At 36.8% G+C, this 72,089-nt stretch overlaps 1 long non-coding RNA gene across 1 annotated transcript; it reads left to right on the top strand.

Moving 5' to 3' along the window:
* Positions 1–29,339: 29,339 nt before the first annotated feature.
* LOC127488297 (uncharacterized) lies at positions 29,340–70,507 on the top strand. The gene is made up of 3 exons (XR_007915905.2): positions 29,340–29,449; positions 68,883–68,986; positions 70,409–70,507. It is a non-coding gene; the product is annotated as an uncharacterized lncRNA (long non-coding RNA).
* The last annotated feature ends 1,582 nt before the right edge of the window (positions 70,508–72,089 follow it).

The following is a 72,089-nucleotide window of genomic DNA, read 5'->3' as shown; positions in this document are numbered from 1 at the left end:
CTGCCACCTACATGGGAGAACAGGATGGAGTTCTGTTCTCCTGACTTCATCTAGCCCAGTCATTGCCATTGCAGACATCTGGGGAATGAAACAGCAGATGAAAAGCCTTTTTTTCTCTATGTATTTCCCTTTCTTTTTGCTACTCTTCCTTTCAAATAAATAATATGTATATTTTTAAAACAGTATTTGGTGCCTGTTAAATGTGAGTTGATGATAATTATCTATGTGGGGCTTAAAATACAAGGGGGAAACAGAAATGTAAGTCAACTATTTACTGAAATAAATACTAGAAAGAGCTATATGATTAAGATAAAATGGTTGTGTTTAAAGCACCCAAGTAAAGGGTGGGAATATTTAATTGGTGCATAATTCTGTCTGGTAGCTGTTTATTCCAAAGCTAAGAATGAGTGGAGATGCATGCATTCTGTTATAGAAAAAAAATACCAAACTCAAAATAGTCTAAAATTTCAGGAGCGTTTCATTGTCTAGATAAGGATTATAGCCTGTATTAGAGGCATCGGAGCTGCTGTGGATGTAAAGGGAGAGGTCTGATCAAATATGAGGGTAATAAATTAAAAGAAAAATAAAATTTAAATTCATGCATAGCTTTTTTTCTGTAATACTCATTTCCCTTGAACTTCTTAAAAACCCCATCATGTCTTACAGGGAGTTCACAGTGGTACATGGTAGCAGTCAATTCGTAGTGGGGTAAGAAGTCAGGTGGGGAAACCATTGAAAAGTTACTGGAATGTAGGAATCAGAGATCAGTGCAGATCTAAAATACATCTTGCTGCAGGCACACATAGCAGGTAAATGTGAGAAATATTGATTTTGGGCTTTCTAAGACTGAAAAGCTTTTAGATACAAGCCTGTGACTGAAGATTAGATGAATCACCCCTAAAATCATCACAGTTTCTTTGAACTCTTTGCCCTGATAAAAAACCAAGGAAGTGTGTGTGTGTGTGTGTGTGTGTGTGTGTTTTCTTACCAGTGTTTTACTAGTAATGTAAAAAAAAAAAAAAACATAATATTAAAACATGTTTCAAAAGTTAAAAATGCGTTTTGGGGAGGTGAGAATGATTTATGTACTGACTGGTGATGTTAAAATAAGGCAAATAACAAGTATGCTGTGATTACTATTAAAATGGAAACTATGAACCTAAGAACTATTATGATAAGTAATCTCTAAGGATGGGAAATATTGTTTGGGTTTTCTGATATGTTTGCGATCAAGTTACAGAGAAAATGAAAACTGCCATCAGTGATGGATACAGCAAATATCCTACCCTCAGTCCTGTCTAGTGGAGCACTTAATCCCTGTTCCTGGTAAGGAAATAGGCTTCCCATTTGATTTTCTACTCACTTTCAGCCAGGCCTTCTGGCTGTATTCATTCATTCACTCACTCATTCATTGCTATTACATATGCACACGTGATTTTCCTGTAACAATAAGAAAGTACAAGGGCTTCCTTCACTGTTTGTGACTAATCATGTGTGCCATCTATTGCTCAAAGTACTGGGGAATGTTAAGTTGTCACCTAAACCAGAGAACAAGCAACAATAAAAATAACTACATGATCCACGGTGCGGTTCAATGTAAAGGGCAGGATATGTGGTCTGTGCTGGGATCAAGAACTCTAATTCCAGATACCACACAAATGCACTGCGATTTTCCTCTTTCTTTTTGGGATGTACATAACAGGATTGTTTGGGCTTTATGATATTATTTACTTTCTGAAAGGTCATGAGAAAAACAAATAGCAACTAATGAGTTAGTTCTGGAAGAACACCATATTTTGATTATGCAATGTTCATACAGTGGATGGAACAAAAATTAGACCACACTGCATTAGCATTTATACTGCTTTTTCAGATGAGGGCATGGCTGTTGATCAAAGGCATTACACAGATTGCTTTTATGGAAAAAGGGAGTTGAATAGGCCCACATGAGAAACTTATTTTATTTTAATTTCATTTTAAAAATATTTTTGTCATAGTTAAATTGTTATGGATACACCAAAATAGGTATTTAATAAAATGTTTAAGAAAGACAAATGTATACACGGAAATGAATAGAGGAGATATTAAAGAAATAACTAATCTGCTGGCCAGTTGCTGATGACTCATAATTAAAAATGTTTTATGAAATATTCAAAACACTGACAAACTCTAAATAAGCTCAATATTTTAAAGGCCAACATGGACATCTCACAGCAGTAACTTTGAAATAGCCAATTTCATAGTTGCTGAAAAATAAATTGGCCAACACTGCCTTTCTCTTTTTACCTCTCTGTTTTTCTACTTTTTTGAATTACGATACCATTTCCTCAGATAACTTATGCTAATCCTTTTCTTAACATATAAAATGTATGAACTAATTATACTAAGGCCAAATGGATGCTTCCATTAAATAATTTTGCTCATACTTCACTAATTTTTGTCTAATTATACAACTAGATATGGGTAATATTTATGAAAAACGTTTAAAGCAGTGTCTAATACAATGTCAATTTTTTGTTGACAAATGAACATCAATTTCCTGTAGTTACAAAAGAATTGCTTTACAGGAGGAAAAAGTCATTTTAAAAATTGTGTTATAAGTGATGCTTACCCCATCTCTCACCCCTGGTTTCCAAGGCTTAATTCTCAAAACTTTTGAGTATGCTACATCATATCACAGAAACAATTAGGGATTTCAGGATGTTAAGCAATTGATCACTTAAGAGAAAGATTATTCTGTATTATCTATCTTGGTCCAAAGTAAAAGTACCTGCCCTTAAAAGTAAAAGAGGAAACCAGAAGACTGACTCACAGAATGTAGCAGTAAATGAAGAGTCAGGGGAAATTTGAATCATGAGATGTACCTTACCTACTGTATCTGTTTTTTGAAGATGGAGGGAGTGGGTATAGCCAGTGGATGCAGGTGGTATCTAAAATGCTGAGAATGGTCTTCAAGTGACAGGCATCCAGGAAACAGGATCTGGGTTCTACAATCACAAGGGATTCAATCCTGACAACATCCTGGAAGCACAAAGAAATAGATCCTCTCTTGAAGCCTCCAATATGAACTTAGTTCTGGGGGACCTTGATTTCATCTGATCTCATTCATGTCAGACTTCTGACCTCTGATATGCACACGAGTACATTCGTATTTGTGTAAATGTTTCTTTTCAGTTACAAAATGATGGTTTGTTAGAGCAGTGTCAGAAAGCTAATACAAGTATATTGTCAAGTACTTCGTTTTGTATGTGAGAAGACTGAGACTTCCAGAGGAGCAATGACTTACTATCTCATAATTGCGATAGAGTTGATTCTAAACTTTACGTTCCCAATCACACGTTCTTACATCATCCAGTCCACTCTACTCAATATAATCGGAATACAGGTAAGCCAGATCAGATCATGTGCGTTCTGTGGTTAAAACTCATGAGTGGCCCTGTTCATCCCTACATTTCTTACAACAATTTGGCATCTGCCCCTTCTCTTACTTCATCCAGAGTCAGGCTCATTGACTTCCTTGCAGCACAGCTCTGCTCTAGGGGCATGCTTCCTGCTTCTTGATGGCTGCTCTTTCTTTCCACTTGTTCCAAGGCCCAAATATATATCCTTGTCAACAAAGTTCTCAGCAGAGCTGGTGAATTTCCATAATCAGGGTGTCAATTTAGATATCAATTCCATAGAAAAAAATTCTCATTTATATTCTTTAACTCACTGTATAAATTTCTATCATTGTAATATTTTCAACCATTATTCATTTCTTTTTTCATTTATAATCTACTTCTAGAACTTGAGAACAGTTGGTGTGGATATTGTTATCTTTTATATAAATCAATGACATTTCTATATGAGTATCTAATCAAATAACTATTATAATAAATGTATTAAAATCACTTCAAACTCCTAGTTCATACTTCATGGTTTTTATCCACTGAACTCTATTTTTTACTTTAATTACAATTTTCATTCAAATACCTCCACAATCAAATGTCTATTTTTATTGAAATAATGTACTTGTATTTACCCATCATTTTTACTAATTAAGATGTGTGAGGCCGGTGCTGCGGCTCACTAGGCTAATCCTCCGCCTTGCGGCGCCGGCACACCGGGTTCTAGTCCCGGTCGGGGCACCAGATTCTGTCCCGGTTGCCCCTCTTCCAAGCCAGCTCTCTGCTGTGGCCAGGGAGAGCAGTGGAGGATGGCCCAGGTGCTTGGGCCCTGCACCCCATGGGAGACCAGGAGGAGCACCTGGCTCCTGCCCTCAGATCAGCACGGTGCACCAGCCGCAGTGCGCCGGCCGCAGCGGCCACAGGAGGGTGAGCCAACGGCAAAGGAAGACCTTTCTCTCTGTCTCTCTCTCTCACTGTCCACTCTGCTTGTCCAAAAAAAGAAAAAGATGTGTGAACTCATGAAATGTATGTACACACACAAAAAATACTTCTTTTATCTGTTTCATGCTTGAGAATTCTTAAAAGTTTTCCTCTTTTTTTGCTGTTACAATGAAATGTGGTTCTGATGGATATAAATATAGTACAACTTATAGAAAGCGGTAAAAAAAGGAGCATTAATCAGGAATAGTTCAAAAATACTCAATAGATAAAAACTCAGAGGCAAGGTGATCAGACTTAGATATATTTTATACAGAAGGGAGGTAGGTCTCAGGTCCTGGGAAGTCAATGAGAAGATAGAATATGGTGGGTTGTGGGACTATTAACCAGAAATGTGAAGTAGCTATCAGTATATATTATTATAGGATTTATCATAGGTCCAAATATTTGTCAAGAAGGACAATCACCCAGTTACCTAGCTGAAATATAATTTACTTGATTAATTCACACTGCTTGCACAGAACAGATAGAAAAGTTTTCATTATTCCAAATATCAAATGAATAGATAAAGTATATACTGCAAAAAAAAAAATTGTGGATCCAGTGGATGATAATCTGTCTTGAGGCAGATTTGTTGAATATGTTTGGAGTTTCCATTATCTAAGTTGGAAATGCTCAGGAGTGTTTTCATTTCCATGAATGGGTTGAAAATTTAAGCAATGTTTTTATTTTTCTGTAAAGAGGGCATAGGAGCCAGTGCTGTGGCACAGTAGGTTAAGCTGCCATTTGCCACGCAGGCATCCCATATGGGTGCTGGTTCAAGGCCTGGGTCTCCACTTCTGATCCAGCTCCCTGCTAATGCACCTGGGAAAGCAGCAGAATATGGCCTCAGGGTTTGGGTCTGTACTACATGGAAGACCTAGAAGAAGCTCCTGACTCCTGGCTTTGGCCTGGTCCAGTCCTGGCTGTTGCAGCCATTTGGGGAGTGGACCAGTAGATGGGAGAGCTCCCTCTCTATGTAAATCTACCTTTCAAATAAATAAATAATTTTTTAAAAATAAAAAAGAGTATAATTTTAGAATATATTACTAAATGAATTTTTAGAATGCTACCTTTTGTTATCACTTATTTAAATGAATATTTTTTAATAATTTATAATTTTCTGAATGTCTTATTTATTTAAAAATTTCTAGTATTGATGAAAAACACTTCTTAGATTACATTGCTTAGATTTATTATTTATGCTATTATTCATTCAGCCATTCAACCTTCTAGCTGGACATTAAATCACAAGGAATTAGACATGAATTTATCCTTAAATTTGGCTTCAAAAATATATGTCCAAAGGCCTCGGTGCTCCTTAAAATAAAAGCCTGTCTGAAACTGATGAGTCTTATCCTTTCTTGTTGCATTCCAAGCAAAAAATAAATTCAGCAACCACATTTATGCTCCACGTAATGATGGGGACACATTGAGAAATGTGTCATTAGGCAATTTCATTGTTGAATGAATCTCATGGAGTGCACTTACATAAATGCAGAGGGCTAGAATGTCACTAGGAGATAAAATCTCTCAGGGCACGTTGTTGTGTATCTAGTACCTCACTGATGGAAATGCTATCGCGTGTTATGTGGCCCATGATTATATGCTATTTTGTTGATCACTTATTCACAAATGTCAAGACTCACTAATTTAAATAAGTGTATTCTGGAACTGTCTCTGAGGATATCATATTTACACTGATAAGCAAAAAGAATAAATCATGTAAGGAAGTGTGGAAGGGCAGAACTGGAAAAGACCATACCATGCCATATTTTGTTATATCTGTGTTGACTGTGGATGGATTTAAGTCATCAAATTCAAATCTGGACATGCACATGGTGCTTAGCAAATATTTACTCATTAATTCAATGCATACCTCTCTATGCAATTTTAGGTCATTGATGGAATATATCACTGTTCACTTATATTCCATGGCTCTCTGTATAACACGTACATCCTTGCTATGAGGAACTCAAGAGTGATCATGTCATCAGTTAGGGCAAAAACATATATAAGTACTTTTATACACATGTATGCATATATGTTCATCTACACACATAAAAGTATCAATACTATGCATATTATGTAGATATAAAGTATAAAAGATATATGAAATATATATACAGAAATTATGTATGACAATAATGATCAGAATTCATAAGAACTAATGGGACATGTGGTTTTACAAGCTTCCTTTTGCTCTACAAGTACAAGTAGCAATGTCTCAGATGACTCTGTGGTTTGGCTCCCAGCCTGAAAACAAAGTGCAAAATTGATTGTGAATAGCAGTAATAAATTTCTTTTTTAAAGAAATAATCCAGTAGGATTCTAGGATGTAAATGTTTAGTATTTTCCTTGCAGTATTTCTTTCTATAATGTTCTCTTTTTTTTTTTTTTTTTTTTTTTTTTTTTAAGATTTTCTTCTACTTGAGAGTTACGGCGGTTTGGGTTGGGGAGACAGAGGCAGTGAAGGAGACCAGAAAGGGTGAAATCTTCCATTAACTGGCTCACTCCCCAAAGTGCCCACCACAGTTAAATCTGGGCCAGGGGATACCCAAAAGCCTACAATTCCATCCATGTCTGGCCACGCATGGCAGGAAACCAACCACTTGTGCCATTATCTGCTATCTCTGTGGTGCATTAGCAGGAAGCTGGATTGGAAGTGAGATAACTGGAACTTGAACCAGGAATTTGGATATGGAATGCAGGTGTTGTAATCAGTAGCTTAACATGCTGTGCCATAAGGCTCAACCTACTGCAGTATTTCATAGTGCATCTTCATTGATAGTCAGATTGGAAAGTTTGGAAAATTTGCCACTTCTTGTGAAGAAAGCATTCCTACTTGTCCTTTCCAAAGCTGTAACCACTAGCCATTAGCTTATTTTAATCTAAATTAATTAATTCATTATATAATTTAAAAATTAGTTCTTCAGAGTAACAACAATTTATGTGCTCAATAGCCACACAAAGCTAGTGAGCAGCACGTAAAACAGCACAGTTAGGTAACATTCCAACATCCCAGTACCAAGCAGTGACTCAAATTGTGAAGTATCTGGATATTTTTCCATGTTGCATTAGGTTTCCAGTTTATATTAATTCATCAATCTCATTTCTCCAGGGGTAATTAAATGTAATCAAGGAAAGAGCTTTAGTTCTCTTAAGTATCCTAAATCTCATTGCCTTTATCTGAATTTTTATTCCTTTTTATCTAAATCCAGTTGAAGTTGTCACTGGACCATTTCATACCTCACTAATGGCCAGAGCCTCTGGAATTCACTAGTGCTGCTACACACCAGTCAATAACAATTAACTGTCCTCACTTCAGCTTGATCTTCTCCTGGTTCCAGAATTAGCAGCCTGACACCCTTGATTTAATTGAGAAATGAAGGAATTTCTGAAGCCTCTCAGACCAAATTGATGTCAACTTTAAAAATGATAATCCAGATACTCATCTTTTGGCTGGTGTATCCCAGCCAAAAGAATCTAGCTCACATTAAGAAGTTGAGAAGAATCTGCGAGCCAGTCAACACAGTATCTACTCTAGGCATCCCAATTGTGGCTCTATCTCATTTTAAATTTTCAGGGCACCTAATTTTCTAAAGAATGAATGGTATGCTCTGATCTAAAGATCAATGTTCTTGTTCCACCTAAACTTTTAAAAATCTGTATTTTCTCCTTATTTCTCTAAATATTTTTTTACTTCAATAGGCATTATTTTATCACTGTTTACCAAATTTCCTGTACTCTCTCAAGTATGGATAATGAATAAATCTGTTTACCTCCATTTAGCTACTTGTTAAGATCCAATGTATCTCAGCTTTCATGATTATTTCCAAGATCTTTTTATACCACGTTGATTGATGTTTCTTCAGAAACATTGTGGTAGTTTCATGCACAGTCACTCCCTTTGTATCTTACTCATTTATTCAATGATTATTTTTGTATGTCAGATAGTGAAATGATTATTATTTTTGTATGAAGACAATGAAATAAGAACCCAGACAAGATCAATCAAAAATTAAAATAAATTAATCCCTGGGTCTTTTAATTTAAGAGAATCTGTTATGCTTTGAGTTACTAGACACTTTAAGTTAAATTCAATATAACGTCCTCAAATGCAAGTGCTATTTATTATATATCTTAAAAAGTCACTTTAAACACTGCTTTTAGGCAACTAATATGTTAATGATAAACTCATATGTAGCATATCTCAATGTATATAGATATTCTATGTTTTTAAAGAGCAATTTGGTTTCTCCTTTTATTAGGCCACCAAAATAGTCAAAATGCCTGGGCCCATCCAGACTTCTACTGGACATTTTGGCTTCCCAAGCCTCTCCCTCTGTCACTCTCTTTGTGACTCACCTTTTCTGTTTTTGAAGCAATAACAGAACCATCCATCATGGGATGAAGCTCACTTGTTTTGTCACTATTGAAGTCTATGTTCAGTGTTAGAATATCTGACTCTAGAAAGGAAAGCAGTACGATTGCATTTTGTGAGGGAACTACAGGGTTTTCTAACCAACTAGCTAACTTTGATAAGTGATGGAAGCTATGTTGACATTTTCCAAAAATTGCTTACTTGCTTAGTTTGTCTTATCAGAACTGACTGACAGGTAAGCACGTCCTCCTGTGGCCTCTAAATTATGATTCTGGTTTATAATGTGTTTAAATGCTATTTGCAAACAACCTCAACTATACTGGGTAAGTCATATATATATATATATATATATATATGCATACATATATATATATGATCTGAGTCAGATTTTTAATGGTGGCATTATGAAATATAGAAAATATATATAGTGATATTTTTAACTATGTGTTCAAAGGATAGGCTCTGGAGATTACATGATCTCAGATATTAAGCTTTCCTTTGGTGGGGGCAGGTAAAAACTGTTGTAGCAGCTTTATTTGCTTTCCGTTGGGGACTAGGAGTGAAGAATTCAGATATCTGAATACATGGAGGTCCTTGGCCTAACAGTGATACCCCAATTTTCTAAAGTATTTCACATGTTTTACACACTTCTACTCACTGACCGTCTTTCAAAACCCACAATACATGTCACAGTTGTGCATGAAATACAATTAAAAATATAAAATATGACTATGATTCATTTCATGTCAATTGTGTGATTGAGACTTAGTTTTTGATAAGTTGTTTCTAGGTAGAATGAGATTACAGAAGCCTAGTCATTTCCCTAGCGTTTCATAGAGAGTTCCTACTTGAGGACACTCAACATTGTTTACCTTCGTGGAAAATAGATGGCATGTGGCAAGCTGTGAAATTCACTAATTAATTTCTAGACTTTGTGTGTATTTTCAAGATAAAGTTCAAAGAGGCATGACTATCAAATTCTGTGTGGCCAGATTAGCCTAAGGAGTGTAATGATTACAGCAAGAGTTAGCCATTTGAACACAGTGTCATTCATTTTCTGTTTTTCTCCTTCAAACATAAAAACCTTTTGGAACACAATTTTCAATTAATTCTGGACGAAACTATTGCAGTTCTTTTTTCTCTGTTTTAGAACACTTCTCTTGACATGCTATTTACAGGCATACAGAGTATATCCTCAGGGATTTTGTCGTGATTGCTACACTGGGACTTTAACACTACTTGACATCTCATAGCATGAAAGCAAATAACTGACTAAAATGCGGAAAGGTCAGTCTACAAATAACATTTAATATTGTAAGTGCAATGTTCACCCACAGAAAGAGCTGGTGGATTCTTAGAACTTTCATTTTAGGGTACCCACACAACTGGTGGCCAACTCATGCTTGATTTACTTTTTCAAAGAGATGAACACACATATTAAGAATACCATGAAAAGTCGGAAACACCCCTTGCCTTTGTCTTCACAATTCATCTTACAGTTTATTAAGACATATAACTCCATCTCTAAAATACTCAAATTTTACAGAACTTATCTGTAAGTTATAACTCTATTTTGGAAAATGGATAATATGCTGAATGACAACTTAGACAAACAGAGGTCAGAGACTAGTCTTTTAAATTTATTTTATAATGGATTCTGAAAAAAGATATGGACTCCCAAAGTACATGAAGACAATATATCCATCTCAAGGGATTTTTCTACTTTGTTCTATTTTATTTTTAAAGATTTATTTATTTATTTGAATGTCAGAGTCACACAGAGAGAGAAGGAGAGGAAGAGAGAGAGGGGGGTCTTCCATCCTCTGGTTTACTTCCCAGTTGGTCTCAATGGCCAGAACCATGCCGATCTGATGCCAGGAGCCAGGAGCTTCTTCCAGGTCTCCCACATGGGTGCAGGGGCCCAAGGACTTGGGCCATCTTCTACTGCCCTCCCAGGCCACAGCAGAGAGCTCGATCGGAAGTAGAGCAGCTGGGACTCGAACTGGCGCCCATAGGGGTTGCTGGCAAGGCAGGCGGTGGCTTTACCTGCTATGTCACAGCACAAGCCCTTCTACTTTATTTTAAACTACTTGAAATTATTCAAGAGATAAATGTGAGCCATAAAGGGAAAGAAATAGACCTATTGGAGTTGTCCAAAAACCAGGAGGCCAGCATGCATGAATTTTTATTTCATTAATTCGTACATTTAACTTTTCTTTTTACAATCACTCTGATTAAACTTTAACATTTGTTGAGAGTTGATAACATGCTACATGTGTGTATTTTATATTATTTATATTTTTATCCTTTTATTATAGTGTTATGAATAAGAAAATTTAGAAGTATAAAGTTGAAAACTGTGTTCCAAGTCACTCAGAGAACAAGTATTAGTGTCCAATTATTACTCTTGCTTTCTGCACATAGAGACTAAACACAATCTATCAACCCTCAAAGAGCATGATACCATTTTTAGTTGACAAGTTAAAAAGGAACAGTTTGCCCTTTGGGATATTTTCATTTTCTCTTCCATACTTAACTCAGTTGCCTTATTCCACCTGAAAAAAATGGGAAAACTGAACAAAACTAAGACTAAATATACAAGTTTATTCCTACAGAGGTTACTATCTTAATTGTGGAAATTGTGAGGTGAAAATTCTCCAGGATACCACTACCACTACCATCTTGAAATATTTTGGAAGGTAGGAAAAAAGATATCAGTGGTTGAGTTTTGTCTGTAGCACAAAATAAGGGGTCCACTTTCTTTCTTTTGCATATACACATTAGATATTACAAGCACATTTTATTAAAAAGATAGCCCTTTTGCAAATGCGTATTCTTGCTACTCTTGTTAAAAATCATTTAATATAGTAATAATCATGGTACTGACATAAAAATAGACACATTGACCAATGGAAAATTATAGAGATCCTAGAAATAAATTTATGTAAATAGACAAATATTTTTTCCCAAAATGCTACCAGGAATATACATTGGGAGAAATGATTGTTATCACCAATAAATGGTTCTGGGAAAATCAGACATTTACACAGAGAACAAGAAAAGAACAAAATCCCTCACCAAATACAAAAAGTCAAGTGAAAACAAATTATAGTGTAATACTAGAAGCTAGGAAACTCTTAGCAAAAACGTAGGAAATACCTCATACAATTAATCTGGTTAAGAAATTTCTGGGTAAGATCTCAAAAGCATAAGAAACAAAAGTAAAAACAAATATATTATATCAAACTAGAGGACTTCTGTGCTGTAAAGAAAAAATGGAGTAAACAGACAAATAATACCCTGAGAAAGGTTTGACATTCAGTATTTATTTACTTATTTATGTATTTATTTATTGACAGGCAGAGTGGATAGTGAGAGAGAGAGAGAGAGAGAGACAGAGAAAAAGGTCTTCCTTTTCCCTTGGTTCACCCCCCAATGGCTGCTCTGGCTTTTGCACTGCAGTTGGCGCACCATGCTGAACCAAAGCCAAAAGCCAGGTGCTTCTCCTGGTCTCCCATGCAGGTGCAGGGCCCAAGCACTTGAGCCATCCTCCACTTCCCTCCCAGGCCACAGCAGAGAGCTGGACTGGAAGAGGAGCAACTGGGACAGAATCCGGAGTCCTGACCGGGACTAGAACCCAGGTGCCGGTGCCGCAGGCAGAGGATTAGCCTAGTGAGCCATGGTGCCGCCCTAATGTTCAGTATTTATAAGAAAATCAGCCAACAACAGCAGAAAAGTCAAATATTCTGATGTAGAAATGGGTAAAATACTTGAATAGGTATATTTCAAATAGAAGATAAACAAATGGTTAACAGGTATATGAAAAAATTCTTATGGGTATTGATCATAAAGGAAATGGAAATCAAAACAACATAGTTATTACCTCACTCCAGTTGCAACGGCTATTATCAAACAGACAAAAGACAAAAAGTACTTGCAAGGATTTGTGGGGAGCAACTGGGAGCAACTCGGACTAGACTAAGTTACTGGAATTAAGACTTATTCTATGCATCTGCTCTCCCACAATATGGCGCTGGGAGAGGAGGAAACAGCTTCTACACAGCTGCCTCCAGTTCAACCAATAACCTGCAGGAGCTGATCCTGCTCCTGATTGGAGGAGAGCAGCGTACTTGGCGTGTGGGTAGCAGAGTTGGGATTGGTGGAAGAGGACTATAAAGGAGGAGAGAGACAACATGCACCAGGAACATCTATCTGAAGGAACACCTGTGCAGCCCCCGAGAGAGCCGGCCGGCGGTGTGCCGCTCCCCCGCGGAAGTGGGGAAAGTGGCAGGGGGAACTGCCCTTCCACGGAGGTGGAAGGGTCGGTAGCCAACCCGTGAAGAACCAGCAGCAAACCCGGGGAGGGCCGAGCAGACAGAAGAACAACGCAGGGTCCTGTGTCGTTCCTCCACGAAGAGGGAGAGCGACATAATGGTGCCGTGACTCGGATAGCAAACTTAGGAGGGAAGAAACGGGAAGAAGTGGGAAAATACCAGAGAGAGAGACTAGCAAAGAGCCTAGGGAAAAGCCGGACGGAAAAGGTGCCGGAAGAAGCTATCGAAAGCCTAGGCATAGACTCGGATACGGACTATGGGAGGAAGCTGGGAGAAATCTCTATGGACTGTGGGGAGAAGCCAGGAGAAATGAGGGAGGAATATTGTTGGAAGAAAAGTTAGGAAACATACCGGGTAGAGAAAAATATGTTAGGGTGGATGAAGCCGCGAGGACAGGCTGAGGCGGAGACATAAGCTAGCTTGGGATTCTTCAAGTCAGCCCAGGGAGCAAAAGGCGAAAAGCTAAAACTAGAGGCGGACGCGTAAGCCAGGTTGGAATCCGTCAGATTAGCCCGGGGAGCAAAAGACAGGAAGCCAAACCGAAAGGCGCAGACGTGAGCTAGGTTGAATTCGCCAGGTTAGCCCTGGGAACTTAGACTGAATACCGGTGGCGGAAACGTGAGCTAGGCTGTGTGATTCACGGAAGCTGCCGTGCGCAGAGAGAGCGCGCGGGGCATGAACGGGGAGAGCGCACGGGGCGCTAATAGAGAGAACGCGGGGCTGGCGCAAAGGTCGTGGTGCGGGTGCAAAGGGCGCGGAGACCACGGAGCGCGCGAAGCCGGAAAGCGGTGCAGAGCCGGGAAGCCGCCTCGGGGTGGGCGCCGGGAAGCTGCGGGGATAAGAGAAACAGAAGTTTAGAAGTAAAATGAGAGAAATAGGAATGCTGGCAGATAGAAGTAAAATAGGAGAGATAGCAATGCCCGGAGATAGAGAAATAGAGAAAAATAAGGCCTCCCCACAACACGGCAATGAGAGAGCTTGGATTCGGTCTGCCTGATTAGTAAGACGATAAGCACCTGTGGGCGGCTGCAGGTCACCGAAGACAGGCACGTTATCAACACCAATAAGTCTCCCCACAAGGCGGCAATGAGAGGGCTTGGATTCAGTTTGCCTGATTGGTAGGGCTTGTAAGCACCTGCAGGCAGTTCTAGCAGAGCAGAGCATGCGCTGCAGGGCACCGAACACAGGCACGCATCAGCGCCTAAAAACCTCCTCACAACATGGCAAAGAGAGGACCCGGATTCTGTTTGCCTGATTGATAGGGCTTGTAAGCACCTGTGGGCAACTCTAGCAAGCAGAGCAGAGTGTGTGCCGCGGGGCACCGAAAACAGGCGCGTATCAACGCCAAAAATAAAAAGAAAGGGAGATCTGTGGGGAGCAACTGGGAGCAACTTGGACTAGACTAAGTTACTGGAATTAAGACTTATTCTATGCATCTGCTCTCCCACAATATGGCGCTGGGAGAGGAGGAAACAGCTTCTACACAGCTGCCTCCAGTTCAACCAATAACCTGCAGGAGCTGATCCTGCTCCTGATTGGAGGAGAGCAGCGTACTTGGCGTGTGGGTAGCAGAGTTGGGATTGGTGGAAGAGGACTATAAAGGAGGAGAGAGACAACATGCACCAGGAACATCTATCTGAAGGAACACCTGTGCAGCCCTCGAGAGAGCCGGCCAGCGGTGTGCCGCTCCCCCGCGGAAGTGGGGAAAGTGGCAGGGGGAACCGCCCTTCCACGGAGGTGGAAGGGACGGTAGCCAACCCGTGAAGAACCAGCAGCAAACCCGGGGAGGGCCGAGCAGACAGAAGAACAACGCAGGGTCCTGTGTCGTTCCTCCACGAAGAGGGGGAGTGACAGGATTTAAAAAAAGGAAACTTTATACTCTATTATGTGGGAACATCCATCAGTGAAGGAATGGATTTAAGAACAGTGATATAGGGGCCGGCACTGTGGTGGAGTGAACCAGCAGATGGAAGACCTTTCTCTCTCTCTCTCTCTCTCTCTCTCTCTCTTTCACAGTTTGTAACTCTACCTCTCAAATAAATAAATAAAATATTTAAAAAGAAAAAAGAACAATGATATAAACAGACTGAGATGTTAGTCATCTGCAAAAACAGAAGCGAATCCTCTAACTTAGGACAAAATAGATGACCCTTAAGGACATCATACCTAAATCAGTCACAGAAGGACAAAGGTGTGGTTCTATTTATATGAGGCATCTAAAATAGTCAAATTCAAGCAAGCAAACAATAAAATAGTTTTGGCCATGATCTGAATATGCTAATCAAGAAGAATACAATTTCAGTCATGTAGAATAAATATTTTTAGAGATCTTTACATTTTACCAACAAATAACACAAATACTATGTTGTACACTTAAATCTGTTAAGAGAGTAGGTCTCATGTTAAATATTTTTATACGAATAAAATTTAAAAGGAAGAGGGGCAGGCATTTAGTCTAGAAGTTAAGACACCCACATTCCATATCAGAGTACCTGGATTTGATTTATGGCTCTGGCTCTGATCCAGTTTCCCGCTAATTTAGATTGTGGGAAACAGCAGTAATAGTTTAAGTAGTTGAGTATCTGTCACCCTTGTTGGAGAACTGGATTGAATTCTTGGCTCTGATCCATGCTGATATGGTCTTTTGGAGAGTGAGACAGGGAATGGAAGCTCTGTCTCTATGCCTTTCTGTCTTTCTTGTGTCTCTTTGTCTCTTTCAAAAAGAAAACAAATTTTAAAATTGAAACAAACAAAAACCAAACAGCATCAATGGTAATTTTATATTATATGGCTAATGATTAAAGAATAAATCTCAAACAATTCAGGAGTTACTAAATACATGTGTAAATATAATTTTGTCCAGGTAATGCTAAATAAATGGGTAGGGCATCGTTTTCACTTGGAAAAAATAGTTGAGAGTTAATACTTTTATGTTCTAAAACTTGTCTTGTAGGGTTGGAGCTAAAGTCAGCTCTCTGTGTCCACAGTTTCTGCATCCTCAGATTTGACCAACCAAGTGCTGCAAATACTCTTTTAAAACAGTGTGTCTGTCCATTGACTTATTTTTGTTATTATTTACTGAATAATAGAGTATAACAATGACATAGTATTTACATCATGTTGAATATTATTTCAAAACTAGAGATGATTAATTTATGAGAGGATTTATATAGATTATGTAAAATACCATGCCATCTTATAGAAGATAGAACTATGGATTTTTGGAGTTTAAGGATGCCTAAAATCAATCACCTATGGGAATCAGGAATTACTACAAACATACAACAACATTGCTTACTCATTTATACATGTTTTCCAATGCTGCTATAGTTTCTTTTGTAAAAATTACCCATTTAAGAATCCAGAAGCAAAAAGCTTAGAGATAATTAAGCCTTAGATGATATTTATCTTAAAGATGCAGAACTCTAGCCTGTGCATTTGCTAATGAAGAGCCTACACAGAATTTATCATTTGAGAGTTATGGCAGAGTACTTTGTTTAATTTTGAAAAGTAAAATCATTCATACTTGCATGGTATTTAGGAACTATTAAAGCATATTTGATCAATGACTGTCTGCAATTACATTTTATGACAACTCAAATTATTTTCATAATTCTATAGAACATGTGATTTTATTGTATATTTCCATTTTTACTCTTCCACCTTTTTTCTCATACATTTATTAGGAAAGATTTATATACATTTCTATGTATTCACCAATGAAAGTTTTTTTTTTACCACCTATTCTTTCTATGTGCATTAACATACACACATGCATACACAAACATAAATATACACATAATTCAGCCATTGAAAATTGAGTTGCAGCAGGCGCCCAGGCTCACTAGGCTAATCCTCCGCCTGCGGCACCGGCACCCAGGATTCTAGTCCTCGTCAGGGCCCCGGATTCTGTCCCGGTTACTCCTCTTCCAGTCTAGCTCTCTGCTGTGGCCCGGGAGTGCAGTGGAGGAGGAAGCATCTGGCTCCTGGCTTCGGATCTGCGCAGCTCACTGGCCGCAGCGCGCTGGTTGTGGCAGCCACTTGGAGGGTGAACCAACGGAAAAAGGAAGACTTTTCTCTCTGTCTCTCTCTCTCTCTTTCTCACTGTCTGACTCTGCCTGTCAAAAAAAAAAAAAAAAAAAAAAAAAAAAGAAAGAAAGAAAGAAAAGAAAAAGAAAATTGAGTTGCAGACATCATATTTAATCCCCATTAAAATAAGAATGTTCTCCCACATAAACCAAATACTAATATTATTTCCAGTAAATATCATATTGAAACACTGCTTGTTAATAATGGGTTCAAATTTAAATTTCCCTACTATACTTGGAATGCCCTTATATTTGTTAATCTATGTTCAATCCTGTATTCAATAAAATGCACGATGAATATACCTTTTATATATTAGCTCATTTGATCTAGATTGGTTAAATAATATTTTTATATGGAATTGATATTTTCCATTGTGTGTTTCTCTTGTCTTGCAATATGTCCTACATTCTTGATTTGTCTCATGGTTTCTTCATTAACAGATTTAGATCAGCGTTGTTGTCACTAGCAGACAATGTTGGCACTTCCCATCTCATTAGATCAGGAGGCTGTAAATTCTCATGCCTTCCTCACAAGTGATACAAAGCTTGAGCCCTTGCTCTTGTCCTCCAGATTTCTCCATTGTCAAGTTAACTGTTCTCTGTTAATTAGTGGTTTTGAAGGAATTGTTGGAGACAAGTGTCTTTCCTGTTCTCCAGTGACACCCATAAATGTTTTACTGCATTATTATAAAATGGATAAAAATGAAATTAGATAATAAATATTATATTACAAAAAAGAAATTAAATATAACTGTTCCCCCATGCATTCAGAAATAGATTCCAAACTAATAGTTTTTTTCTGATTCCTGAAAGCTTTTTTTTCTTCCTTAAATGCATATCTGAATTAAATATAATCATGGATTTTAAGGGTGGTAGAAAGTTCTATGAGAGCACCTGGAGTGAAACTGGCCTTCAATAAAAGCCTCCTAATTTGTACACCACTTAGACTCTCTATTCTATTAACCAAACAGCAGTCAGGTTATCTCTTAAAATACCTAAATGTGATCATATCGCATGCAACTGAGAACTTTCTCATTATTTTCATTGTATTTAGAGTAAAATCCATGCCTTATGTGAAGATTATATTGAGTCCACCTAGGCACATCTCCAAATTAATTGACAACAGCCTTGTTTGATTACTCTTCTTCCTACTAGGGACTTGTTTCTCAGATGCAGCAGACTCATTCTTGTCTCAGTTGTTTATACTTGTTGATCTCTCTGCCTTTAATATTCTCACTTAAGTTTAAACACAGATCTTCCTCTTTCACAATTGATTTATTTCCAATATCACCCTTCTGAAAAAATATTCCTTGGTCACATCTCTAAATTTTCCTTTTCTCTCTTTCATTTGACGGAATATCCTGCCTTTATTTAGATTTATTTTCCTTCATGGAACTTCTAACTTTATGAAGTTACTTGTTTGTTATTAATGTATATAGTCATTATCAATCCTTCTCTCTGTATAAAGGAAAAAATGTTTTTTTTTCTTATTATTATTGTTATTCTCAGAATCTGCAATTGGAAAAGGTTAGTAAAGATAAATGCTTATTAAATAAATTAACAATTTATCCTTTATCCTAAATATGAATGTAAAGATAAACTAAGGGACTTTTTTTGTTGTCTAAAGCAAACTGAAGGACCTCTAGTATTAGTGAGTTTTTAATTTATTATACTTGTTGACTTTGAGGAACACATTTGGAGTCTTCTTTTTTATTTTAATATTTTTTATTTAAAATGAAGAGAGAGGAAGAGGGGAGAGAGAGCGAGCGAGCGAGAGAGACAGAAAGATAGCCCTCATGTGCTGGTTTACTATTCAAATGCTTGAGATAGATGGAACTAGATCAGCCCAAATCTGGGAGCTCAAAAGCCAAGCCAGATCTCCCACATGAGTGGCAGCAGCATAACAACTTGAGTGACTGCTACCTCCCAGGGTCAGCTTTGACAGAAAGCTGGAATCAGGAGCCAGAGGCAGGAATCAAAACTAAGTATGGGACATGGGTGTCTTAACTGCTAGATTCCCAGTGCTCTCTTATAATGTTCCATAATTTTCATTTTCTTGCAATCCATGGCTAATTTTGTAGATAAACTGAGATCTCTGATTGTGTTGAAAATCCAGAGTACAAGGCATGTCATCTTTTTCTTTTTGAAGATTTGTTTATTTATTTATTTGAAAGGCAGAAAGAGAGAGGTCTTCCATCCACTGGTTCTTTACCCAGTTGGCTGCAATGGCCGAAGCTGCGCCGATCTGAAGCCGGGAGCCGGGAGTTTCTTCTGGGTCTCCCATGCAGGTGGAGGGGCCCAAGCACTTGGGCCATCTTCTACTGCTTTCCTACGCCATAGCAGAGAGCTGGATAGGAAGTGGAGCAGCTGGGTCTTGAACCGGCTCCCATATGGGATGCTAGCGCTTCAGGCAAGGGCATTAACCCGCTGCCCCACAGTGCCGGCCCCAAGTCATTTTTTTTTTTTTTTTAAGATTTATCGATTTATTTGAAAGTCGGAGTTACAGAGAGAGAGAGAAGGTGAGGCAGAGAGAGAGAGAGAGAGAGAGAAACAGAGAGAGAGAGGGGGAGAGAGAGAGAGAGGTCTTCCATCCGCTGGTTCATTCCCCAATTGGCCACCACAGCTGATGCTGTGCTGATCCGAAGCCAGGAGCCAGGGGCTTCCTCTGGGTCTCCCACATGGGTGCAGGGGCCCAGGGACTTGGGCCATCTTCCACTGCATTCCTAGGCCATAGCAGAGAGCTGGATTGGAAGTGGAGCAGCTCGGAGTCGAACAGGCGCCCATATGGGATGCCTGGAATGCTATGCCACAGCGCCAGCCCCAAGTAATGTTTTAGTCCCAGAGCTGTCAAAGCCACCCCATCACTTGTAAGAAATAGTTCACACTCATGATGACAAACAAAATTATCCCATCAAAAAAGCCTCTCCTTGCCCAGGACTGCGGCTCACTTGGCTAATCCTCAGCCTGCAGCGCCGGCACCCCGGGGTTCTAGTCCTGGTTACTCCTCTTCCAGTCCAGCTCTCTGCTGTGGCCCCGGAGTGCAGTGGAGGATGGCCCAAGTGCTTGGGCTCTGCACCCATATGGGAGACCAGGAGGAAGCACCTGGCTCCCGCCGGCTGTGGCAGCCATTTGGGGGTGAACGAACAGAAAAAGGAAGACCTTTCTCTCTGTCTCTCTCTCTCTCACTGTCTAACTCTTCCTGTCAAAAAAAAAAAAAAAAAAAAAAAAAAAAAAAAAGCCTGTCCTAAATCCTAAATATTTACTTGAAAAAGTAAAGGTTGATTTTATAATACTGCTGAAAATTAAGACAGAACTAAATCTTTAAATTTCAAAATATTTTTCTATCACCACTGCAACTTCTGGCAGTGTAACTTAGCAAGCCCTCAATATTGAAGAAATTAAATAATGGATTAACAAATGAAGGGAGAAGTCCCAAGAGAACAGAAATTATCTACATTTCTTCAAAATTCATAACACTGAAAACAATTAAATACATTAAAGAAGTATTCAAATAGATATCTACTACATTTTAGGAACTTAGAAAAAGACTTCCAGAGTAGCTCATATGTCTTAATAGCCTATATTTCATTCAAAATCCCAGAATCACAACTCTTCTGGAAATTTATCATTAGTAGAATTGAATAATTGTAGGCTCATAGAAACACTATTCTAGATTAAAATTCTTCTCAATTAATTATATCAACTAAGTCCTTTAACTGTCTTCATAACTCATGTCATCATTTCCCACTGAATTATATATTAATTGTAAGCTGCTAACATGCCTCATACTTCCTACCATACATCCAGTCATTTTATTGGATTATGTCAATTTTCCCCAAAATTTTGTCCTATGATTTTCCAGATAAAATGTGCAAAACAGTTATTTACTACATATTAAATGGCCACTACTCTTTTAATGTTGTGATTTCAGTAGCATACACACTGCAGAATTCGAGTTGTCTAACAAAATTAAAATATTTGTCCTTGTACAGGAGCTAAATATGACTAGTTTCTGTTAGATGTATTTTCTCCAAGTTGTGATTTATATACCCAGACTCTGTTCTACTGTATGACTACTTTGTTTTTAATCTAGGACTCCCAAAGTTCCTCCATGTCATCTACATAAAGAAATAAATGTGACCATGTATAGGAGGTTTTAAGTCTTCGGGTCTGGATACGGTACTATTATTTCCTGTCACATTATTTTAGTTAAAACTGGGTCACATAACACATGTGATTGCTCTGGATCTCTAAAACTTGGTCTACCTCTTTCCTAAGGAAAGAGAAGAGTGGATCATTTATCTTACTGCATCCGCTCCCTATCTGACTGTATGATCTGTCTTCCCAGTGGAAGTACTTCAGAAACATCCATGCTGCAAGGATAACACTTCTCAAGGTTATTGCAATATCCAAATCAAGTCTATGAACTGTTGTATAAAATATATGAACCTTACATTTCCATTGTATCCCATTTTTATTTAGGTGAGCTAAAAAGTAGTACATTATTCTTCTTTACCATGAACCCTAATAAACTTTCTGTAGCAATCCTCTTGTCCTTTTTGTCTCACAATAAAAAGCAAATTGAGTTTTACCTTAGATCTGTTTTCTCTGAAACAAATATTATTTGTTCATTGGCTTCTACAAATGTGTGCCATGACATTCTTCAAATCTCAAAAACTTTAGTGACCTATTAGTTTTCTTCTAATATCCCACAAATGGGTACAAAGCTATATCATTCCGTTTATGTGAGTTCCATGAGGTAATGCCATGAGGATAGGAAATATATTAGCTGTTGCCAAATGCCAGCTTATGGGCATGAAATTATCTACAAAGAGGCACAAAAGCAGCAATTTAGAATAATGAAAATTTCCTTTTTAAATTTTTTTTATTTATAAAGGGGACTAAATTTCATATATAGAGTTTCAAGAGCATAATGATATTTCCCCCTACCTGCCCACCTTCACTCCCACACTCCCTCTTTCTTTTCTTATTTTTCTTTTAACTTTTGCAATGACATACTTTCAATTTTCTTTATAATCACAAGATTACAAAATATTAATAAATAGAAATTGTATATTACTCAGCTATAAAAAGTGAGTGAAATCCTGTCTTTTGCAACAAAATGGATGCAATGGCAGGCCATTATGCTTATTGAAATAAGCCATTCAAAAATCCAAATATCATATATTTTCCCTGATTTGTGGTAACTAATATACAGAGTACAAAAAATTAATGTATATGAGTGAAATTGATATTTTGAGATTTGGCTGTTGTTTATAGCCCTTGTCTATACTCATGAACATTTTCATTATCTGGATAGTGGGTACAGTACTGCATACATTTTTTTCAAACTTATTACACTGCTTACTTAAACAGGATGACTGTTTTATGTAAACAAAAATAAAATTAACAAAAAGTCCTAAAGAATAATACTAAACCATATTAAGTTTTATATTGAAGTAATTTTCAGTTGCAATTCTACTCTAGTAGCTTTAAGCTATGTCTGAGTTTATGAAACCTATAGTTCAACTATCATAGGCTACATTGAGATTTCCCAAATACAATAAATGCATTGTTTGATTCTTCCCTTTATCTATAATAAACTTCAATGTTTTTCTCTAGGAAGAGAGCTACCTCGTGAAATATTACCTCCTGTGTATACTTGTATCTAACATGTGTATCACATCTGTCTATCACTCTGTCTACCTATTTTTACACCTACATGTCCTAAAGTCTCAATTTCAAAGTAAAGTCACTTGTTTCTATAACAATTATGACATTTAATTCCTTTATATTATTACTCTTGCTGTTAACAAAAACATACCACTTATATGCATCAGTAAATTCAAAAGTCTTAGGCTGGATATTTTAGGATGAACATATTGTGAATCCTGTTTCAGAATAACTACTAAGGCTATTACTGATCTTATTAATTTAGCTCCTAAGAAAAAGATTTTCCTTTATTAAAAATTTTAATTCAGTCTACCCATTACTTCTAAAGAGTCTCATATCCTTCTTAGGGCCAAATTCAACTGTAAATTCATTATGCTAGAAAACTTACCAAACGAACACAGTAAAAGACTAACTAGCAGAGATACTCATTACTACAACTCCTTCAGGCAGCTCTGATTTAAGGAGAGCTGTTAGTTGGCAAAACATGCCTATTTCTGCAACTTATCCAGCTACTTCCTAACAATGTTATTTCCCTTCAATGGAATTGAGATAACCATCTCAGTTTTTATTTAGATTTTTGTTACAGAGACAACTCCCTGGCCTTGAGTAAAGAAAGTCACCTATCTCTGAAAAAGATTTTAATGTTGGAAAAATCTCAGTACAAATATCTTATGAAATATATATTTCTTTAATGAAAGCTTAAGTGGGCAGCTAAAGAATAAGATGATTTTGAAAACGAGTAATGGGAAAGATTCAGAATCTCATTCAGGAACTTGGAATTTAGTTCCAGTCCAAGTTCCTTGGTATTTCCAGGAGCTTCAAACACTGGTGTGACAATTTGTGACATACATTCTGCTATCTCAATAGATAAGATAGATGGATACATCATTTTGAGACATATATATTTTTCAATGTCTATTAAATAAATTTTCATAGAAAACTGAATGAAAATGAAAAGATAGCAATTTTCAATATTAAAATAGTTGTATAATGAGGATATAAAATTAAACCAATTATGGTATGCAATTTTGTTTTATTCTATTAAATAGTTGAACTTCAAAATAATATATTATAGAAACTGATTACTGCTCTTTGAATATAAAAGAATTTTGATGTGACTCTCAAACAATGCTAATTCTCAGGTTTTCATATAAAATATCTTGGAATTTTGAATTTAAATGTTATAATGCTGAGGATAAAATTTGTACATGCATACATACATAAAGTACTATATTTTTTCACTCTAAACAAAAATTTATTTGCATTGTGAATAGCAGTATCATAATTATTTCTGACCTTTTATTCTAACAAATACAATACTATAAACTATTAAATTAATTACATTAACTAAAATATTTTACATTATGAGTAAATGTAGCTCAAAACAATAATTTCTATTCTGCTGCCTATTAGAATAAGAAGCTAATATTTATTTGCTATATTTATTCAAATACAAAAATAAGTTGTATGAAAAAAGCATTATATAAACTGAAACACATTTTAAGATTTCAGTTAATAATGATTTGTTTTGTTGTAATGAATTCCCAATGAATATACATAAACCTGCTTTTCCATTATGGTTTAATTACACAGTCATTAGAAGAAGGAAATTACTAATGAATTCAGCTATGAAAATGGTAGATCATCCATAAAATCATTCACATCATGCCATAATATTTTAAAACATAATTAATGCAGGTTTTGAGGGTTTTGTTTAATAATATACATTTTATCTTAGCTATTGTTTAATTATGAAAATATATAAAATCTATTACTCAGAATCCGTTTGCATGCCATTTCAAATTGAAATTGGTTTTGTGTTAAACATAGAATGGAAAGTATGAAAATTTTCAATATCAAAGGTATTTTCCAGCATAAACCTGTTTTGACACTGAACTTCCACAATTATTTGTAAAAGCTCTTTACTAAAAAATAGTTAATTTTTCAATCTCTATACCTATTATATTCAAGTAATAGACTATAACACTAACATCAAATACATATCATCTATATTGGAGACAATAGTGTCTTAAAATCAGTGTAGATTTTCCAAAGTGAATATTTGGGATGTGGGTATGTGTGTTTATGTTAGATTTATTAACAAAATGCAGTATTTCATGGAAATTTGGTAAAGCAAGTAAGTTAAACTATTAAATTTAAATCACAACTACCATGGATATTTTGTGTGGGACTCTTTATACAGACATGATTATGGCACATTGCTTGTCTTCAAAGAGATGATACTCTAGAAGGGAAGCATAAAACAAATATAACTATACCTATACATAGGTCAAAATCTATCACAGAACGTTTTCATTAAATGGACCTGTCAAAGTGTGTTAACTATCATTAGTATGGATCCCAAAGATAGAATCCATATAATCTGTTCCTCTAAAGCTAAGAGGTCAGATTGTGACTTGTAGTCAGCTATGAAAAATATCTGCTAAGAGATAGCAGAATAAATAAATGAATAAGATATAGATGAAGAATTTAATAAATTACATTTGGGGATATTCAACATAATTTTCTACGGAAAGGTAAAGTCAGCTTAGAATGATAATGAGAAATGTGTATTCTAAAATTTTTGTTTCATCTGAGAATGAAACAATCTATATTATAAAACCTTAAAATATATGACTTTGTCTTCATTATAATTAGTACTTCCTTAAAATCTTTTTGTACTTGCACTCATTCATTATATCATCATTCTAGTGATGATATAATGTTTACATCATGAGATAAAATGAGGTGAATGGTAATGCAACATAACATTAGGTTACTGTGTAAGGATTTCTTGAACACAGGTACCACAGTGCCACGGTGCTTAGAGGGCTACTAGGTGACTAAGAGGAAAGTACTGTATACAGTAAGGAGAAACTGGGCAAAGCGATGATTCACTCCATGGGCAGGATAGAGCTGGATGGTTGAAGACTTTCCCACACTACTCAAAGTTGTAAGAAACTTAATGTATATGAGTTACTTGTTTCTGCAATTTTCCCCATTTAGTGTTTTCAGACTATGTTTGCTGTAAGCAACTGAAACCATAACAAGCTATTCTGCTGATAAGGGAGACTGCAGGACCTTGTACTGAGATTATTGTGTCCCATTTCATTTGTCACAGTATCATTGTTTTCATGAAAACTTAATAATAAGAAAAATTTTGCTTATTTACTCCAAAATTTTCCATATGTCAGATCCAAAGTTAACTTTTGATAACTTAATGATCCACAAATGTGGGAATCTCCACTCCAATAGATAATCTCAAACATATTCCACAACCAACACAAAAGCAATTAGAAAATTGAATCTAATTGAACTTGCATATTAATTGCATTGAAAATCACTTTCGCCAATTTTAGGTTATACTCTAGGACACATAAAGTGATATAATTCCTTTCTTTGAAGTTAAATATATCCAAATAGTAATTATGATAAAACAAATATGAGTGAAATTTCCATGTATATTTTTAGGCCCATTAAAAAAAAAAAAAAAAAACCTGTCAATGCTCTACTCCCCAATTCTCTGTGTCTGAACTCTGATGAAGCGTGCAGTTCAGCATTGAATTGCTGCATCACAAGATGGGATTTAAGATATGTGGAGAAAAACTACCCTCACTAGTCCACATGGAACCTACAGAGTGAATGTTCATTACAGTTTCTTGTTTTAACTGTTTTAATACAATGAGATAGTTCTTAGAATTAGATCTATGAAGCACACTGAATCTGTTAAAATACTAGTTAAAAATTAAAAAAAAAACAACAACTAAACACTCCATCTATCTACTGGTTCAATTCTCAAATGCCTGAATCAGGGCTGAGCCAGGCCAAAACCAGGAGCCCAAAACTGCATCCAGTCTTCTACATGGGTGGCTGAGACCCAGGTACTTGAGCCAGCACCTTTTACCTCTCAGGGGACACAAAGCAGGAAGGTGGATCTGAAGTATGGATGAAACTAGATCTAACACACTCCAGAATGGGATGTGGGCATCCCTAGCAGCAGGTTAACCCACTGCTCCAATAAACACATTTTAGATACTGCTCAGAAGTGTGAAGCTCTATAATAAGCTGATTTGAGAAGGTGACAGACAGGGTACTGATGCCATGGATTGGAGGGTCATCACAAAGGAGGTGGCATCTGAGCTGAGACCCAAATGAAAAGAAGGAGCCAGCTGTACCAAGAAAATGCTCCTGGTCAAATAAACAACATTGTTAGTGGCCCTAGGGAGCTACTCAGTGTGGCAGTTTCTAAGAACAGAGGGACAGATGGTGTGAGTGGAAGGGGGTGAGCAAAGAGACAGCAAGGCAGAGACAGAGGTGAGAAGCAGGCAAGTGTAGATCCTGTATGAACATTTCCTCCTAGTCTCAGTGTACCCAGAAGCCAGGAGCCTTCAGGTTGTAGAGTGGGCAAGACATGGTTTGTGGTTTTTGAAAGATCTCTCTGGCTATTGGACAGAGAAAAGATCACCGGATACAGCGAGGGAGATCAATGAGGAAGTTATCTCAGGTTCAGGGGAGACCAGCAAGCTTTGGTTTGTGTGTTGAAGATGGGAGACTAGCTGATAGGTTTGGAGTCTATTTTGCACATTGAGCCTGAAGGACTTACGGGTAGATTAAATGTATATGGAGAAAACACCTCAAATTTATATTTAACTCTGCCACACTTAAACTATTTGTAATATGTTTATACATATATTCCCAACTAGATTATAATCACTTTGCAACCAGGAATTAGTTATATCTTACCTTTAAGAAAAAAGATTAAAAAAAAAAAACTAAACACAACCAAGAAGATACTGAGATAGAGGTGCTATGGGTGCTATTTTATAGCCTAGTCTATTCTGACAGGTGAATTCCAGGTAAATCTGTCATTCCAAGGGATCACTTTTGTGTTTATATATTTCAATGAATTGTACTCCTTGGAAATCATTGTTATAGACAGGGAGAGAATTTTTCTTAAAAAGTAATGTATCTGTATAGGGAAAAGGGAAGTAAAATCATATAAAATGCAATTTATGCTTTTAAACATTAACCAACTGTTGTATTATATGACTGAATGTTTCCTATTTTAAGACAATATATGAATCATTCAGAAAGTGTCAAGAAACAGTCAAAATGCTTGGATTGACAAGTCACTCATATTAGGAGAATAATATTTAAGTAACGTGCCACATAGTGATGCTTTGATCAATGAAAGACCACACGTACAATAGTGGTACTATAAAATAAAGGAGCTGAAAATTTTCTTTTGGTTAGAGATATCATACCTGTCGTGTCTGATAATCAGGCGTTACTGAGATGTTTGTGGTAATGATGGTGTAAACAAACTAGTGGCTCAGTCAGTGTTATCAAAGTATAGCACATGTGATTTTGTGTGGTACATAATGATAATGAATATAAACATGTTAGTAGCTTGTAGACAACACTGGCATGCTATTATTTTGTTAATAACTTGATAATGTCACCAACCATATTTATAAAAATGTTAACTGTAAAATAGCTTCAGGCAGTTCCTTCGAGAAGTTTTTCCAGAAGTCATTGTTACCATGAGAGATGACAACTCTAAACAAGTTACATCCCACAAAGATCTTCCAGTGCAAGTATATGAGGAAGTAGAAGGCAGTGATATTAGCAAACCTGACCCTATGGAGGCCAAGAATAATGTAGGTGCTTTCATCTTAGTTTTTAACAAAAATATTTTAAAAGTTCAAAAAACATTTTAAAGCAGAAAAAAGTTTATACAATAAAATAGGAATAAAAAATAGATCTATACAGTTGTACTATATGTTTTGAACTGTTATTACAGAGTCAAAAAAGTAAAAAAAAAAACTATAATGTAAAAAAGTTACAGTAAACTTTCATTTATTCTAGGAATAAATTCTATAAATTTAGTATGGAGTGAGCATACCTTTTATAGTCTATGGTAGTCTATATTAATGTTCTAGGCCTTCACTTTCACTCACCAGTCATTCAGTGACTCATGCAAAGCAATTTCTAATCCTGTAAGCTTCAAATCTTTAAAGGTGTATAATTTTTAAATTTTTATATTGTACTTATATTCTTATTGTATATTTCACATGTTTGTATATTAAACACAGAAATATTTATCACTGTGTTACAATTACACTGTAGTATACAGTGCAGAAACTTGGTGTCCAGGTAAATGGCCTGGGAACACCAATCTATACCAGGTAGCTCAAGTTTGCAGTAGGCTCTACAACTTTGGTTTATGTAAGTACACTATATAATTGTATTAATTAGCTTTTTATCACTATAATGAAGTGCCTGAAACAAGCCACTTACGGATACGAGTTTATTTTGACTCGATTTTGGATGATCTCAGTCCAAGATCAGATAGGGGCCCTTGGTTCATACTCAGGTGAGAGTTTACCTCCTGGCATAATCCCCAGGCAGCCTAGAACACCCCATGAAAAAAGGGAACAAATACAGAGAAATGATGTCATAGTGAGGTATACCAATTAGAGACAGCAGCTGGGGACCCAAGTCAGCTTTTTAAACAAACTTTCTTATCAGAACTACCTTTTGAAAGCATGCCACCAGTGACTTAAGGACATCTCACTAAGCCACATCCTAAACACCATAATTGTGGTAAGTTCCCTCTCTTTTAGTATCATTGGCTTATGACTCGGAATTTTAAAGTTCAGCACCAATTCATGAGCCAAATCTTGTTCAAGGCATAACATTCTGTACTAGATTCCCCAAAACCCATGTCCTTGTCACATAATTTATACAATCATTCTATCCCAATAGTTTAGAATCTTAATTCAGTATTAATTCTAAACTCCAAAGTCCAAAATCTCATGTGATACTCAAACCAAACTCTTCCAGCTGTAAAACTGTAAAAATCTAAGTGTCATTCAATGATGGGCTAGGCACAGGGCATACATGTCTATTACAAAGGAGGGTAACAAGCAGAAAGAATTAAACGGAAGAAAGCAAGATAAAACCTAGTACAGTAAAAATGTAATCCTAAATCTTCATCACCAACACCTGGTGAACACTATGTCAAGGTCTAGGCTCCCAAGAGATTAGGGAATCCCCAACTCCTAAGGCTTTTCTGGTCTCAGCCAAGTTCTATTTCTCACATGTTGGAGTCTTCTTTCTGAATTGCACTATTAGGGACTGTCTGTTCTGATCCTACATTTCTGCTTGAAATGGCCTTAGTGGGGAAAACTTGCAGTGGCAAGTCTCTCCCTAGGTCCCTGGTTTGTCCAAGACTTCCTTTGAAATCTAGGAGGAGACCTCCATTGCTCATGGTCTTGCTCACACATAGCTGCACTCTGGGGCTGCATGCAGGTGTCTGTGGCTTTCCTGGTGGTAGTGGCAGATTGCTGGCCACTTTACCTTCCTGGGATCCCTGTACTGACTTCACTCTGACATCATCACTGTGTATCACTCCATCAGGCTTTCCATGCATGGCAACACAATTCTTTCTGACATCCTAGAGTTTCATTTGAGATTACAGGGAGGCTGCTGTGAACACACAGCTCTTTTAATCCCGATGTCTGCAAACCCAGCATCATGTGCATGAAACCACATTTCTGCCATCTGCATTACCTGTGGTTGGGCCTGCTTGAACTGGGGATGGTGCAGCCTTTGAGCACTTAGCAGACAAGACATAATCTGGGCCGGCGCCGCGGCTCAACAGGCTAATCCTCCGCCTTGCGGCGCCAGCACACCGGGTTCTAGTCCCAGTTGGGGCACCAGATTCTCTCCCTCTTCCAGGCCAGCTCTGTGCTGTGGCCCGGGAATGCAGTGGAGGATGGCCCAAGTGCTTGGGCCCTGCACCCCATGGGAGACCAGGAGAAGCACCTGGCTCCTGCCTTGGGATCAGCGTGGTGCACCGGCCGCAGCGTGTCGGCTGTGGCAGCCATTTGGGGGGTGAAGGAATGGAAAAAGGAAGACCTTTCTCTCTGTCTCTCTCTCTCACTGTCCACTCTGCCTGTCAAAAAAAAAAAAAAATCTGGAGTTGATGCTGGTGAACTGTGCCCATGAACCTCTAGGGTAAAACCACATCCATACACGGTCACTATTGAGTAATTATATACTGATACATGTACTCTGGTCAGTGGTTTTTAAGGATGATAAGGAATATAGATCAAATATGTTTGGTAAATTGGTAATAAGAATATTTGTGTAAGAGGTGTGTAGACAAACTTTTCTAAATGAGCAAAATCTATGAAGATATTTGTGTCTTGTGACTGGTCAACAAACATAATATCAGCTCAAATTGGCCACAGCACTGCTTGGGGTGTTTCTGGGAGTAAGTTCTGATTGAGAATTATTTTATCCAGCGTTCTTTAAGAATAGCTGATTAGCACATTTTCCTCCACAGAGTAGACCTAGCCAAGTGAATTGAAAGCTTAAAAAAAAAAAAGACTTGTTACCCTGTGCAACAGAGAACTCTTCTGTAGGAAATGTTTTCATATTTTATCTGCCACATCCTTTTCTGGTCCCCTTGACATTCTCTTTATACTCAAACTGGAACACTGGCTCTCCTGGGAATCCAACCTGTAGGACTCCAGAATAAAACAGCAGCATTAGCTCTCCCGGACCTCCATTCTGATGACCAGCTTCACATATTTTGGGCTTGCCAACCTTCATAACTGTGTCAAACAATCCCTTATAAAAAACAAATAGGTAGGTAGGTAAATAGATAGATTGTTCTGTTGCTCTAGGGAATCCTGATTAATATATATTTTGGTTGGAAATAATTGAAAAATTTTTGGATGGTGTGTTTAAAGTAGGATCTTTATAAGTGGCATATAATTTTGAATTTTTTTTTTTATTTGACAGGTAGAGTTATAGACAGTGAGAGAGGGAGATGCAGAGAGAAAGGTCTTCCTTCCATTGGTTTACTCCCCAAATGGCTGCCACGGCCGGCGCAGCACCGATCTGAAGCCAGGAGCATGGTGCTTCTTCCTGGTTTTCCATGCTGGTGCAGAGGCCCAACCACTTGGGCCATCCTTCACTGCCCTCCTGGGCCACAGCAGAGAGCTGGACTGGAAGAGGGGCAGCTGAGACTAGAACCCAGTGACCATATAGGATGCAGATGCTGCAGGTGGAGGATTAACCAAGTGAGCCAAGGCACCAGCCCCGATAATTTTGAATTCTTATTGTTACTTAAGTACTGTATGTTCACTCTTGCTTAACCTGGCAAATTTTGAATGCTTCCCTATTCCCTGTTCCTGAAGGCATAAAAGTCCACTCATCTGTTTTCAAGTCTGTTTGTAGAGATTGATGGATAAAGAAAGCTAACCTGAAAATTCAAAACTAAAAATTTCATGACTCATAATCACCCTACATCAGACTCCACACTGAACACAGTTGTATTTTTCTACCATATTTAAAGCTCATGTTCATATAAGCAATAGAAAATTGGCAAAGCTGGAAAGAAGAAATATTTCCTGTTCTATCAATTACTATGATCATTAGATATCTAGGTTTCTTTAGATTATTATTTAGCACAGTAAAAAAATCATAAATAATATATGATTTAGAGTCAAATTGAGTGGAGTTCTAATGTACATTGAGACATTTGCTTAAAAACTGTGCTTTATACAATTATAGATATGAGATTTAAAGTAGAACCCATCCTACTGGTGCCTGGTAAATATTAAATTATCTGAAGTATACATGATCACTATTTGATCATGTGCCACAAAGCAAATTTTACAGTAATAGTATCCATTATTATAATTTTTATCAGTGGTAGTATCACTGTATATTCAATTGTTTATTTTCCTACTTAGCATGATAATAAGATATTTTTAAGAGATTTATTTACTTTATAAGAAAGTCAGTGTTATAAGGAGAGACAGAAATTTAGAAAGAGATCTCCTTTTTGTTGGTTCACTCTCCAAATGGCCACAAAAGCTGGAGATGGGCCATATTGAAGCTAGGATCCAGGAGCTCCTCCTGGGTCTCTCATGATTTCAGGTGCCCAAGCACTTGGGCTTTTTTCCGTTGCTTTCCCTGGCACATTAGCAGGGAGCTGGGTCAAAAGTGGATCAGTGGGGAATCAAACCTGAGTCCAAAGGGATAATATTGTTACAGGTGGCAGCTTAACTGTAGCACCAGCCCTGATATTAAATATTTATTAATAGCTCTAAAAATAAAGTGACATGATATACACTCCCAAAAGCTTGCAACATCCAGAGCTGCAGCAGACTGAAGTCAGGAGCCAGGAACTCAGTCTGGTTTTCCCATATGAGTGACAAGAATCTAAACAATCAAGCTGTAACCTGTGGCCGTCCAGAATGTACATTATCTGAAAAGGTGGGATTGGAAGTGGAGTCAGGCCTAGAATCCAGCACTTTAACATGGGATATGTAAGTCTTAACCCCTGCACTAAATGCCCACAATCACAGTTCTTTCTGTTGAGAGAGAGAGAGGGAGGTAATGAGGGAGAGAGAAAGAAGGAGAGAGAGTGAGAGCAAGAGCGAGAGAGAGAGAGAGGGAGAGCACATATGTGTGAGAATTCACAAAAATAGGATATATAAGTGCACTTAAAAAGTTCATGGAGAGTACATGTTATGAAAAAAATTTAGGAATTTTTAAAATTGCAATGAAATATCTTGTAATTCCTTTATTCCATAACCTTTTGAAGTGTTCTTATATATGATAATCCTAAACTCTTGTTTTTCCAGATTTTCATGTCAATACCTTTAGATAGGTATGAAGAATTTTTACTGCAGAAGTACAGGGGATTCCTTTAAAGGAAGTTCTTTATGATATTACTGATTTTATTTTATTTTTTGGTCTTCTGCATTGAACATTCTCATTTATATTAACTTTTACCCTTACTGAGTGATCATAATGGGACATATCTCTGTGGGAGGATTAGATCAGATATATACATGTTTGCAATTACATATATATTGCCAAGTTTTATTTCTGAAAGTCTGTCCATTGTGTATTCTCCACCAAGCAAGTATGTGCATTTCCTTATCTTCACAAAATTGCTGGCATTTGCCAGTAGTGATCTTTTGAATCACTGCTACTCATCCTAGGAAATAGGGCTACCAGTATGAAAAATAATCATCTGTCTGCTGTGAACTAAAATTCTAATTAACAGATTTTCAAAAAGAATATAGGGTTCAATGATGTATAAGAATTCTAACAAGTTCTCTAGGAGAGGGAAACACATGCAGAGGAGGATGACATCCAAGAAACAATTGCTAATATCTATTATTATTACTAATCATTATATTTGTGCTGAGGATCCACCTTCTGAGACTTATCCTAGTCAATATAAATGCTGGTAAAAAGCAGTGTGTTCTTGATCACAGTCTCTCCCTTCTCCCCTCTATATTTCTTGTTTTATCCTACTCCAAAGGAAATCTCTCATGGCAAAAAGTCAGTTTGTTTCAAAACAAATTGCATGGCTTCAGGCAAGTGAAAGTTGAGTGGCTTACTATTTGCAGAAATGACTAGACACCAAACATTGGGCAAGGACTGGTATTTAGAACGAGAATGAATTATCTATTATAATCATTGTGATTACACTAAAAGTTCAGCAGGGAAATTTCAAATATCTGTATTTGTCTATCTGCTCATGGCTTATTCCTTTGATCACCATGACAAGTATTTGCAATACTCACTGATGTTCTATTTTCAATGTGGTTAATGTGGAAATAAGTTTTCTTTTGACTTCCTTTGCCAGGGCAGAGCACTGTTGATGGAAATATTCCACCAAGTTATAAGGTTTTCCTTTGCACTTATATTAGTAATGTACTATGATATAATTTCATTATCTATACTGTGAAAAATTTATGCTTCTCAATAATACTAAAAAATAGTTTGAAATCTGATCAGGAAAAACAAAATGTGAGGATAGCGTTTGTGGTATACTTTCTACTTTTGCCCACATTATTAAATATTCTTAATCATGTTGGATTGAAGAAATTATTAATATATTCTAATGTTTTTCTTTTGCTAAATTCTAGTGCTAAGTTGATTAGATGTCTTTAATTCATCCTCTCAAGATATAAAATATACTTCAACAGGAGTTTTTATTCAAAGATGTTTTAAGTTATCTAAAACTTAGCTGAAATTATCAAAGAGCATAACGTCTATATTTAGAATTTAATACTCCAAATAATTTCATAAAGATCACATTTATGTTACAAAACAGTCTATATTATTCTGTTTTGTAATATTATTTACTAATTATAAATACATTTTGCCTGAAAAACAATTTATTGTTTAATGCAGTTAGCCTTTGCATTCTGTTATTGCACATGTTAATTGCTATTTATCAATTATTTAAGAAATTTAAGATTATTAATATTTGAGCTTTCATTAAATTATGCTCTTTAATTTAAGACCCAATTTTTACTGCCTTTAATTTTTAGGGAAAAAAACACTAGAAATGTAATTGAGTGAACTTCCAAGAGACTTTCACTCTATAAGATAGACTCTATATGATACAATCTATATAGAATGCACAAGTTACTTGAAATGAATATGCTGATACTATTTCAAAAGAAACCACTATTTCAAAAGATTCAAAAGGAAGCTTTGTTTTCATTATTGACTGTGCTATGATGATTAGATACCATCATACCTACTCAAGGTCTAGGCTGAGATTTAATTTCTTGAGTAAAATGTGGACAAATTATGATACTAGCATCTAAACTTGGTGCAAATACAAACCGGACATCAGAAAACAGTCTTGTCCACACAAAATTTATGAGATTTAGGAGCTCACCCCTTAAGTCAGAAACACCATGAAGAAAAACATTTTCAAACATGATCACATTATTACATTTCTTCATACTAATTTGGTGATAAAACTTCATCAATATCTATGAGAAATAATGGATATTTTGAAGATGACTTATTTATTTGAAAAGCAGCATGACAGAAAGGAACACACACACATACACACACACACAGAGAGAGAGAGAGAGAGAGAAAGAGAGAGAATTTTCCATCTGCTGGTTCACTCCCCACATGGCCACAACAGCACTCCCAGGGTTGGGGACCAGGCAAAGCCAGGAGCTAAGGTCCCCATCCTGATCCTCCCATGTGAGTGGCAAGGCCCATCTTTTGGTGCTTTCCCAGGCATATTAGCAGGGAGCTGGACTATCAACAGAACAGCCAGGACTCCAATAAGCACTCCTATGGAGGATGCCAGCACTGCAGGTGGCAGCTTCACCCACTGCATCACAACATCAACCTCAATAATGGAGTTTTTAAAGTCATGGGATATTTGTCACATTTTAATATTTAAAATAGTCTATATTTTAATAAATTTTTAAAAATTTATCTGGAAAACGGAGATAGAAGCAGAAGCCAGAGAGAAATTTTTCATCTACCAGGTTTACTTCTCAAATGCCACAAATGCCCAGAGATGTGCCTAGTCAAAGCCAGGAACCCAGAACTCCATCTGGGGTTCCCATGTGGATGGCAGGGACCCAGGTCAGCCATTATCTGTGGTCTCCCAGGATGCCCATTGTCATGAAGCTGAATCAAAAACAGAGCAGTCAGGACACCAATATAAGATGAGGGCATCCCTATGGCATCTAAACAGCCTGACAAAATACCTGCCCCACATGGTTTATTTAAGTCATTTGAATGCTTGATCTAACTTAGTCCAAAGTAATTCTAAAGGCAGAAAGAGAGTGAGAGATCTTGGATGAGAGATCTTTCGTCCACTGGTTCATTCCTCAAATGCCCACAACAGGCAGGTCTGGGCCAGGCTGAAGCCAGAAGCCAAGAACTCCATCTTCCCCATGTGGGCAGCAGGATCACAAGCAATTTAGACCATTATCTGCTGCCTCCTAAGCACGTTAGCAGGAAGCTGAACCAGAAATAATACAGCCAAATATTGAACCAGGAACTCCAATAGAGGATGCAGGTGTCCCAGACAGCAAATTTATCTGCTGTGTCAGTCACCCATCCTAACGACTCCGAATTAATATAATTTCTTAATGAAAGTTTGAATATTTAACAATATTAAATATTTAATAGGATGGATTAACAAATTTTACTACCATAATAATTAGCTTTTACTATGTAAACTCTGGCTATATCTGATATCTTTTAGAACTCTGTCTTTTTTTTTTTTTTTGACAGCCAGAGTTAGACATTGAGAGAGAGAGAGAGACAGAGAGAAAGGTCTTCCTTTTTCCGTTGGTTCACCCCCCAAATGGCTACTATGGCCAGCGCATTGCTGCTGGCACACTGTGCAGATCCGAAGCCAGGAGCCAGGTGCCTCCTCCTGGTCTCCCATGCAGGTGCAGGGCCTAAGCACTTGGGCCATCCTCCACTGCACTCCCGGGCCACAGCAGAGAGCTGGACTGGAAGAGGAGCAATGGGGACAGAACTGGCGCCCCAACTGGGACCAGAACCCGGGGTGCCGGCGCTGCAGGCAGAGGATTAGTCAAGTGAGCCATGGCACCGGCCAGAACTGTCTTGAATTCTATTCATGAGCAATTTTTCTTAAGAAAAATTGTTGTACTTATACTTTACCTTCTATTTTCTTGAGAAGGAAAAAAGGTAGAGCAAGATTATGAGAGAAGTAGGTTGCTGCTAGAATAAATGTTGAACAGAATCAAATCATTTTAGAATAAAAAGGAGGAAGAAACAATTCTTATACTATAGTCTTATCTACTTCAGAAAAGGATTTGGTTTGCTGTTTAGCCTTAAAATTCCCCTTGTTATGCACTTTAGGAAGATCCACTATGTTCTTCAATATGTATGTGATAACTCAGTGTGATCCTGGCAAGCTACTTAGCAACTCTGCCATGCCTCTGTTGGACCAACCATAAAATAAAGGTAGCAGTAGTAATTTCCTATTATGTAGAATCCTTGCGAGAATTACACTTCCTGTTATGATAAGGTCGCTGAAATGACTACATTTTAGGTGTCCATTAAATATAGATATGATTAATAATTATGTTGATAATGCTCTTTATAATTCACAGAGTGTTTAAACATAGAGACACCTAATTTTGGTTCTCAGTTTGTCAATTTGATTCAACATTTTTTCAAATTAGAAGTAAGAGACTTTATAAATTTTATAGGAAGAATGATGACAATGCAGATTGATTTGATTCACTGATGCCACATACACGTGTTGAAATGTTGCACCATACCACATAAAATGTACATGTATTATACATTAAGCAAACATTTTTTAAAAGGTCTATAGCCTAATACCTGGATCTGTGATTTGTTGATTGCACATGACAAAAGGGAATTCGCAGATGTGCAAAAACCTAAGGATGCTACTATGGAAAGGGTATCTTCGTCTCTACCCCGTGATTCTAATCTATTTACACAAATCTTTACAAGTGGAGTTTTCCTGGCTAATGGGGTCAGAGAAAGAGGTGCTGTGATAGATGTTAGGTCATATAGATGGCATTGTTGGTTGGATGCAATGTGTTAGAAGATGAGGAGGGGGCTGTTCTGCAAGGAATGCAGGGCCTTTTGGAAAGAAAGGGAAAGGAAACACATCCTCCCACAGACTCCAGAAAGGAAGGCTTGAGGTACCGTTTTAGCTCCCTGAGACCCATGTTGTAGTTCTAACCTATGTAGCTGTAAGATAAAAATTGTGTTGTAAACCAGTACCTTTGTGTTAATTTTTTTAAATGTAGGAATGGAAAATAAGTACAGTAACAAAAGTCTGCTCAAGATCCGCCACTAGTATATCAGATTTTGTAAAGGTGTAATGGAAATGTTGTTTTTGAATATCTGAGAATGCTCTATTTTCAATGCTCCAGCCAAAACAGGTCTGACAATCGATGGTAGACCAAATGTTAATGGAGTAAAGCTTCCCTCATGTGGAAGCAGAGAAAATGTCTGAAACCAAAATAATAGGTTGCACATTTTGAAAATTTCACCTTAAAGAAAACCTCCGGTAAGTTCAGCAAGTTCTGTGGGCTGTTAAGGGAATCATTAGTAGCATGAAAGCATCCCCTAGTGAAACTGGAATAGAGATATGGAAGGTGAATGAGTTTGGATAACATTGTATGAAGGCAATAGATGACAAGGAGGTTGTATTCCTAAACAGACTCTTTCCAATAAGAGACAGTAATGACTCCAGTAAGTGGACTATTCTCAGCCCTCAATCACTGTTCCTCCTTTTCTGGATAGAGGCTGGAAAAGCAATGAAGCCTCTGCTTCCAGTTCTAGCCTGTCCTGCTATTTTCAGTATTTCCATTCTACTATATTATATACAGAACAAGAGAGAGGATCTGATCAAGTGTCCTTCAGAGAAGACCCATCATAACCAGTGAACATATTCTCCTTCATGTTCCACCTCCCCCCCACACACACACTCACAGAACATTGGGATTCTTAATAATTCATCATAATCAATATTCTGTGTTTCTGGCTAAAGTCTAGCTATTGACAGGAAACAAGAGCATTTGTCGATGGTGTTTTTCAAAAGTGAAATAAAAACAAAATTATTGTTGAATACATTTCAACAGCTGTACTAGCATCATAGGGAAGTTCAGACACTGAGTAAATATGCATAGAGTTGAATATGCATCAAATGTAGGTCGGCCACTCTTACAGGCAACAAAAGCAAAACTAGCTTCGGACTATTGTTTCCATGGAAACTTGAAGTCACTGCAATTGTCAGCCTTATGTAAGGCTCTGCCTTGAAAACTCTGTATTAGAATGGCGGCATCAGATAGTTGAGAATATTTTGAAAGAACATATGTTTTAGACTTTCAGAGTATAGATTTAATACATTTAATCTCTTGCCATTATTATAGCCTAAACATCTTTCCTATCTCTGCCATCTGTATTCCTCCTTTGTTGAAGAAAGTCACAATCAAAATGGTCTTGTGATCATCATCTAACCAGATTCTATTTCTGAACTTGTCTCAGTCTAACTAATATTGGACTTTGGAGAAAAAGATTATTTTTTTTTAAAAGATTCATTTTATTTATTTGAAAGACAGAGTTCCAGAGAGAGGTAGAATCAGAGAGAGAGGTCTCCCATCTGCTGATTGACTTCCAAAATGGCTGCAACTGCCAGCACTGAGCTGATCTGAAGCCAGGAGACAGGAGTTTCTTCCGGGTCTCCCACGTGGGTACAGGGGCCCAAGGACTTGGGTCATCTTCTAGTGCTTTCTCAGGCCATAGCAGAGAGCTGGATTGAAAGTGGAGCAGCCCAGACAGGAACCAGCTCCCATATGGGATGCTGGTGCTGCAGGCTGGGTCTTTAACCCGCTGCGCCACAGCACCTGCCCTGAAAAAGTTTCTTAAGAAACACATATAAATGATGTGTTTTAAATGGCCTTATATCTTCTCATTTTGATTATGGGATGATCATAGTAAGCCCTATGTATTCTGCTTTTACTGTCCAGTATATTTCTCTTTAGCTTACTCTGCATTGTTTGTGAGCTCCTAACTAAAAGTCACTCAGTTTATCTTCTTCCCAGGCTCTATCTACCACTTAAAAAGTTTTGTCAACCATTTTCTCCTGCTTTAAAAACTCCTGCCTCTTTCTGAACAATTGCCCCATTAAGCCCTACCACAGAAAAATTGCAGATTTATTGGTTAATATCTGATGCTTTCAATACATGTAAACATTGTGCACTGTCAAAATCAGGATAAACAAACCTATATATTCAAATTATATTTCTTTATAATGAAAATATTAAAAATTTTTCTTCTATGTCGGCACTGCGGCTCACTAGGCTAATCCTCTGCCTTGCGGCACCAGCACCCCGGGTTCTAGTCCCAGTTGGGGCACCGGATTCTGTCCCGGTTGCTCCTCTTCCAGTCCAGCTCTCTGCTGTGGCCCAGGAGGGCAGTGGAGGATGGCCCAAGTGCTTGGGTCCTGCACCCGCATGGGAGACCAGGAGAAGCATCTGGCTCCTGGCTTCGGATCAGTGTGATGTGCCGGCTACAGCGGCCATTTTGGAGTGAACCAACGGAAAAAGGAAGACCTTTCTCTCTCTCTCTCACTGTCCACTCTGCCTGTCAAAAATTTTTTTTCTTCTATTTTATTTCTTATAAAATATACATTATATTATTATTATCTATAGCCACCCTACCCTGAAACAGAACCCTAGAATTTCTTTTTTGGGAAAAATTAATTTTTCAAAGATTGATTTATTTATTTGAAAGGCAGAGTTACAAAGAGCAAGAGGCAGAGAGAGAGAGAGAGAGAGAGAGAGAGAGAAAACTTCCATCTGCTGGTTCACTTCCAAAATGGCTACAATGGCCAGAGCTGGGTCAATCCGAAGCCAGGAGCCAGGAGCTTCCTCTGGTTCTCCCACATGGGTGCATGGGTCTAAAGACTTGGACCATATTCTGTTGCTTTCCTAGGTGCATTAGCAGGGAGCTATGCTGCAGCACAGGCCCCAGACAATGTATGTATTTTTAACATTATACACTTTTAATTGAGGTGCATTTTTATCTCTACAGATAACCGCTATCAAAATATCCTTAGTATTCTATACCTATAGAAACATTAAATATATTTTATTATATATATACAGTTTTATAATTTTATATTTACTCATGTATACTATACCATGGGCCCTGTTACTCTATGAGTATGCATCTATTAATAGCTCCAGGCCTATTAGAAATTTTGTAGTTTATAATTTCGCTTTAAGTTATGAATTGCCTGAAATATGCAAATTAAGACAGATCTTAATATCCTTTCATTGCATGTTTTATTTCTTCCAAACATGTCTGCTCTAAACTCTCAAATAGCACAAATATCCATAAAAATAGAGCAATTGAGTTCAAGTGGAGACTTCATGTGGTCAATTAAGCAGTGAGTTTTTTTAAGCTTCCAAATAGCCTTAAACTGAGAATGTTTTATTAAAGTGATTATTTTACTTTTAATGGCTGAAATATTTCTAGGCCTTGAAAGCATATCCATTCCTTAAGAGCTCCTTAGAGAGAATGAGTGACCTTTATCATCAAAGCACTAAATGAGAATACCATTGGCATAGCAGTATTATCATAAAGCAAATTTAGAAACCAGATTTCTGAAAGGGCATGGAATTGGCATAATGGAAAAGGCCAAGGATGAGTCCTTGTGGAATTTTCCCATGTATTGAAGATAATGCAGATCGACTGGAGTGAACCAGTTTCTTCCTATAGGAATCTGCAACAAATTGAGCATGGGGTTATGAAAATACGGTATCACTGCAGAGGCCCTTCTATAGCCATGCATATAGGTTATTATGCCTTAAATCTTCTTCAACAGATAGCACCAGGTCCAGATTGATGCATTCCACTCTAACCATTCCTTAACTCCTTCTCAGTGATCAGTCAATGAAATGCAATACAGTTAGTTGATTGTAGAACATAAAGTTCAGGTCATTATCATGTGAATATCAAGCACTGAGTTTAGAGGTGTAATGTGAAACTTTTACACCAAAAATATGATGAACTTTGTGATAATAACTTGATGGTGTTTTAAATGCACAGAAAGGCATAGTACAGAATGTAAATCATAACATAATCTTTCCCTTTTATTTTCTTACAAATAAACATGTTTGTGCGCGCACACACACACATACAAGATTAGAACAATAGGCCAAAAAATCCAGTTTTTTTTCTATGTGTCTGTAATCACCAAGGTTATGAAATAGAAATAGAATATAGGAACAGCTAACTGAGAGTTTCTATAAAAGTAGCCTACAACTAAAGTTTTCCAGTGACACTATTTCTAAAATATTGGTACTGGGAAATTTTAGAAGTTTATTAATCAAGGCTTAATATGCATTATACTGCATAATGAAAACATACTTTAAAAGGATAAAGTGTGGCTGGCGCCGTGGCTCACTAGGCTAATCCTCCACCTTGCGGTGCCGGCACACCGGGTTCTAGTCCCGGTCGGGGCGCCGGATTCTGTCCCGGTTGCCCCTCTTCCAGGCCAGCTCTCTGCTGTGGCCAGGGAGTGCAGTGGAGGATGGCCCAAGTGCTTGGGCCCTGCACCCCATGGGAGACCAGGATAAGTACCTGGCTCCTGCCATCAGATCAGTGCGGTGCACCGGCCACAGCGCGCGGGCAGCGGCGGCCATTGGAGGGTGAACCAACGGCAAAGGAAGACCTTTCTCTCTGTCTCTCTCTCTCTCACTGTCCACTCTGTCAAAAAAATAAAAAAAAAAAAGGATAAAGTGTGTGATATGTGAACATTTGAATAAATGATTTATAGGTTGTATGTATCAATATATGGATTTATAAAAAATATTCAAAAATGAGTAGAAATTCAGGTAAATTTACAGATAAGGTAACATAAAGTAAGTAAGGAAGGAAGAAAGTAAAGGAAGAAGGGAGGGAAGAAAGCAGAGAACAAAAGAGAAAGGGAAGTATCATTGTATCCTTAGAATTGTATCTCAGAATTACATTGAATCTGTTCTACATGTTAGTATCAAATTAACATGACAGTTGATGAGAATTGTGTTGTGGTAATTATCATGCATTTGCTGTGACCCTGAGAATCTAAGTTATTTAAAGATTCCTTTAAGAATAAATAATTAAAAATGCTCATTTGATAATTAAAAGTTCTAGGAAGAGAGCTGTTCAAATCAGTTAGATCCTTCCCTCCTTCCCTCCTACCGCCTCACCTCGCCTCGCCTCACCTCGCTTCACCTCGCCTCGCCTCCCCTCGCCTTTCTTTAAGACCTTCCATCTGTTGATTCACTCCACAAATGCCTGCAATGGCAGAGGCTTGGCCAAGTTGATGCCAAATGCCAGGAACTCAATCTTGGCTTCCTATGAGTGACGGGGACCCAAGTACTCAAGCCGTGAACAACTGCATTCCAGGGTCTCCATTGGAGGGAAGCTGGAATTAGGAGCCAGAGAAAGGCATCAAACTAAGCTCTTTAATAAGATAATCATAGGTGTCTTAACTTTTTTAACTTTTAAAATATTTATTTATTTACTTGAAAGTCAGAATCACAAGAGAGAAAGGGAGAGACAGAGAGCTCTTGCATAGAGTGGTTCACTCCCCAAATGGCCACAATTGCTGAGACTGGGCTAGCCTGAAGCCAGGAACCAGAAGTTTCATCTGGGTATCCCACATGGGTGCAGAGGCCCAAACACTTGGGCTATCTTCTGTTGCTTCCCCATGCTCATTAACAGGGAGCTGGATTGGAAGAGGCAGCTGGGATTCAAACTGGTGCCCATATGGGATGCCAGTGCTGCAGAATGAGGCTTAACCCACAACACCAGAGTGCTAGCCCCCACAGGTGTCTTAACTTCTAGGCCAAACATCGGCCCCTTAGTTAGATCTGGATACTTTAAATGCCCACTATTTTTTTGTATAGTGCCTAAATCTTCATTTTTCATAACTTACTTTTTTTTATCAAATTAGACAGTTTTACACTGAATGAGACAAAAGGAAACTTCAATCACCAATAGTTTACATATAAGCTTGATTCCAGTCTTAATGAAAAGAAGTAGAACAAAAACAAAAACCCTTAAGAAAGCTTCCATATTACACTCCCATTTTGTGAACTGGCAGCTGTGACTGCTCCTTAAATCTTTGATTGTCTGCTGCTCTCTGTGTAACAGGCTATAAATCACACAAAACCCACAACTATAACTCACTGAAGGGGATGCAAAGACAGGTATGCACCATTAGTCACCTGTTGTGATACACGGAACCAGTTTTTAAACATAAACTGCAGACATCCTGACCAATACAGCAACATAAGACATTCACACCACTGACTAGTGACGACCGTAATGCAATGACATGAGGGACTGTTTGGAAACACCATGGCACCAACTCCTAAGAGAACAACTACTCTACTTGAAATTCACAGCTGGTGAAATGATGCCGACTAATTTAATTGTGAAAAACTCTAAGTTCTACTTGGTATGCAGCCAGATATGTGAACATAACCACAGAAAAGGTTAATGTCAGTTAAATTCAAGAAGAGCATGAGATGGAAACTGAACTCTGTCATGTTTTTTAAAAGTACATACTATTTGTTGTGGTATCCTCAACTATTGCCCCTAACTTTATGCTATCATAGAACTACAATAAAGTCATCACACTGTGGGTTATGTGAGAGTGTGCATATGCTATTAAAACCAGGAGTCGTTTTATATACTGCTAAATATACTTGATTTCTTGATTTTTCTAAAGAAGTATGAAAAAACTTTATCCTTTCATTCACACAAAAGCCTTTTTATTTTTTGTCTGTATTTATGCTTAAGTATTATCCTCCTTCTAGTTTTTGCCAATTGGACTGGCACATTATTATTTTGCTTTTCATGTATCATTTCAACTGGGAGACCAATTAATCTATATAACAATTGTTAGTCACTCAGGTTTCTCTGTTGGAGGTACTAATACATGTTACAGTGAGTTTTTTTTTCCATTTGAAGTATTCTATGCATTTTCTTTTTCTGTTGGCTTACATTAACTCCTTTCATCCTTTTGCTATTAATTCTTGTTTGAGGTAATACCAATTCTTAGAATCTGTATTTGACAACTTTGCTTATATTATTCTCCTTTTATCTATATATGATTCATTTCTTAGTATAATAATACAATTCATCAGATGTTCATTTACAATTTGCATTTTGCTATCTTGTTTTTATTTAATAAAAACTCCCAAGTCCACAGTCAAAAATATATTTTCCAAAACCACAGGGAATCTATGGTATTCTAGTTTTGCATTTGTTCTTATTTTCTGGGTATTTGATGTAGAATTTAAATATTATAAAGAAAGATATTATTCTTAATATGTATGTTATCTTTATTTTTTTCTGACATTTTTTGTTGGAGCCCATCTTCTTTGGCCAATATTGGCTACTTCTACTTTATGTATTAATTTTTAGATTGACCTGCTGTTTTCATGTCTATATTATTATTACTTCAAAGAAAAAGCTTTGGGGGTTGTATAATTTATCATATTTTTTTATCTCTTGTTAATTTATATTCATAATAATTTCAATGATATTTTTATCTCTTGTTAATTTATGTTCATAATAATTGTATCTGTTTCATACTTTTTAGAATCTATTATAATTACTCTTTACATCCTTGATATTGGATGACTATGTGAAGGATGTCCATTGAGGCAAGTGCTTGGGCTAGTGGTTAAGACTCGGGTTAGGACACCTGCGTCTCATTTGCTGTGCCTTAATTTGATTCCTGGCTTTATTGAGTTCACTGTTAGGCTCAGTCTTTTGATTCTAACTGCCTGCTAATCTAGACCCTGGAAAGCAGTAGTGAAGGCTCAAGTAGATGGGTTCCTGAAACCTATGTGGAAATGTGATTTGAGGTCCCTGCTCCTTCTCCTGGTGTGATACAGTCATCTGGGTGAGTAAATTAGCAGATGGGAGCTCTTTGAGAGAGAAAGACGGGGGTGGGGGGGGAGAACAGAGAGAGTGCTTCTGAGTCATGAGTAAGCAAATTAAAATATTTAAAATTTTTTAATCATGTTTAAAGATTCATTTTATTTATTTTAAAGGTAGAGTTACAGAGAAGGAAAAAGAGAGACAGAGAGAGAGGTCTTCCATCTGCTGGTTCACTCCCCAAATGGCCACAATGGCCAAGGCTGGGCCAGGCCAATGCCAGGAGCCAAGAGTTTTTCCTGGTTATCCACTTGGATGCAGGGGCCAAAGCACTTGAGCCATCCTCTTCTGCTTTCCCAGGCATATTATCAGGGAGCTGGATTCTAAGTGGAGCAGCTGGGACTTGAACTGGTGCCCTTGTGGGATGCTGGCTATATAGGTGGGTGGCAACTTAACCCATTATGCAACACCACCAGTCCCAATTTCCATCATTTTTAACATATGTAAGCATGTAAGGCTATACATTTCTCTTGAGGTACATTAATAAAATTTCCCTGCAAATTTCTTTTGTTAGCTTAATTTTATCCCTACAAAATATGAACACAATTTTATTATAATTATTATGTAACCAATTACATGTTGTTAAGATCCAAATTTTCTTCTTTTAAAATTACTTTTCTGCTTTGACTTTTACAGTTTTTAATCTTTTAACATTTGAATTATAAAGTGCTTGCAATCTGTAAATATTCCATGAGCAAAAATAGCTGCATAATTTTAAGTGTAGGATATAGAGTTCCACATCTTTTCATACTTATAGTTGTGATGTGCAGCTATTCCTTATATTTTCTATAGATTTGTTCTACTATTAATTATTTTTCACTTTTAAAAAAGATTGTTTCACTTATTTGAAAGGCTGAGCAATAAGAGAAGGATGGAAGGAGGGAGGAAGGGACGGAGAGAGAGGTGGGTGAGAGAGGGGAGATCATCCATCCACTGGTTCACTCCTCAAATGCCTGTGATGCACAGCTCTGGAACAGGCTGAAGCCAGGAGCCAGGAGGACCATTCTAGTCTCTCACATGGGGTGTGGGGGCCCAAGCATCTGGGGCATCTTCCACCGCCTTCCTAAGTGCATTAGCAGGAAGCTGGTTCAGGAGCCAAACTGGTACTGTGATATGGGATACTAACGTTGCCCAAGGTGGCTTAACCCATTGCACCACAGTGGTGGCCTTGCAACTATATTAAAGAAGAGTGTTAGAATTCCTAAAATTCTTGTTTCATATATTCCAAATTATATTGGTCTTATACAATTAAATATATTCATATAAACTGAATGTTCAATCCAAGATTAACAAAAACTTTAAGACAGAAACAATAGAAATGAATGAGCCCACATTATGAGAAGTAGTAAAAGGGCAAAGCCCATCATAATAAACTTACAGCAGATAATCAGGTTTTTACCTGATGTCATCCTCATGCCTTCCTTCAACTTTCAACAGAGGATCCCTTTGGCCAGATTCAAGAAGAAATAACTCTGTTAACAAAAGCCATCAGGATTCAGCTTCTTGTTCAGAGACTAGATTTGAGACAGTTGAAAATAGAATCTGAAGTTTCCAGGAATTTCCACTTGGTCTTTCCCATCATTGTTGTGTTCACTCCAAGTGCCTAGAAAAATTATAGTAGTTACGGCATTCATTTCTTGTTTAGATCCCAATTCTGCCTGCTGAACGCAAGTAACTATGGAATGCATTTATGTCTTCACTAGATCTACTATAAGATTATAGGAGAGGAAAAAACTTTTCCTCAACTTCCTTCCTGGTTGAGACCTGAGAATTAAGCTGACAAAGACAAATTCACAGAAGAAAAGTGTACCATTTTATTATATTTTATTTTTACATTTTAAAATCTTTGCATGTGGGCCAGCGCCGTGGCTCAATAGGCTAATCCTCAGCCTTGCGGCGCCAGCACCCCAGGTTCTAGTCCCGGTCGGGGCACCAGATTCTGTCCAGGTTGCTCCTCTTCTAGTCCAGCTCTCTGCTGTGGCCCGGGAGCGCAGTGGAGGATGGTCCAAGTCCTTGGGCCCTGCACCCACATGGGAGACCAGGAGAAGCACCTGGCTCCTGCCTTCAGAGCAGCGCAATGCGCCAGCCGTAGCGGTCATTGGAGGGTGAACCAATGGCAAAAGAAGACCTTTCTCTCTGTCTCTCTCTCTCTCACTGTCCACTCTGCCTGTCAAAAATAAAAAAAAAATTAAAAAATAAAATAAAATAAATAAATCTTCTCATGTGCAGAAGCTTCACAAAAAAGAAGTGAAAAACCCTGAAAAGTGGTTCAGTGGTTCAACTTGTGAACCTTTGTACCTTTTTAACAAAGGATGATAAATTATGGAAAACTAATTAGGGAAAAGAACAGTAAGATAGGTTTCTTGTGGAAAGTTACAAGAGAGTGACTAGAATATATTTGAGGAAGCTAGTGGGAGTTTCGAGTTGTTTTATTTTATAATCTTTGTTTATGCAATCTTGGTGTCAGCTCACTCTCTTCAGTAATAAAGATCACTCTCCTCATCCTGGTTCAGGAAACCTTTTTTTTTTTTTTTTTTTCTGTGAAGGGTCATTTGGATAATTATAACATCATTTTGGAGCCATATAAAAGTTATAAGCAAAAATTAACCTGCTATAGATTCACTGAATTTTGAGACCTACTTGCAGTTGCCTTGACATGGCCAGACCAAATGATGCCATAAGCCTTATATTGTCTGCAACCTGAACATTTTCCACTCTAGCTTCCTAACTGCCTAAATTATCTACTGGTGGACCACACTCTCAAATTGCCAGTGAGCATTATAAATTCTAAGTTAATAGTTTAACTCCGGAAAGATCCTAGTATCTTCCTCATACTAGTGCATCACATCACTCCAAGTTCCTCTTAGAAATATTTAAAATGTATTACTATGGATCCATGTTGGGATAGCTCTTAAAATAGATACTGAGTCCAGATAAATTGACTATCTCTGAGTCCATAAATTGATCTGTGTACTGAGTATGGAAGGCTGTCTTACTTCCCATGGTAATGATTTCTGTTAGATTTCTGCCCAGCAAAATCAAGTTTTTCTTCTGTATACAGCACATAGAATCTTAATAAGCTGCTCATTATTTCTAGACATCCTGTGTTTAATTAGTCATTCACCAAGCTTCCTGAGAACCAGAACAACCACTTAGCTTTCTGTCCTGGTAACCTATGGTTGTAATTGTACTCACCTTGTTTGTGATGGGTAGGCAACAGTACTGTTTACTCTCTGCTATTCTGGATTCCTATTATTTCCAATAAAATTTGAAAAGTTTTCCACTGACCAGTTTCCTATGTAATCTTACATGTATTCTGAAATTACCAAAAACCCCCTCTTAGATGCTCCTCATTATAAGTGCATTTCTTAATGCCACAGTGAAGGAAATATTCTTTGGGCCCTTCTTGAGGTTATGACTGAGGAAGTGCTGAGTAGCTTACCACTGCAAACCTATCTGAGCAGGTTCTCTCCCCTGAGTTATTGCAATCCTTCACTTAAATGCCAGAAAGGTTCTGACATTTCAAATTAAATCATAGTGTCCCATCATTTATTCTAATCTCTTTATAAGCAAGCTAGAAGGTCGACCCTTTTACCTCTCTGTGAGGAAAATGTTTGGATTGAATGTCATTGTAGAATTAATACAAGAGGTGACAGAAATGTTTCCTGTAATCAGTATCAGCTAAAGTATCAGTATCAGCTAAAGAAGTTGTTGTACTATGGACACCCATTGAAAGAATTGCATATGGAAGTCAAAGGGAAGGCATAGCTCATAATTCTCCTCCTTATTCATTTTTATCCAAATGTACCCTTCACGTATTCAAGCTCCCTCTCTATCTTCAACAATGCCCTTGTTCAGGGAAGGAAGACCTACATTTGAGCACTAATCAACATGGCTAAGTGAAATCAGCCTAGGTTGAGGGACTCCTTCAAAGCCACCACAGAGGAATTTTTGTTTGTCATTTGTTTTTAATTATATATTTTTAGCTTTAGCTTTTAATAATGCTTTTTCAGTGTGGACATTTTTAAAATATTTATGGAAAACTCGGAGTTAGACAGACAGAGGGAAAAGACACACACACACACACACACACATAAAGAGAGAGAGAGAGATACCTTCCATCCACTGGTTTACTCCCCAGATGGTCGCAACAGTTGGGGCTTGGCCAGGGATAAGCCAGGGATTGGAGTGTCTTTTGGATCTCCCACATGGGTGGAGGGGCCCAAGCACTTAGGCCATCCTCTGCTACCTTGCCAGACTTATTAGCTGGGAGCTGGACTGGAGTTGGAGCATCTAGGTCTCAAACCAGCCTCCTGTAATTGAATGAAGATAATTATACAACATAATAAAACTTATGGGGTACAGAAAAGCAGCTTTAAGATGAAAGTTTATAGTAATTAGTACCTACATCCAGAAATTGGAAGGGTATCAAGAGCCGTCAATGCAGTTCAAAACCTAGAAAAACAACAAAACCCTAAACTAGTAGGTCAGAAATTATTAAAATTAGAGAAGTAAACAAAATTGACACCAAAAAATACAAAAGATGGCTGAAATGAAGAGCTGTTTTGTTGAAGAAATAAACAACATTGATACACCATTGGCCTAACTAACCAAAAAAAGAAAAATGGGAGAAGACCCAAATCAATAAAATCAGATATGAAAAAGGAGATGTGACAACAGAAACCACAAAAATAAAAAAGAATCATCAGAACTTACTACAAACACCAATATGTCAACAAAATCTAGAATAAAATGAAACATTTCTAGACACATAATTAAATCATAAAGACATAGAAAACTTAAACAGAACAATAACTTAGAGATTTAATCACTAATAAAGATGCGCCCAACAAAGAAAAGCCTAGGACTAGATGCAGAATTCTATCATACTTTTCAAGAAGAAGTAAGGCCAAAAATCATCAACACAATACTGGCTAATTTAATTTAACAGCACATCAGAAAAATCATTCACCTGGACCAAGTAAGATTTATCCCTGTTATGCTGGAATAGCTTAACATACGCAAATCAGTAAATGTGATACATCACATTTACAAATTGAAGAATAAAACCAATACGATTATCTGAATAGATGCAGATAATATATGTTAATAAAATACAACAACCTTTCATGATAAAAACCTTAAGCAAATTGGGTACAGAAGGAATATTTGTATGGACAATCTAGGCAATATACAACAAATCCATGGCCTGCATAATATTGAATGATAAAAAGTTGGAAGCATTTGGACTACAATTTGGAACCAGACAAGGATGCCCACTTTCACCATTGCTCTTCAGTATAATTCTGGAAGTTTAGCAAGTGACTTTAGGCAAGAAAAAAGAAATCAAGAGAACACAAATTGGAAAGGAGGAAGTCAAATTATTGCTGTTGACAGATGACATGATAAGGGGAACCAAAACACTCCCCTAGATGAATATTTTAATTCATAAGAGAGTTTGGTAAGTTTGCAGGATATAAGATTAAGACAAAAAATCTGTTTTTTTGATAAATATAAAATTTGTTTACCTTAAAAATAATTTAATTAATTAAAAAAAAAAACATAGGGGCTGGCGCCATGGCACAGTGGGTTAATCCTCTGCCTGTGGCACCAGCATCCCATATGGGTGCTGGTTCTAATCCTGGCTACTCCTCTTCCAATCCAGCTCTCTGCTATGGCCTGGGAAAGCAGTGGAAGATGGCTGAAGTGCTTGGGCCCCTGCAACCACATGGGAGACCAGGAAGAAGCTCCTGGCTCCTGTCTTCAGATAGGCGCAGCTCCGGCCGTTGAGGCCATTTGGGGAATGAACCAACCAAAGGAAGACCTTTCTCTCTGTCTCTCCCTCTCACCTCCCTCTACCTCTCAAATAAATAAATAAAAATCTTTAAAAACAAAACATAGCCATGCACCCATCCAATTCTGCTATTCTATTTTTTTTAAAGATTTATTATTTATTTGAAAAGCAGAGTTATAGAGAGGCAGAGGCAGAGAGAGGGAGAGGTCTTCCAACTGCTTGTTCACGCACCAGATGGCTACAATGGCCAGAGCTGCGCCTACCTGAAGCCAGAAGCCAGAAGCCAGGAGCTTCTTCTGGGTCTCCTACATGGGTGCAGGGGACCAAGAACTTGAACCATCTCTACTATTTTCCCAGGCCATCACAGAGAGCTGGATTGGAAGTGGAGTAGCCAGGACTCCAACCAGCGCCCCTTTGGGATGCTGGCATTGCAGGTAGCCGCTTTACCTGCTAAGCCACAGTGCCAGTCCTCTGCTATTCTTTATCACATATTGAGAGCTACACAGGCTCTATCTGTATTTTTAAAATTCTATTTAGTTGATCATGTTAACCATTGAGATATATTGTAAATGAGAACATTCAAATGTGTTCTTACCACCAAATTTAAATGAGTTTGTTTTAAAATTAAATTTCTCATACAGATATTAAAGAAAACCATTCAAAACCAAAACGTGTCTATGACATAGTCTGTACCCTAATATTCTAGTCAAAATGTCTTTTCTTATGCTCAAGCTACCACTTTGCATGGCATGTTCATTGCCAGTGTTTGGAAATATATTCCAAATGCATAATATGTTAACCTTACAGCATAAACACTCTGAACCTTTTTCAAACAAACTTTAGACACAGAAATATTTATGTCTCCTACTTCAGATACCATCCCTAAGTATGCAAAACACAAGCTTCCATAGGTTCTTAAATTATTTTGAAAAGGACGTTGCATAAAACACAATTTCTCTTCAAACAGTCTTTATGATAATTTACTACCCCCTTATATCGCCAATAAATATTTGTATCTGGCATTTGTTTTGTTAATTAACAAATATAGATTGACAGTTTATGTAGCTGTTTATGAGAAAAGAATTTCTGATAATGCCAGCTGTCCACTGTATTAGTAATGCTACAATATTCTAATTAGAAATACACAATACCATTGGAGTGGAACATATTAATTAACACATACACTTTCATTACAATTATAAAATAGTTCTAAGTTATTATATTGTAACATCAGGCAGTAGTTAATCATTTTTATCAACATGTTACTTTTTTTGACTTGCTTTATTTTTCAAATATAATACTCTTTAATTTTTTATGTACTTCAAGGAGATGAAAACAGTTGTGATGAAGGGTGACATGTGTTTTCTTAAAATTCATTACATTATTTAAAATTATGCAGTAAAAATATACAGGACTTAACAGACAAAATGGGATTCAGGGCAAACACTCTAACACTGTTAGAAATACAGAAAAAAAAAACCAAGAATGTAATATAAATGGTAGCAAATTGCATGATTCATGCTTAAGAGATAATTAAAAATCTGCAATATGTGTATATGTTATTTTTTTCCTAGATAAAAACACCTGAATTTATTCAGGAAAGCAGCTGTTATATATGTCAGATTGGCATTACTATGATTAAAATGCAGAAGGTAGTTAGAAGAGAAGTTTTATTTTAGCTCACTGTTTTCAAAGGCTCAGCGTCCAAGATCAGTGAGCACCATTTGTCTGGCATCTCATGAGGCTGGAGCATAGCAATGGCTAAGTGTGTGTAGATGGAGTATCACATGATGAGCCCAGAGCAGAAACAGAAAGGGGGGACACACTTATCTTCTACCCCTTCCAGGGTCTCTCCTTGTAAAGCAACCAGAATTCCCTCATAGGGCTCCTCCTGCATAACCTATGTCAATCTAATCGCTCTTCAAGTCTTCCCCTTTACACATGGGATTCAAATTGATTTCCATTCCTCATCCATTAACATAAGAATTAAGAAATTATGCCTTTAACACATGGGCCTTTGTTTTGGAAAATTTTCATTTTCTAAAACAAGCTTCAAATGAAATTTTATATTTTTAAGTATTCTTTCTCTTTTTTTAGAGGCTATACATATTGTTTTCCCTCTTTATCACTGACTCACATTTAAATCTTAGCATGGCTATATGTAACAATAAAAGGTGGGGCTTTATCTGTTTATTTGCAAGAATATTTTAAAGAAATTGTCTGATTTTGTGTTGTTGGATGCTGATCAGAGGTATATCCTCTGATTTTATAGATAAATGACTGGATATAAGGTACTAAATAGGTGTGAGTGTAGACAAAGAGAGCTTTTAATTTGAGGATTTATACTTTTCCAAGACTCTGAATCTGTCAATAGGTATCCCTTCAAATGTTATTTTTCTCTTATTCTTTCTACCTTTTTTTTAACTTTTGTTAGGAAAAACTCCCTTAATTCATTTTCCTTAATTTCTTTCTTTTTCTTACTTTGATTTTAGAATTTAAAGTTTAGAGATACATATGTAAATGTGTGTGTAGGTATTTCTGTTTCTTCATTCCCTTGACATCTACTCTCCCTTTCTCTCTCCCTCCCATCCTTATTGCTTCCTTTCTACTTTCTCTCATTTTCTACCTCTTTTCTTTCCCATTATCTTTGCCTCTTTGTGTTGATTCCTACAATTCATTGGTATTTTTATTTATTAAAATAAACTATACAAATAATATATTACTAATTGTTTTTCTTCAATTCTTTACTATGTATTTTTATTCTTTATTTATTTTTAAATTTGTTTTCCCATATCAACAGTAATGAATTTCCTCATATTTTTTTCAAGGGTAAGAATCACATTGCAAACAATTTTGCAAAATTGTGTAGTTTCAAGAGTGCTTTACAACAACCAGGTCAAAAGTAAACAGGGGTATTTGTCAATACCTTCTGAAGTGCTATTAAAATATGGAATCTTGAGACTCACATTAGACCTGCTGAATAATGATATCTGGATATACATAGCAGAAATCTTTCATTTTAACAAGTTCTTCATAGTGCTCTTGGATGTTCAATCTGATTCCTACCTATTAACTGTTAGGAAACTGGTGCAGTTGTAGCCAGGTGGCCGCATGACCCAGCTACCTGAGCCAGGCTCCACCCCCATCCTAATGGATTCACTGCTCCTGCTCCCCTGCCCTCCTTCCGGCAAAGTTTTAAAAGCACTGGTTCCTGAACACTTGCTCCCTTGGGCCTTCTCTCCTGCGCTCTCTTGGTTCTTTTCTCTTGGCTCCTCTCCTCTCGTCTCCGTCTCTCTACTCTACCTTCTCTCCTCACTAGCTCCTCTTCTCTGGCTCTCTTATACTCTCTTTCTCTCTCTTTTTCCTTCGCCGCCCCTTCATTCCGGTCTGTTGGGTGTTCCCCAATAAACACTTTCCCTTACTCCAGTGTTCGGTGTGTTTTGCAACAGCTAACATTAATACATAACATTAACCACCCATTAAAACCTCTAACAACATATTCATTATTGAAATAAAGTAATGAAATTCATATGTAATCATCTATTATTTTACTGTTCATTTGTTTTGTCCAAGGAACATTTACTTTTAATGCATTCCATTTTGATCACTGAAGTTATCATTAGAGTAAAATACTTTATATACATTAATATATAGAAAAGATGAGTGGGCATTGTGGCACAGAGGGTTAAGCTGCTACCTGTTGGACTGCATCCAGTATTTGTGTACCTGGTTCAAGTCCTAGGTTGGCTCTTCTGATTCCAGCTTCCTGTTAATGAACAACCTGGGAAGCAGCAGATGATGGTTCAAGTACTTGAATCCCTTCTACCCACATGGGAAATCCAAATGGAGTGCTGGGCTCCTGGCTTTGTGTTGGCCCAGCCCAAGCTGCCACAGGCATTTCAGGAGTTAACTAGCAGATAGAAAACTTCTCTCTTGTTCTGGCTCTGTTACCTGCCCTTTCAAATAAATAAACATTTTTAAAATGAGAGAGAAAATAATATCACATGTGGAAATGTTTAACATGCATCATAACATCAAATGTGGTATTGATGTAGCAATTAAAATGGATTATCAAATAAAATAGAAGGGAAATATAAAAAACAAGAAATTATCAATGATCTAATTAGTATTTAGGATTACGTCCTATACTTATCAAAGTTATTGCTCTTTATTATTTGAAGTTTTTACTGAAAATTGCACCTCATTTTTTCATCTGCTACTTAATTTTTCATATTAATGTGATATTAATACAAAAATAAGATTCAATAGAGTTCATAGATAAAATCCTAATATCATGATATTCCTTTCTTCTGCCCTTCCCTCACCCTTCTTTTCTCTCCTTATCTCCTCTCTCTCTCTCTCTTGCTCCTTTCTTTTTTGTTCAGTGGTAGAATCCTTACATATTTTAAATATATTTTATTGTGACACAATTTGTATGCAATAAAATGCACTCATTTAAATTTATTTGTACGTTATTTACTTATTTACTTGAGAGGTAGAGAGATAGAGACAAAGAGACAGCTCTCATTACCAGATTTACTTCCCAAATGCCCACAACAGCCAAGCCATCTTGTAGCTTGGAACTCAATTCAGATTTCTTATATGGATGACAAGAACCCATCTACTTGAACCATCACCTGCTGCCTCCTGGGGCTTGCATTAGCAAGAGGTTGAAATCAAATTTGAAACTGGGGCTTGAATTCAAGTACTGCAAATGAGACAAGACCATCTTAATTTTTTAAAGTCCAAAACACAGAGGGTAACAAATGCTGACAAGGATTTGCAGAAACGGGAACGCTTATACAAGGTTGGTGAGAATGTAAAGTAGAGCAGCCAGCGTGGAAAACAGTGTGGAGATTTCTTTGAAATCCAGATACATTGCCACATGATCCAGCAGTCCCACTACTGGTATTTACCCAAAGACTTGAATACAGCATATTAAAGAGATACTTGCACCCCCATGTTTATAAGAACACTGTTCAAAATAGCCAAAATTTTGAACCAACCAAGATAAGATATCCAACATCAGATGAAAGGAATAGCACATTATTCAACTATAAAAAAGGATGAAATTCTATCATTTGTAGCAAAATGGTTTCAACTGGAAAACTACATGTTGAATGAAATAAGCAGATACAGAAAGATGAACACCACATGTTCTCCTTACAATGTGGGAATTAAAATTAAAATAATAATCAAAAATAAAAAAGTCTATCTGCATCAATATTGCTTCAAATATAGTTTTGTAAAACTTTGTTTTAGACCTTTGTCAAACCAAGAGTTAAGAAAGTTATAGTACTATAGTTTTAATGACATGTCATTACTTTCAAATTTATTGTAGATAAGTGAAATAATTTTTCCATCCAATTGTTATTTATAGCCATTGTGCATATTCCCACTAAAGTAGAGTCTTTTTCCATTTTACTTGTTCAACTTATTATTTGGAGAAGTATTAAACCTTTTTCTATAATGTAATTTTACAATTTGTTATCCCAAAAACCAAAAAAAAGGCACAAAGAAAAGGGGATAGGAGGAGAGAAATGATGGAGAGTCAGAGGGAAGAAAGAAAGGAATATCATTATGTTCTTAGAACTGTATCTACAAATCAGAGTTAATCTGTTAAAAACTAATTAATAATAAAAATGAAAAAGATAAATAATTTCATAAAATTAACACTTGCACATAGCCTTGTAACCACCACACCACAAGACAAAACAATATGCATTCATATGCAAATAAATGATGCACACTTACCATTGTGTTGTTTGATTATAAACATGAAAAATCAAAGTAAATTTTGAGCAGGTTGTTTGAAAATATGTCAGGCATACACATGTAAAGTCTAACTATTTTGTATATGACAATCTCTGTCATCTAATTAAATATGGATTCATTGTTTACCACTTAGAACAAAAAGAACAAATTACAGAGACAAACTCACTTTGTTGATTTGTTTCTCAAATTGTAAATGAAATGATGTGAAAAAGAAATGAGGTGAGATTATTTGATTTAGAAGATGACTAAATAAAAATGTCTATCTGGCAATATCAAAATTCCTGCATGGAGGAAAATCAAGATGAAAGATTTATTATTTTTGTAGCCCAGAGATCACAGAGCTCAAAAATGGTATGCAATGCAGGAATTATAAAGAACATCAAGGACTTCCTTTAATTATAACTGGTGATTAGGGAATGTTTGAGTCAAAATAAATCAAGCCCAAAGTAAATTCTTACAATTGAAAACTTTTTATCCTTTATTTTCATATATTATTTATACTAGAAATTACAGGCAGATTTAGATTAAAATTTTATTATTTCTCCATGGGGAGAATAAATAACAACTCTGTATGTAATAGAGAATCAGAACTTCCAGAGAAATTCATAAGAAAGAGGTGATTCCTTAATTTGGAAAAGCAATATTGCTTTGATTTATAGCAATGAAAATTATGAATAAATAGAGCTTTGTTTGATGTACATATCAATGTCAAGAAATATGTGAATACTGAAGTTGTTGATGTTTAAAGTTCATGGCATGTTTTTTGATAATAAAAAGTATTGTCAATTAGTGCATTTATTAAACTCAAAGAGACAAGGGACATGTTGGGTTTTTTTCTAGAGCATGTTACCAATTGATATACATTCCCAACAAATGTCCATGAGGTGTGTGGCTAGGTTGATCACTAAACAAGATTCATTTCTATTTAATACATACAAAATTGCTAGGAAGCATAAAAGTAAACATTCAAAATAAATTTCCATAATTCTTATTCAACCCATACACAAAAGGGGCAAAAAAGGGTACTTGTTGAAGACAAGGGAAATAAAGAATGGATGATGAAATAAGATATTTATCTAAAGGAATGCAGTAACCGCAAAAACAGTTGTAAAAATAAAGGTGAAAACTATTCTTTCTTCTTATTTCAAGAAAATATATTTGTGAAGGTGTTTATAAATAATATATTTCCCAATTTGCAATTTCTTACAATCTGATAGAATGTATGTTATTAGTAGATGATTTTATGTATTAGTGTTTAATTTACAAAGTACAACTTAGGAAGAACAGAAATAAACACTCAAATATTGATATTGAGGCATCTGTTATTTTTTTTTTTTTAAGATTTATTTTATTTATTTGAAAGACTGGGTTACAGAGAGAGGTAGAGACAAAAAAGTCTTCCATCTGCTGGTTCACTCCTAAGATGGCTGCAATCAATGGCCGGAACTGCGCCAATCTGAAGCCAGGAGCCAGGAGCTTTTTCTGGGTTTCCCACAAGGGTGCAGGGGCCCAAGGACTTGCACCATCTTCTAATGCTTTCCCTGGCCATAGCAGAGAGCTGGATTGGAAGTGGAGCAGCTGGGACTCAAACCGCGCCCATATGGGATGCCGGCACTTCAGGCCAGGGAGTTAACCTGATGAGCCACAGCATTGGCCCTTGTTATGTTTTGTTAAGAGGGTTACTATGTCTGTTTTGCAAAAAGACAATGACATCATGTTGTCTGGTAAGATTTTGCTGTTGATCATATTTGAGTGTAACGTATATGGTGAAGCAAGGTGTGAGTATGTACCAAATTACTAGGGATGGATTTTCCTGGATTTGTATTGCCTTAATCTAACTAAATTACTATTGTATTTCCTAAGTCCCTTTCTATTATGCTTTTAGGCTAGGCTTGGTCCAAAGTAAAATTTTGACATTATTAGTTTGGATGAAGCAACCTACACATTTTGCTTGAAAGGTCATTGTAAGAAAAGACACTGTTGCAATTCTTGTACAAGTGGATTTTTCAAAGAGCTTGTGGAAAAATGAAGTTAAAAGATAACTTGGGGTGAATTAACAGGAGATTAGGACCTAGTAAATTTGTGGTGCTACTGAACTGAGACTGTGAAAAAAGAGACGGTGGGGGAGAGAACTCACGGAATTCACGTGAGTACTCTCCAGAGATGCTACAATTCCGTAACTTTGGCAACCCAGTGGGAGACTGAAGGAGAATTTGAGCCCACTCTGAGGGCCGAACAGATTCCCTGTGTGGTCCTTGGGAAAGAGCTTCCGATCTCTGGCTCCTGTGGGTATATCATTTGCCTGATAACTACCTCCAATTTCGTTCAGCTGTGCAGAATTACTTCCATTTTGAATCAAAAAAAGAAAGAAAGAGAGAGAGAGAGATCTACCACGCCTAATCTGGGAGTGTCACCTTTGGCACACGAAACAGAGCTCTCAAGCCACACCCATCTCAAGCCTCTAAGGCTCCATCAAAAAGAGACAGTCCACTTAATCTAGAGTCATAGTATAACAAAAAAAGCAACACAGTGAAGAAACCAAATATCTCCAATATGCCAAATAACAAATGCAAAAACCAAGGTAATAAAAACAAGGAAGTCACCATGACGCCCTTAAATGAAAAAGACACCCCAATTCAAGATTATGAAGATGATGGCATAGAAGAAATGCAAGAAGCAGATCTCAAAAAATTGATAAGAACATTAAGAAGTTCTCAAAAACAAATTCTTGAACTACAGAAATCCTTAATGGACAAGATAGAATATCTCTCTCATGAAAATGAAATATTAAGGAGGAATCAAAATGAAATGAAACAACTAGTACAACAGAAAACTGTGATAGTGACAAGAAATCATAATGAAGTGAAGAATTCAATAGATCAAATGAAAAACACATTAGAGAGCATTAAAAACAGAATGGGAGAAGCAGAAGAGAGAATATCGGACTTAGAAGACAGAGAACAGGAAAGGATACAGTCAGACCAAAGAAAAGAAGAGGAAATTAGAAATCTGAAACATATTGTCGGGAATCTGCAGGATACTATTAAAAAATCCAACATTCAGTTCTAGGAGTTCCTGAAGGCATGGAGGGGAAGAAAGGATTAGAAGGCCTTTTTAGTGAGATATTAGCAGAAAATTTCCCAGGTTTGGAGAAGGACAGAGACATCCTAGTACAGGAAGCTCACAGAACCCCTAATAAACACGACCAAAAGAGATCCTCACCACGACACGTTGTAATTAAACTCTCCACAGTGAAACATAAAGAAAAGATCCTAAAATGTGCAAGAGAGAAACATCAGATTACTCTCAGGGGATCTCCAATCAGACTCACAGCTGACTTCTCATCAGAAACCCTACAAGCTAGGAGGGAATGGTGAGATATAGCCCAGGTGCTAAGAGAGAAAAACTGCCAGCCTAGAATATTATATCCTGCAAAGTTATCATTTGTGAATGAAGGTGAAATAAAGACCTTTCATAGCAAACAGAAATTGAAAGAATTTGTCGCCACTCGTCCGGCCCTGCAAAAGATGCTTAAAGATGTGTTGCACACAGAAAAACAGAAACATGGTCATCAATATGAAAGAAGGTAAAGGAAGGAAACCTCACAGCAAAAGATCACAGGGAATTCAAAGCATATAGTAGAACTTATCTTTGGCAAATTGCAGGCAAAGTTACTACTTATCAATAGTCACATTGGCCTGAACTGTCCAGCTAAAAGACACAAATTGGCTGATTGTGTTAAGGAACAAAACCCATCTATTTGCTGCTTACAAGAAACACATCTTTCCAACAAAGATGCATAGAGACTGAAAGTGAAAGGCTGGAAAAAGATATACCATGCCAACAGAAATGAAAAAAGAGTGGGCATAGCCATCTCAATATCAGGCAACATAAACTTTACCACAAAACTATTAAGATAGACAAAGAGGGACACTACATAATGATTAAGGGATCAATTCAACAGGAAGATATAACAATTATCAATGTATATGCACCTAACTACAGGGCACCGGTTTATCTAAAAGATTTGTTAAGGGACTTAAAGGGAGACTTAGACCCCAATACAATAGTACTGGGGGACTTCAATACTCCACTCTCAGAAATAGATCAACAGGACAGCAGATCAACAAGGATACAGTAGATTTAAATGACACTATAGCCCAAATGGATCTAACAGATATCTACAGAACTTTCAACCCTACAGCTAAAGATTTTACATTCTTCTCAGCAGTACATGGAACCTTCTCTAGGATTGACCACATACTAGGCCATAAAGCAAGTCTCAGCAAATTCAAAAGAATTAGAATCATACCATGCAGCTTCTCAGACCAAACTATCCCTCTTTGCAAATGACATGATTCTTTATTTAGGGGACCCAAAGAACTCTATTAAGAGACTATTGGAACTCATAGAAGATTTTGGCAAAGTAGCAGGGTAAAAAATCAATGCAAAAAAATCAACAGCCTTTGTATACACAGGCAAGACCATGGCTGAGGAAGAACTTCTAAGATCAATCCCATTCACAATAGCTATAAAAACAATCAAATACCTTGGAATAAACTTAACCAAGGACGTTAAAGATCTCTATGATGAAAATTACAAAACCTTAAAGAAAGAAATAGAAGAGGATACAAAGAAATGGAAAAATCTTCCATGCTCATGATTGGAAGAATCAATATCATCAAAATGTCCATTCTCCCAAAAGCAATTTATACATTCAATGCGATACCAATCAAGATACCGAAGACCTTCGCAGATCTGGAAAAAATGATGCTGAAATTCATATGGAGACACAGGAGACCTCGAATAGCAAAGCAATCTTGTACAACACAAACAAAGCTGGAGGCATCACAATACCAGATTTCAGGACATACTACAGGGTAGTTGTAATCAAAACAGCATGGTACTGGTACAGAAACAGATGGATAGATGAATGGAACAGAATTGAAACACCAGAAATCAATCCAAACATCTACAGCCAACTCATATTTGATCAAGGATCCAAAACCAATCCCTGGAGTAAGGACAGTCTATTCAATAAATGGTGCTGGGAAAACTGGATTTCCACGTACAGAAGCATGAAGCAGACCCCTAACTTTCACCTTACACAAAAATTCATTCAACATGGATTAAAGACTTAAATCTATGACATGACACCATCAAATTATTATAGAGCATTGGAAAAACCCTGCAAGATATAGGTATCAGCAATGACTTCTTGAAAAACACCCCAGAAGCACAGGCAGTCAAAGCCAAAATTAACATTTGGGATTGCATCAAATTGATAAGTTTCTGTACTGCAAAAGAAACTGTCAGGAAAGTGAAGAGACAACCAACAGAATGGGAAAATATATTTACAAACTATGCAACAGATAAAGGGTTGATCACCAGAATCTACAAAGAAATCAAGAAACTCCACAACATCAAAACAAAGAACCCACTTAAGAGATGGGCCAAGGACCTCAATAGACATTTTTCAAAAGAGGAAATACAAATGGCCAACAGGCACATGAAAAAATGTTCAAGATCACTGGCAGTCAGAGAAATGCAAATCAAAACCACAATGAGGTTTCACCTCACCCCAGTTAGAATGGCTCACATTCAGAAATCTACCAACAATAGATGCTGCAGAGGATGTGGGGAAAAAGGGACACTAACCCACTGTTGGTGGGAATGCAAATTGGTTAAGCCACTATGGAAGTCAGTTTGGAGATTCCTCAGAAACCTGAATATAACCATACCGTTCGACCCAGCCATCCCACTACTTGGAATTTACCCAAAGGAAACAAACAAGCTGTCTGCACATTAATGTTTATTGCAGTTCAATTCACAATAGCTAAGACCTGGAACCAACCCAAATGCCATCAACAGTAGGGGCATGTACTCTATAGAAAACTATACAGCAGTCAAAAACAACAAAACCCTTTCATTTGTAACAAGATGGAGGAATTTGGAAAACATCATGCTGAGTGAAATAAGCCAGTACCAAAGGGACAAATATCAAATGTTCTCCCTGATTGGCGACAACTAACTGAGCACCAAAGGGGAAACATGTTGAAATGAAATGGACACTATGAGAAAAGTGACTTGAACAGCTCTTGTCCTGATGGTTGACGTACAATGTAATACTTTATCCATTTTAGTAATTTTTTGTTCTAGTACCATTGGTTGAACTCTGTAGTTAACACACAATTGTTCTTACGTGTTTAAATTTTAACTGAAAAGTGATCCCTGTTAGGAATTTGGAAAACATTATGTTGAGCGAAATAAGCCAATCCCAAAGGGAAAAATACCACTTGTTCTCCTTGATAGGTGACAACTAACTGAGCACCAAAAAGGAAACCTGTTAAAGTGAAATGAACACTAGGAGAAACGGTGACTTGATCAGCCCTCATCCTGACTGTTGATGAGCAACTTGATATGTTATCCCTCTTAGTATTTTTTTGTTTGTTTGTTCTACTTAATACTTTTGGTTGAATACTGTATCAATACACAATTCTTCTTAAGTGCTGAAACTTAACTGAAAAGTGATCACTGTTAAATGTAAGAGTGGGAATAAGAGAGGGAAGAGATGTGCAATTCAGGACATGCTCAAGCTGACTTACCTCAAACGGTAGAGTTAGAAACATACCAGGGGATTCCAATTCAATCCCATCAAGGTGGCATGTACCAATGCCATCTCACTAGTCCCGGTCATCAATTTCCCTTCACAATTGATCATAATGATAGGACTAAGAACCAAAGGGATCACATAAACAAGAATAGTGTCTGCAAATACTAGCTGATAGAATCAAAAAGGGAGAGAATGATCCAACATGGGAAGTGAGATACACAGCAGACCCATAGAATGGCAGATGTCCTAAACAGCACTCTGGCCTCAGAATCAGCCCTTAAGGCATGCGGATCTGGCTGAAAAGCCCATGAGACTATTTCAGGCATGGAAAGTCAAGACACTCTGGGGAACAATAAAATGACCTAAATGAAAGATCTCTGCGAGTGAGATCCCAGTGGAAAGAATGGGTCATCAAAGAAGGAGGTACCTTTCTCTGAAGGGAGGAGAAAACTTCCACTTTGGCCATGGCCTTGTCTAAAAATTATCAGAGTCAGTGAACTCAGGGGGCTTCCATAGCCTTGGCAGCTCATGACAAGAGCCTAGGGTGATTACTGATGCCATAAACAAGAGTGTCAATTTGTTAAGTCAACAACAGGAGTCACTATGCACTTACTCCTCATGTAGGATCTTTGTCCTTAGTGTGCTGTACATTGAGATTTAATGCTATAACTAGTACTCAAACAGTATTTTTCACTTTATGTTTCTGTGTGGGAGCAAACTGTTGAAATCTTTACTTAATATATGCTAAACCGATCTTCTGTATATAAAGATAATTGAAAATGCATCTTGATGTGAATGGAAGGGGAGAGGGAGCGGATAAGGGGAGGGTTGTGGGTGGGAGGGACGTTATGGGGGGAAAGCCATTGTAATCCATAAGCTGTACTTTGGAAATTTATATTCATTAAATAAAAGTTTAAATAAAAAATAAAAAAGACAACTTTATTTTGGTGCAATTTTTTTTAAATAATTATGCGTGCATGCACACGATGTTTAATATCCAATCAAGGTGAATATGTCTGTCTTTTTTTTTTTTTTTTTTTTTACAGGCAGAGTGGACAGTGAGAGAGAGAGAGAGAAAGGTCTTCCTTTGCAATTGGTTCACCCTCCAATGGCCGCCGTGGCCAGTGCTGTGGCCAGCGCACCACGCTGATCCGATGGCAGGAGCCAGGTGCTTCTCCTGGTCTCCCATGTGGGTGCAGGGCCCAAGGACCTGGGCCATCCGCCACTGCACTCCCGGGCCATAGCAGAGAGCTGGCGTGGAAGGGGGGCAACCGGGACAGAATCCGGCGCCCCAATCAGGACTAGAACCTGGTGTGCCGGCGCCGCAAGGCAAAAGAATAGCCTATTGAGCCACGGCGCCAGCCAATATGTCTATCTTCTAAAACATTTAACATTTCTAAATTGAAGAAAATCCAAAATCCTATCTTCCATATTCTTAGAGAAATATTATCTGTTGTCATTGCACTGTTTAATGGAACTCCAAAACATCTTACTTCTACTTAACTATAACTTGCAATGTGTTAATCAACTTATGCCCATCCCTCAAATTTTTATATATGATTTTGTAGTTTCACATTCCAAGATGGTGTGGACCCACTGATTCAGTATTTGATGATGTCATCCTTACTGGCAGAGTCCCCAGGCCGTGTAGAAAATCACAAGACGTAAGGGCATGTTTTTTTCTGTGGGGAGTTAAAAGCCACTATGATTTAATCATGGGGTGACACCCTAAAACTTAATTATATGTTGATAACATTTTGTATGTTTGATCTCAAATATATCTTTGCGTTTTCCAAAGGTCTTGCCTGTTATACACAATAATTAGATTAACTTTCCATCCTTCTGGTGATATTAACATTAGATTTTCAGGACCAGATTGTTAACACATGGACTTTTAGAGCATCCAAACAATGTCATATGAATTAGAATTTGTTAATCAATATTGGTTATACCTTTATTATTTGCAGAAGCTAAGTATTCTTGAAACAAAAAGATGGCAAGATATGCCCATTACTATAATAGACCAGTATTATATTTTTCAATAGATAGCTATTAAAAACCCATTATTGACTAGGAACTCTTAGTACTAGAGAAACATTGTTGCAAAAGTGAGATCTATACCTTAAGCTTATTGAAGCTTACATTCAGAAAATTATATATATATATACATTTATATATATATTTATTTTGGCAGATGTGTTGAGTTATTAAACAGCTAAAGCAGATAGCAAATACAGAAAATGTCAGTTATGCGGAAGAAGACTTTTTAAATAGCCAGGTCTGAGGCCTCACTTTTAAACTAATTTTTACAAAGACTCATATAAGAGAAAAATGAGCTATAAAAAGAACCCATAAAGGATAAATCCTCGCAAAGTTGCAGAGATAGAAGCAAGCCAATTAAGTTTGTGGAACAGCCAAAAGATCAATGTTGCTAATACAGAGATGAAGGAGTAGCTGCTGAGGAAGATGTAACGTAGAAGATTGGTCAAGAGACAAGGAACAAAAGGAACTAAAGATATGGGCAGGTCTTTGGCCTTCCAGTTAATATGTCAATGGGGCACTCATCAAACTCTCCTCTTCTCCTTTTCTCTAACTCTCCATTGCAAATAAATAAATAAATTTTAAAAAAGAGGAGGAAACCTCTAAAGGAATTCAACATGACCTATCTGTGAGAGAAGGACTTCAGGAGAGCATGACATTCTGAAGATCAAATGGAAAGTTTTGCATCCACAATGACCAACTGGGAGCTTTAGTCCAGTGCTGTCAATCACTGCCAGTTCACGTAAGATGAGGGTTTAGAATTCACCACTGCTTTTATCAATAGGGGCACATCTTCTTTTCCGGACAAAAGCAATTTTCATAGAGTGGGTGCAGTAAAATCCTCAGTATAATCTCAACAAGCCTCAAAGAATTTTACTGAAAAAGGAAAAGTTAAATAGTGCCAACAATGGACATAGTCAGGTTTGAAATATATTTTTCTTTAACAGATAAGAATCATGGCAAATTATTTCACGCAATGATGGTTAGTCTCCTATCAGCTTGAATGGATGAAGAAACACCTAGAGAAAGCATTGCCATAAGCTATGTCTGTTAGTGTAGTTTTAGAGGAGTTTTGCATGTTAGCCCATACACTGAGCTGGTAGGACACGTCCTCAAAGTGGGTAGGCACCATCCAAATAGCTGGAGACTCAAATGGGACAAAAAAGGAGAAAAAAGAATTCCCTGGTTCTTCTGCTAGACCTGGAACAGTCATTTTTCTGCCTTTGGAGATCAGAACTCCAACTCCAGAATCTTCAGCCCTTGGTTGTTGAGATTTGAACCATGGAGTACCAGATTCTTAGGCCTTTGAGTACGAACTGAGTTACAACCGTCAACTACCCCGAGGCCTTTGAACTGGAAGTAACATCACTGGCACAATAGGGTCTTCAGTATGTAGACTACATGTTTGTAGGATTTATTGGCCTCCATAAATACATGAACCATTGTTTTAAAACAGGATTTTTGGCTCACCTTGTTGAATGGATCATTACCCAATGTAGGATTAGTAAATTGTGCAGCGTATGTTCACCTAATTTGCATAGTAATCATTGTTATAATTATTGTAAAAAAGAAGTACATAATCAAAGTCATTCCTGGATTTCTTTTCTTATCTCAGATAATAGAAGCTCTTAATGTTACATAATAATGGATTGACTGACAACTGTTCTCTATGTATATTGCATACCCAAGTTTTGACTATTCTGTTGTTAAAATATTTATATGCCTGACAGAAGCACACAGTTTCTTCCATGGTAAAACTGACTCTCTTGGGAATGTGAGATTTATTTCAATAATTCTTATAATTGACATAAGAATAAATACTTTTTTTCTGTCAGATAAGACTAATTTCAGAAACTATTTGCTAAAAGACATCTCAATAATCAATGATCTTTTTTTCCCTAACTAAATATACAATTTTAAGTTTTAAGAAAGGTTGAAGATGATTGTTAAAGAAGTTGAGAAGGTAGTGGGGAAACTGCTAATTAGTAACACATGCATTATTTACAAATACCTAAAATATTATTTAAATAACCGTTAAGTTAACAATGCAGTAGAATTAAATTTTAATTGGATGTAGTTTTATTTTTGAGATTCAATGGAGTTTTAAATTATTATATATATTTTAATAGGGTTATATAAAGATAACACTCTGAACAAAATTTTATTCTTAAGAACACTCCAAGTTTTCAATCATTTGCTAGCACACTCACAAAAGCTGTGTGCTTGTGTTCCTTGAGGATATGTGTGTTTGTGTGTGTATACACCTTTATTTCTTTAGATATACATTAAATAGATGTTTGTATGTACCAAATATGAAAAAACAAAACACATTTCTCGGATGTAGTCACAAATTTGTAAAAGATATCATAGGTATATGTGTGTTAAGAATGCTTTCCACCATCATACCCAATTTAGCTACAATTTAGTAAAACTAGAATTGATCCTGCATCCTGGAAGCAATGAACAGAATTCAGAATCTATTTGGTTTTCTTCAGGATAATATGATGCTGAAATCAATCAACTTTGGAAAAAAAATAAACCTACGAACATAGAAACCATATCGACATGAACGAAGAGCATATTCCTGATTAGAACTGAGGTAATTTACCTGTGATAATTTAGTTGTACATTTATAAGACCACACAAATGGGAATGATAGAATAAAGAAGAACAAGCAGTATTAAAATAAAATGTGTTCCCATCTCTTTCTCTCTTTCCCTTTCTCTCTCTCTCTCTCTTTTCTTTCATATGTGTGTGTGTGTGTGTGTGTGTTTAATAGTTCAAAAACACTATCTTGGATTGAAATGTGCATTTGAAAAATGATCCAAAACATTAACATTTTTACTTTATTTCATTTTCTCTTTTCGTTACATTTTGAAAAAAATTATAATGAGGATATACATAAAGGAAATCCAGTTATTTATTTAATATCAGTTTAATCTCTTAAATTCAAATATTATATGAGATATTAACACACACATGCAGGGTGTCCGGCACATAACAAATCTTCCCAGTCAGATGAATCAATTAATTCACAAGCTTTTATTGGAATTCCGCTCCCAGGCAAGGTTTTCTGGTCCCAACAGAGCAGGGGGCCAGGGAAGTCGCGCATCAGAGGTTGGGAGGGCTCCTTTTATAGATACAGGGCATGGGGGTTAAAGGTTGAGGCAGATCCTATCCTCATCAATTGACCTTTAGTCACCCGCTGGGAACTTGACAAGGACTTTTCATTCCCAGAAGTGCGGGTAGGGACTCTCCATTCCTGGAAGTGTAGGCCTTCTCTCCTTGTGGATCCCAAAGCTACCAATACATAACATATATATAGCTATGAGCTTATTATTGTTTATCTATATGTTTAACTATTGCTGTGGTTTTATAAACACATATTTATGTGGAGTAATGTTTAAGGTTAAAAGATTGTTGTGTTTTTGTTTATGTATTTTATCCTCATCTGCAGAGCTTTAGAAAATCTAATATGTATGAATTCTACAGAATTATTTTGGTTGACAAGTTGTGTGTGCGTGTGTATATGTGTGTGTGTGCATGCATATGAAAAGAAGTATTGACAACTTCTTGCTTCTAATTCATAACATATATGAGCTTTTCTGAGGATTATATTTGTTCCCCTGTTTAAGCCACTGAATGTAGCTTCATGGAGCCTGGAGACTGTGACTCACTGACATTCTGATAGAAAATGGCCACTGACTCGTTTTTCTTTTTTTTCTGGGCAGTATACCGGTGTCTCCATATATAATCACTATATTTTAATCTCACAGTTTAGTAAGCAAAGTCTAGTTCTTTCATAGCATTGGACAAATATAATTTGGCATATCTTTGACCACAGCAAAGAGATGGTTTAATTTTAATACAGTGTACCAATGTATATGGTTTAACAAGTGGATATCAGATTACCTTTTGCAATTCCTTATGGGTCAGAAATTGAGTTTGGTCTATAATCTATTCTTTTAGTATGTTCAGTTGGAATATTGCCTATTAACCATTTTTTTCTCATTTTTACTAGTAAACAAATGAGAGAAATCTTCGAAGCCATTGCTTGAAGCTTCAAACACAATCAACAGTTAAGGTAACTATAAATCAATTATGGATTCTTATCTGGGATGTAGTCTGTATATTAAGTTGTTTATTCGAGTTGCTTTGAACTCTCCATAGTTGATTCCCTTTTATTGCCTAACATTATTCAGTTGTATAGATTTTCAGCAATTATTTTATCCACATACTTGCTGATGGGTATCTGAGTTAGTTCCCTTTTTGGATAATAAAAATAATGCTGCTGTGAGCACTCATTTTTATATGGATAACTTATTTCATTTTTCCCAAGTAAATACCATAGCTGGAACATATAATAATCATATTTTAAGAAGCTTTCAATGGAAAACTCCTTAGTATTAAAGGTAAACACAGCACTGATGTATACAATAGCATGGATAAATATGAACATATAATCCAAAGAACATATTGTATAATTATATTTGTATGAAACTCTAGAAAATAGAAATATAATCTTTTATAAAGAAAAACAGATTTTTTTCAAACTAGAGTCAACCAAGAAGGCAACACACAAAATTTTTGAAAAATAATAAAATATTTTATATTTTGATTATATGTATTTGTCAGAAAAGGCTAAACTTTTCAACATGAGAAAATTTATATATACATATTATGCTTTAAGCTCTTTCTTTATATTTTTGTTTTCAGAAGCTAGAGCTATATCAGTTTGTTTGTCTCAAGAAATTTAACTATAATCACCTAAAATGACTTGAAAATGTTCTGTAAACTGTGAATAAAGATATTAATAAGGGTTGCTGTGAAGATTACATATGTTCATAAAGACAGAAAAGCTGGAACAGAGCCTGATTTACAAGTTTTTTACCTCATGGTGTCAGCATATCTTATAAAGTATTACATCTTGCTAACACTTGTTTAAGTATTATTTATTGTTTAAGTCAAGTGATATTTGCACATATAAATGCCTCCAATATACAGAGATTAAGTTATAGTGTGAAGTAAAAAATTGTGGAAATATTTTTATGATCTCCAAGAAAAACCTCTATGTCTGACTCTGTAGGTGTGCGTTCAGATGTGTTGTCTGATGGAATTTGTGTAAGAGCAGGACTTACACACACACACCTATGAACACACCCACCAAGAACATGCAAGCCTATAGTTAGTTTTCATTTTGATTTTAATGTATATAACCGTTGGTTTACAGATTACACAGAAATAAGTTATGAGGAGACTCCTTTAAAGTTTCATGAATTACCTTCTTTAATATCAGAGTAATTCTGTCAAAGTTGTTGCCAGAGGAAGGCACACATATGGGCATGAAGTGCATTTTTCTATGGGCTGTGAACAAATACACAGGCTGGTTGTTGGTATAATCACTTTGTAGAGGGATTTGGAATTATTTGTAAATTCATCTTTATATTTCATTGTCAGCCAGGTCATTTTGCATAGTTTCCTTGTTTTTCTGTTAAATGCCATTTCATTTATTAACCATAATGGTTTAACTTAATTTGCTTCATAAAGCAGCCTATATGATTCTGCCTGCTCCGTTGCTTTCTTCACCTCCACTAAACGGGCACTGTCGTTCTTTCCCAAGTCTTATTTAGCAGATTTGTGACTTGAAGAATTCAAGATTTTTAGAGTTACAGATCTGTCAGTTTAGGTCTCAGGCCTGTCAC

Source organism: Oryctolagus cuniculus, chromosome 2 (genome assembly GCF_964237555.1).
Source record: "Oryctolagus cuniculus chromosome 2, mOryCun1.1, whole genome shotgun sequence".
Lineage (NCBI taxonomy): Eukaryota > Metazoa > Chordata > Mammalia > Lagomorpha > Leporidae > Oryctolagus > Oryctolagus cuniculus.
The sequence above is the reverse complement of the archived record's forward strand: the minus strand, read 5'-3'. Positions and strand labels throughout refer to the sequence as shown.